Genomic DNA, 72089 nt, shown 5'->3' with positions numbered 1-72089 from the left:
TTTTCCTCTTTTTCTGTTTTGCAGTGGAATTAAAATGTCAGCATAATGGCTAAGTGCCTGGCATGATAGACTATTTAATTTTTCCTTATGATGAAGTTTATAAATCTTTGAGCAAAAATGTCTCATGAAATACAGCAGACCACTTTCTCTGTTATTATTTTCTTCTGTCTCTTAAATTTATAAATCAATAAAAGTATACCCACACTGCATGCAGGCATCTGTATGTTTATCTTGTGTGTTTATTAGTTGCCTATTAGTTTATAAACCACTGCAATCAACCAACTGTAAACTATGTACAAAAACAGCAGGCATGGCCAGTGCAACAGCAACAACAATAACTTACAATGATATGCTATATATAACAAATACAGTGATTGCTTGTGTTTGTGTGGGAAGCACTGAGGTGCTTACATGTTGACTAGCCAGTGACATCACCAATGCCATTTTATAATCTCTCTCTCTCTCTCTCTCTCTCTCTCTCTTTTTTGAAAAAATTACAGACTTACTGAAATTGTTGCAAAGTATAAAAGTAAACTGAGAAATGGATCCTAAAGATACAAGTTTAATGTTAAGGACGGAGGAGTCTCGTCATTTCAAATATATAAGCTACAGGAAGATATGAAAAAAATTTTAAAGGGACTTTTAAAGGAAGCTTTGGAGTCACAATTTTCAGTTATAGATCAAAAATTTAAGCGGATTCAAGAGGAAATAATGGAAATTAAAGATCAGAATGAGGATATAAGAAATGATGTGCTGGCTGCATTTAAACGACTGTGTGAATGTGTGATTCAGTTGGATGAAAGAGTAGAAGAAATCAATCAAGTTAATTTGAATTTGGAAAATAAAATAGAGGAAGTTCAGACAAAGGTGGAGAAGGTAGATGATGAATTGGTGGTGTTGCAACTTAAATCAATGGAGTTTGCTCTGAGAGTTAGAGGACTTAAAGAAAATAAGCAAGAGAATTTGAAAGAAATTTTTGCAGAGGTTTTTGCACAGGTGATTGGAGAGCAACCAGAAGATGTTGTAATTCAAATTGAAAAAATATATAGTGTTAATTCTAAGGTTGCCAGACAGAAACAGCTACCAAGAGATATTGTGATTTATTTTACAACCAGGAGGATGAGGAATGAAATTTTACAAAAATTTACATATTTTTACTTATAAAAATAAAATCCAAATATTAGGACAAGAGATATTAATTTTGAAAGAAATTCCTATTAAAATGTTAAGAAGTAGAAAGGAATTTGCTTTTTTGGTGGATGAGCTTAGAAATTGTCAGATATGGTTTAGATGAGATGTTCCAGCTGGATTAACAGTAAATTATACAGGAAGAAGATATTGTCTTAATACAGTATCTAAAGCAAGAGATTTTTATATTAATGTATTAAAGGCTGGAAGTCCATTTCAAATAGTTGGGATTAAAACTGACGCAGAAGAAACAGTGGAAAAAGTAGGGGATGTTAAAGAGAAAAGATTGAGGTGTTAGATGTTGACTAGCCAGTGACATCACCAATGCCTGGGGATGTCTGGTTGGAGGCTTCTTTCATGTCTCCATTAATGTGCCCACTGATGTGGTACCTATCTATCTACCTGCAAGCACTTGCTTTCGAACTGTCAGCAGGAGACGGAGTAAATCAGCCCATCAGGCACTTGGGTCTCAAATGCAGACTTGCTGATTGTCAGCCCAGCATCCTAACCACTGAGCCACCATGCAGTGATAAGAATCGCAATTAACAATTGCAAAAGAATTATAGCACTTCTAATAACAGGAGTTCTACAAGACAAACATTCTAAGAAGTCACATTTTTAAACATTTCCAGAAGGTTATATGACTGAGAGCCATCTTTGGCTAAATAGAAAATGCCTGCTTTTGGACCTTCCTCCCATTACATCTCTTGATATCTAGGGGCATTCCTCAGGATTTCATCCCTTCATATTTGATGGGCAGAATCTCAATTTGATGGATAGTCTAGAAATAAGCCATATGGCTTAAACCATATAAACTGTCTAGACCAGGGGTCTCCAACCTTGGTCACTTTAAGACTTGTGGACTTCAACTCCCAGAATTCCCCAGCCAGGAAAGTATTCTGGGAGTTGAAGTCCACAAGTCTTAAAGTGGCCAAGGTTGGAGACCCCTGGTCTAGAACATATGTGCATACAAACCCTGGACCCTTGAAAGAAAAAAGGAAATATGAAAACATAAGAGTAATTCTGAAATGCAATATTTTAATTATTCTAAGGTGAATGCCCTAATATATTAAACTAGCTTGAATAACAATGTGTTCAGAAAACATATTTTTATTCAAGTTAGTTGATAGTTGAAACCAACCCACAAGCTGAGAGAATGAACCTCCACCCTCATCCTACACCCAAGCTACAGCTATTAATCACTATTGTAAAGTCATAATTGTCATCTCAAATATAAACTTCAAATCATTAAAAAAAATCAGATTTTAATCTGAAGTACACTGAATTTCTTCTATCCAATATATCATGTGATCTGGAATTAATCTATTTCATTTCCTGTATATATCATTATTATGACCCCTTTACTCTGCAATCTACTTTCCAGGATGATGTAGTTTTCTGAAGACTAAGGAAGAGAAGAATAGTAAGAAGATTTATTATATTGACAAGAAACAAAACATTAGGGAAGAGAAAAGAATCAGTTCCACTCCTCAGAATGGATTTTTAAGATTATGTAAAAACATAGTGTGTGATAGGGAGGGAAGGAGGGAGAGAGAGAGAGAGAGAGAGATGGAGAGACGGAGATATGGAGATATGAATAGAGATGGAGATATGGATAGAGTTGGAGATAGAGATGGGCATAGACATAGACATAGATCGATGTAGTGTAGAAAAGATAATTTTGCCTAATTTCCATGCATGGTCCCTGCTTTGAGAAACAATCTAGAACAAACCTACTCATAAGCATGGCACATCTTTTTGAAGACGTTCAGATTAATTCCTGATACTGGATACTTGACTGAATGAATCATGTGTAGATGTAATATTAGTAAGCTAGCATAACTTTGGGTACCAGGTGTCTTCAGCAATTCTTTCTGAGATATAGTTCTGTTTCTCAAACATGATAATATAAGTAACTTCAGGCCTAGACGACTAAAGGACATATCCCAGATTAAAAATATGCTTATTATCATTTTTATTTCTTCCATGGAAAAATGCCCTGGGCATTCATAGCAAAAACTGTTGCTTCTTTGCAAAGCTTTTGAAATGCTGAGGTGTCTTGATCAGGGGCCCTTGGCATGAGTAGTCGTCTATCTTTGAAATATCTTGCATGCTTTAGGTATGGCACATTTGATACATTTGTGTTTTGCGTATAAACTTGATGACTTTTCTATTATCCCATGAATTTTAATAAATTAACATATTGGTTTTAAAACATGATTGGTGTGTGTATCATTTTGTGGATTTGTTATTATGTATTTTTAGTACCCTGTTTTAGTGTACAATTGTACGATTGTTTTAGAATGTTAGCATTTGGTAATAAGTTATTGTGGTCTAATATGATTATTAACAGCACAGATAAAACAGGAGAAAAGACTATGATACTTTTATTTTACATTCCATAAGGGGAGAAGCTCAATACAAAAATAAATCTATTGCTTTAATATACCCTCTACTCCCTTAACAATATTTTTGATATAAGCTTTGACACAATTCTTGTGCACAAATACCAAAATTTTTGGAGTATAAAGCGCACCGAATTATAAAATGCACCTTATTTTTGGGGAAGGAAAATATGAAAAAAGCTGATTGGCAGGTTGATCAGCCTCCTGGAATACCCCCAATCAGCTGCTCCAGAGGTGAATTTTAGCAACAGGTTCCTTGGTTATGAGCTCTGTGCCTTGCTTTTTTTTTTTCCTTTTTTTTCCTGTCTGAAACTTCTGAAACTCTGTTCTGAAACAGCTTCAGAAAAAAAGTCTCTGAAGCTCTGTTTATAGGCTTTTTATCTGAAGCTTCATTTCTGATGCTTTTTTCAGCCTCTGAAACCTCGGTTTGAGAAGCTGGGCGGGGCTACATTCAGAGTATAAGATGCTCCAGATTTTCACCCTCTTTTTGGGGAAAAAAGGTGCATTTTATAATCTGAAAAATACGGTAAGCTTAAGATCAATAGTAGAATCCAAACAAAGGAACAAATTTTTTCATAGAAATAATGGCAGAGGAAATATCCTAATATTCTGATCAGGAGATCGAGCTATCAGCAGCATTCAAGACAACACTGGGTACAATGATCCACCATCTTAACAAACCTTAGTGTAAATAGGAAGAAATCCAGCCAATGTATGTTTGTGTTCAGGTAAAGGTCAGTCTTATTCACTGGTGCTTAAGTGGTGAGATAAACATCCAGTAAAGTTAAAGGTACATTACAAAAAGCAATGAAAAAACAGCAGGTAGACTTGTCCTTTTCTAAAACCGAAAATGATCATAACTATTGTGTCGTGGGCTTCAGTAGGCAGGAACAAGAACCAGCATAGCTACAACCGCACTTATTGACTCAAAACTGGAACTGAGGAACAGCAGGCAATTGCCTATAACTTATACTCTGGGCCCACAGGATCTTAACCAATCATAATCCTTGAAAAACCCGCCCAAATATGAATGGTCAAAGTTTCCCTCCAAAATAGTTAGGGCTAACAGTGGGGGTCATCTAAAAGTTAGTTTTTCTTTAGCAGGGCTTAACTATATACATTCAATTCAGAGGTGGTATTCAGCAGGTTCTGACCAGTTCTGGAAAACCAGCAGAGGAAATTTTGAGCAGTTCAGAGAACCGGTAAATACCACCTCTGTCTGGCCCCACCCCAATCTATTCTCTTTCTCCCGAGTCCAAGCTGACTGGGATGAAATGGGGATTTTGCAGTAACCTTCCCCTGGAGTGGGGTGGGAATGGAATTTATACAGTATCCTTCCCCTGCTACGTCCACCAAGCCACACCCACCAAACCATGCCACACCCAGCAAGCCACACCGACAGAACTGGTAGTAAAAATTTTTTGAATCCCACCACTGATTATAACTATAGCAAAGGAAAAGAGGCTTTTCTTCTTAAACTTAGTAGGACAGAAATATAAAACACCCACAGCAAAACTCCATGATTTTTAACGGTAGCATACAAATTTTAAAAATTTCAAAAATGTATGCATTTTGTATGATCACATCTGTGGTAATTCTGGAAAGTGTTGCAAAGAAGCTTCTGTGGAATCGGTGAAAAAGATCTTTTCTTCCTATGAATAGAAAGAAGAATTTGAAAGTATTGGTCACCTGATACCTACATACAAAATAAATACAGTCCCTCTGCTTTTAGAAATCTGCTTTTATCCATGCTTTTTTATGATTATTAAAAATCTGGTTATAAATTTACCAGAGCAGAATTCTCGCTTGTGAAATAGGCAGGAAAAGAAAACAGATTTTCAGCTCGTTCCTAATCAGAAGACAAATTGCTATTTTGCTTGCATCTCTCCTTTTCATAATATTATACAGAAGGAATGTTTCTCTTGAAAATTTAGTAAGTCTTAGAAACTGGGGGTGGGGGACACAACATTTAGACTCCAAAGAAATTCTATACAGTAAGTAATTAGTTGAGACAGAAAAGACAGTAAAAGAAATATTTCTAAAAGATTTCACTTCAGATATAAATATCAAAGAACAATGGGCCATAATTGAGATATTATGTTATCATTAAAGGCATTTCTCAAAGAGATTATTATTGATGTCCAAACAACTGCACTGTCAGATTTCAGAATTGAGAAGATTATTTCAAAAGATACTATAGCTTATAAAATATGACCAAGTGAGAAGGTTAGCCAGACAATTGTATTGAAAAAGATTAATCAAGAGATTTATCTAGGACTCTTAGTGGTATCCAAACTAAAGATATCTGCAAGAGTGAAGGAGATAAAAATACTTGCAGTAAGAGATTGTGGTATATAAAAGAAAGTGGAATTTAAAAGCCAATACAATCTTAAATTCTGTGATTCAGCAGGCTAAAATTTCTGTCTTTCATGATCTAAAAGAAATGAATTTGATTCCTGCCGGTTTTTCATTTGTATCTCTATTTTTTTAAAAAAAAATATAGAAATAAACACAGACAATAACTACAGATACTCAAGTCTCATTCACATATTTTCAAAGTTAAATAAGGTACAGAATTAGCATAAGATAAATGAAAGATTTAAATAGTGCTGTACAAATATCAATATGTTTCTTCATTTCATTATGAATCTATTTAGTGATTTAGTAAAAAAATGTTTTAAGTTCAGACTAGTATGTTCTGTGAGGCAAAAAAATCAGTGTCAAGTATAATCCTATGGTCAATGGAATGCTGACTTTGGGAAGATAGCTAGGATCATGCCAAACAATTCAAAAATGATTTTTAGCAGGCCACAATATTTTTGATAAATCTGATAGTTGTAAAGTATTTTTGAACAGAAGAAAATCAGAATTGAGGCTATCAAATGTCTGGCAAGCAAAAATTCGATTCAGTTCTGTAGCTGTTGGAAGGGAGAGTCACAAAAGTATTAGTTTAGTTGGTTATTGTCGGTTGACACTTCTGTTACTAGAACTAGAGAAGAGGTACTTTTACTGAGTTTGAAATGATAGTGGCAAAAACAAAGCAAGATCTGATTCAAAAGGCATGAAAATTACAGGTTGAAAGTTTCCTCAGAACCCTCCCCCCAGGGACCCAGACTGAATGTCCAATCTACGTCCCGCATAATGTCATAAGTTCATCTTCAGGTATTTTCATCCATCTGGAGTTCTAGGATGGTTGGCCTTGACTGGGTGTAAACAACTCCACTCAGCAGCGCAGTAGTTCTTGAGAGCAAACCTTCCATTTTGTTCACATGGGCCTTCAGCACACCAGCTCATTGCCATACCCCCTCCCTGTTACTTTGACAGTCAATAGCAAGCATACATCAAAGGAAAATCCCATGCAAAGGAAAATCCCAAACTGGAGATCTGGCTGACACTTCTATTTTGTAGCCATTTAGCATACCTGCAGCAGAAGGAGTAATGAAAAATGTTTTTTTCATTAGCCTGGATGTTTGATTAAAGTGCAAAGGTAGAACACTCACTGTGCATACAATCGGTACCAAGTTCAATTCCCAGTATGGGTTCCTTCCTAAAATTACTTAAAATACACCCAGCTTGGTGAATTAAGGGCAACTGTTATTATAATATCACTTTCTATTCTTCTTTCTATTCTTTCTATTCTATCATGTTCTTTTTTCAGAAGCATCATTTTATCTTGCCTTCCTTATAAAAGAAAGACAACATATACATAAAATATAGTTGGCATAATTAAAGGTCTTTAAACCCTAGGTGAAATGACAGGGATAAAACTTTGGAACATGACTTAAATTTCTCTCACCTCATTAAAAGAAGGTGGGATGGGAGGGAAAAAAATGCTCCTTCTTTGCCTTTTCTCAGCTGATCCACATTTTCATCCTTCTATAAAAGAATTATTTTCTTTAAGGTAAATACAGCATCTAAGTGCTAGCATAGTGTCTATTTCAACCACATATTGCTTCTATGTGAATGCTAGATAGTCTAAGGATAAAGGGTAAGTGCCTTTTAACTATTAAGCAAAAGGCCAAGTGCCTCTCAAATTCTAGTGTTGGGAAGTGTCACTGAAAAACCTGTTTTGGAGCTAATCATCCCTAGCTACTCATTTCAGTGTTCCACACATTTGGGAGTCTCATATCCAAAGCTGAATGTTATCATAATCACTTTCCAACAGAAATAACATTACCGCACACTTCTGCCTCCATGAAATGAAATATATCATGTCTGTTCATAATCATGTGACCATAAAACTTGACAAGTTTTGTGCTGCAACTGTAGATAACTCAGTGGGCAATTGTAATGATTGAACATTATCTGCAAATATGAACTCTTCTCTAAGCCATGTAAATGTTTCTAACATATCGCACCAACCTTCAAAAGGACAGTCCAGAAACTATCATGAAAAGTAAGTTGTTCTTCAAAATAGTGTGAAAAAATCCTGAAGGTTTTGCTGATCATTTATGAGCTTTTAGATGGTTTAATAAATATGGTTTTTGATTGAACTTGCCAAATTCACCAGAACTGGGAATTCAACACAAGCATAATTTGTGGAGCCTGTTAGCATTAATTGCAAGATGTTCTAGGCTAAAAGATCACATTAAAAAAATTGAATACTCTGCAAAGTTACTTGCAAAATAAAAACCAGAATATTTAGAAAAGTTGCATGTAAGATCTATATATTTGAGGAATCTAGGTGCAGAGATAAAAATATTAGGGAAAGGTATACAATGATGTTCACATTAGGTAAAGATGTGTCTAGGGCAGATACTAATACCATATATACATAAATATGCTTTTTTATTACTTTTTTATTTGCAGAATTATGAAATAATTTACTACTGTATATATACATAATAAAATATGTTCTTATTTACAGGAGAAACAGTCTATATACTGGATAAAATGTATGTATGTATCGTCCTCCAAATTCTACCTATCAACTGTCTGTCTGTCTGCCTATCATCTATCTATGTGTCAAGTCTTATCCATTACTTATGAAGTTCAGAATTGACCTACAGGATATTAATCCATTTTCTTCTCTTGCTCTGTGCATTGACCGCAAAATATATCAGGCTCCTGCTGAGTGGCTATTTGAACTAAGTCCAGGTCTGCCCCTCTAACCATTAAACCATATTTGCTGACATTTGCTTTCCTCAAAACTCGAGACATCTGCTATAAGCTCATGTATCAGGCACTCTAAGTAAAAATGTATACATCAGAAACATCTGTGCTCCAAAGATACTGTTTCAATCACTCACCAAATTGCTTATCCCATCTTTAACCTTTGCAGTAGGGGTTTTTTTTTTTAACATCTAGGATGATGGGATGTAAAAAGAGGATGAGCTGCTGGTTACAGATATGGAAAAAACCTTTATTATTTTCCTTTTTTAACGGCATTCATCTGTGTGGCAATTGAACTTTCTCAGTTTATTGCATTCCAGTCTGCAATACTTAACAGTAGAAGGAGAAATAGGGCTTATTTCCTCTGTTTCATATATTTATGATTGTATCCATGTAAGGAGATTTTTCACTGCAAACATAAAAGCACTGAAGAAGAGCTTAAGAAGGGCCTGAATGTTCTCGAAATAGCAATGGTTCTTGTGCTGCAGATGTGCTTTGGCAGATGTGCTTTCTGCAGATGTGCTTTGGTATCCAGAGATGCAAACTTCCGACAGCAGGATCAAGGTAGCACTATGTTTATAATGCTACCTGTACAAAGGTACTACCATTTTCTCCTTCCCTTCATAATTTTGTCTTACTTCCACTGATATTGACGCAGGGCTTGTTTCCTCCCTGAATGGAAAAGGGAGTTTATGCACCTCTACTCCCCTTCTAACTTTAAATTAGAAATTAGGCCACGGTGTGGCTCAGGCTGTAAGAAGCCTGTTATTAAAACACAGCTGCCTGCAATTACTGCAGGTTCTAGTCCCACCAGGCCCAAGGTTGACTCAGCCTTCCATCCTTTATAAGGTAGGTAAAATGAGGACCCAGATTGTTGGGGGGGGCAATAAGTTGACTTTGTAAATATACAAATAGAATGAGACTATTGCCTTACACACTGTAAGCCGCCCTGAGTCTTCGAAGAAGGGCGGGATATAAATGTAAATAATAAAAATAAAATAATAAAAAATAAATAATAAATATATTTCAATGCTATGAAAAAAAAAAAGCTTTTATAGCTACAATTTCAGGGTTCGGTTTTCTTTGCCTCTGTACTTTCCCAGGCTAAGCAGTCATAAGCCAGACAAATTGTACTCACATTAGCTCTTGCAGGACAATCACATTTCAGAGAGAAATCACTTCTACAGAATGTGAGAGCGATGTGGTGAGAGGACCATTCATCAAAATTATCGGGAGTAATCTCTGGAGCGACTAGGGATACTTTCTCTTTTTGATATACTGCCACTTTTCTGCAATATTCTTTTACTTTTGCTTTGTTGAAATGTTTCTTTTTCTGAAAAGGGAATACTTCCTTGCAAGACAACAAATAAAGCAAAATAACAAGATTCATCTAATGAGACCGCAGACTTGGAATACGAAGACTTTATTATTATTGTTGTTGTTGTTGTTGTTGTTGTTGTTATTATTATTATTATTATTATTATTATTATTATTATTATTATTATTATTATTATTATTATTATTCCACTTTCCTGTTCTATTAAGAAAAGTAAGGAAAAGACTTCCAAAACAAGGGTGGTACAAAAAGACCATTATTCAAGGTGAGAGGAGAATCTATTTCCTTGTTGTGCCATTACATGCTCTCCCTCCCTCCCCTCCCATTGTAAGCTTATTTCCATTCAGCCTTTACCACCAGGTAGCAGCTGATCTTTTCATCTTCCAGCTGGGAATCAACTGGACACAATGTAGATGCCAATATTAAGGCTCATCTAAAGCTCATAGGATAAAGGTAAAGGTTCCCCTTGCACATATGAGCTAGTCAGTCCCAACTCTGGGAGGCAGTACTCATCTCCATTTTAAAGCTGAAGAGACTGCTCTGTCCAAAGAATAGAATAGAATAGAATAGAATAGAATAGAATAGAATAGAATAGAATAGAATAGAATAGAATAGAATAGAATAGAATAGAATAGAACTTTTATTGGCCAAGTGTGATTGGAATTTGTCTTGGTGCATATGCTCTCAGTGTACGTAAAAGAAAAGATACCTTCATCAAGAATTCTAAGGCACAACACTTAATGACATCTCCGTGGTCATGTGGCCGGCATGACAAAATGCCGAAGGTGCATGGAACGCTGTTACTTTCCCACCAAATGTGGTTCCTATTTTTCTACTTGCATTTTTACGTGCTTTCGAACTTCTAGGTTGGGAGAAGCTGAGACAAGTAACAGGCACTCACCCAGGGGTGAAATGCTCCCAGTTTGGACGGGATTGCCCAATCTGGTAGCGATGGTGGCGGGTGGTTTGGAAGACCGGTAGCAAAAATCCCTGCCCCCTCCCCATGCTGAGCTGAGCCATGCGATCATCAGAGGTTTTTTTTTGACTTTTAAAAGTAAAAAAAAATCCTCTGATGATCGCGCAGCTCAGCTTGTATAGTCAGAACCCTTTAAAACCATTTTATCGGCTGAAGAGGTTGTAAAAAATGCTTTTAAAGGGTTCTGGCAATCAGGCAACTCATCTGGAATTGCCAGAGGAGCTTTTAAAAGCATTTTTTTCTACAACCTCTTCGGCCAAAGAGGTTGTAAAAAAAATGCTTTTAAAAAGTTCTGGCGATCAGGCAACTCAGCGGGGATTGTCAGAACCTTTTAAAAGGCTCCTCTGGTGATCCCAGCTGAGTTGCCTGATCATCAGAGGCTTTTAAAAGCATTTTTACAACCTCTTCAGCTGAAGAGATTGTAGAAAAAATGCTTTTAAAAGTTAAAAAAAAAGTTGGCCACACCCACCATCATATTTGCCCCCACCAAGCCACACCCACAGAACCAGTAGTAACAAATTTTACATTTCACCCTTTACACAGCACTAGGGATTCGAACCGCTGAACTGCCAAACTTTCAATCGGCAAGCTCAGCATCTTAGTCACTGAGCCTCCATGTCCCATAAAGTTCATAGAAGAGTAAAATAATTGAAAAAAAGCTGTGTACATAGGTACAATGTTGTGGCTGAGGAGGGAAGTGGTGGTGATGGTGGTAGGCTTGGTTCTTAATTCCAAATTGATGACCATGTTAGTTGCCTGGAGTAGTTCTTCAAATCCAGCAATCGACTGTTGTGGATGCTTTGCTTTCCCTTCCTTCATCAAAATTGATCTGTTTTGATGCTTTATTTTTTGTTAGAATGGAGAAGGGTTGTCATCTCATGAAGACCCATTCATGATTATGTATAAACCCAGTTATTGCTACTGTAAGATAAGCAGAGAAATGGAGCAAGCAGCCCCATTTGGAGCAAGTTAGGATGGTTTATCTCTTCATAAATGGGGAGCCAGAGGTGACTATTTTAGCTTTGGAACTCTTGATTTTGTTCCTAAGGTTGAAATAATATGACTTTACCTTCAAAATAAGGAAAACCTGGAAATCTGGTAGGACAGTATTAATGTGCCAATTATTGTCATTCTCAGGTATTCTCAAACTTTGAATAAGGAAAACTTGTGTCTCTAATGTATATTAAAATGTGGATGGAAAATCCATTTGTTTACAAAAACAACTTCCAGAGTATATGGAAATCTAATATATTCACCATGCATTAATAACTACTGTCATTAAATATGGGAATATCATACAAAGTTAAAACAGTCGAAACTTTTTGCACAGAAGGTTTTGATGCAATGTTCAGGGTTCCCTTGGCAGTGATAAAAGAAAATGTGCTATATAATAATAGAAATGATTTTTAAAACCAAATTCCTTATTCCTGAACCAGCAGGCTTATTCTCTGTCAGTGAATCATTTCTGTTTTGCTTTGATTTTTTATTTTTCCAGTACAGTCCTAATAGCTTACAATGTCAATATCAGTAGAACTAGTTAACCTTTCAACTTTTATTGGTTAAATAATAGAAAAGAGTTGAGACTGACCATCTGACACAATTACACTTATTCCCCTGTTAAAATATATATTTACTATGAGGCTTGATTCAAGTAAATAAATAAAACATCAACCAGCAAAAGGCACATAATTGAGTAGAAGGTACAACAATTGTCAAAAAGTAAATATTATGCCCATCTATATGAGTTGTTTTCTTTTTAAAAGAAAAAGTTTATAATAACAAGAGTTCAATGATAACAAAAACAGGTATCATCTAGTCCCAGGCAATTTAAGACTATAACAGCATGACTTCAAAGTTCTCACTTTAAAGCAACAGAAAAGTATTGAAGTTAACAACTTGTTTAGGAATATTTCTAATAAAAAGGAAGAGGGTAGTCACAATCTCTACAACTGACATGTTGACAACAAATGCAAGACAAAAGGGGTGGTCATCAAACTAAAGATGCTGAAGAAGAATGAACATAGGATACTGTCTCTTCAGCTGATGACAACTTGGAAGACAACACATCAAAGCAAGGCGATTATTCTATTAAACTGTGACTCTCATCTTATCAAGAATGCAGCATATGATTTTGTTTGATCCCAGAAATAACAGTGGCATCTCTTTTCAAACATCTATTTAAGGCTTGTGCACATTGGGATATGTTTATATCTTGTGATTAAATCACTGGGTCTGTCGATCAGAAGGTTGGCAGTTCAAGACCCAAGTACCACATGATGGGGTGAGCTCATGTTCTTGCCCGAGGTCATGCCAACTTAACAGTTTGAAAGTTCGGCCGAAGAGGTTGTAGAAAAAATGCTTTTAGAAGGCTCTGACAATCCCAGCTGAGCCGCATGATCATCAGAGGCTTATTTTTTTACTTTTAAAAGTATTTTTTCAGCCAAAGACAAAATGCTTTTAAAAGTAAAAAAAAAAAATCCTGATGATTGTGCAGCTCAACTGAGCATGAGGGTGGGCAGGGATTTTTGCTAGTGGTTCTCTGAACCACCCGCCACCAGATCGGGCAATCCGGTTCAAACTGGGACCATTTCACCCCTGAGTTAAGCCACCTATACTCAGATGTGACTAGTTAGGGGAAACCTTTACTCTCTTTTTAACCTTACAGATGACCCTTTGTTTGGTGCTGGAATAGAATAGAATAGAATAGAATAGAATAGAATAGAATAGAATAGAATAGAATAGAATAGAATAGAATAGAATAGAATAGAATAGAATTTTATAGGCCAAGTGTGATTGGATACACAAGGAATTTGTCTTGGTGCATATGCTCTCAGTGTACATAAAAGAAAAGATACCTTCATCAAGGTTCAACACTTACAACACTTAATGATAGTCATAGGATACAAATTTAACACTTAATGATACAACACTTAATGATAGTAACAGGCTACAAATAAGCAATCAGAAAACAATCAAACAATTAGGAAAAGCTATGAGCTCAGGCCACATTTTCCTGTTGTCACCATAATTGGTACTCAGAAGAACTAATTCAGAATGAATTATTGTGAAGTGGATGAAGTGTAGGCCTATATAGAGAGACACTTCACGAGCTTTACAACTGGTTCATTCTGAAAAATCAGAGAACTTCCTACAGGATGGTTACTTAGCCAGTTGGACAACCATGACGCATAGACATAGTGGCACAAGAGAGGCACATGCTTTCATATCAGTGGTGGCATTCAAATTTTTTTTACTACCAGTGGGGGTGGCCAACTTTTTTTTTTTTTTAGCTTTTAAAAGCATTTTTTCAGCCGAAGAAAAAAAGTTTTTAAAAATAAAAAAAACCTCTGATGATCGCGCGGCTCAGCTGGGTATGGGGGAGAGAAAGGGGAGGCAGGGATTTTTGCTACCGGTTCTCCGAACCACCTACCGCCATTGCTACGATCCGGTCCGAACCAGGAGCATTTTACCCCTGCTTGGTGAGCATGGCATGGCTTGGTGGGTGTGACAGGGGAAGGATACTGTAAAATCTCCATTTCCTTCCCACTCCAGGGGAAGGTTACTGTAAAATGCCCATTTCCTCCCAATCAGCTGGGACTCAGGAGGCAGAGAATAGATGGGGATGGGGCCAGACAGAGGTGGTATTTACTGGTTCTCTGAACTACTCAAAATTTCCACTACCAGTTCTCCAGAACCAGTCAGAACCTGCTGACTACCACTCTTGTTTCATATGTTATAGAACATTTTAAAAACTGGTTTCTTGCTGAACATTCCAAAACCCTTCCAGCCCCTCTGATAGATATAAATAATTATTATTTTACTATTGTTTAATATTTTTGTCTTAGGCAATTAGGTTTCTTTCTTTCCAGCCCTTGAATTCTACATTGTTTATTCTCTCAATAAAGATAAAAAGTTTCCTTTTTGTTCTCCTCATTTGTTAGGGTTTTGGTTTTTTTTAGCAAGCTTTCTTACTTCTAATTGTTCTTTGATTTTGCTTCTTAAAAGCAGGATGCCCTCTTAGAATTTGAAACCAACTCTCTTGATCTTTGATATACTTTCTGGATTAAGTTCTATTAATTTGATTTTGAATAACCTTTTAAGAATTCTAAAGAAAGATGACCTCTTGATTTGCTCTTTCATCTTTTTATCACAAAACTTTCCTTTTTTAAAACAACCTTTCTCTTTTAAAAGGGAATTGAAATCTTTCTAACTTATTGGACAATGCTCATTGAAACCTACCAGAATTTGATAACACTATGATTGTTCTTTCTGTAATAGCGTCTTATTATAGCACACTGCTACTGACATTTAACACCAATTCTTGGTTACCATTTCAAATCAATAGAAAAGCCTCATCCTCTTTAGTCAGCTCAGTGGCTATCAGTTAGTTAGCAATGTTGATATACTTTGTATACTTCTTTTTTTTTAAAAAAAAAATATTTATTGAATTTCCAACATATAAAACACAGAATACAAAACACACAGCAAAAAGAAAAACAAAGAAAGAGAAAAAAACCCATATCAAAAATTTAACACTAATGACAGCTTTTCCATATTGGTATCTCTATCATAGCAAATATATTTACAAAGATTCTAATTCTATGTAGCTCTATCTTGAATTACATCCCTATTTGAATTATAGTAACATCTATTGATAATTCAATTTCATATCCTATATTTCTTCAACAATTTTACCTTCTACATATTATATTTAACAGATTATCCCTTAGGTTTTGTGTTTACTCTCAAGCCAGGAATACCATCTGTTCCAAATTTGATAGTACTCTGTTTCTTCCCTCTTCTTCATTTTCATAGGCAGACTATCCATTTCATATTTTTTTTTATTATAATTTGGTCTGGAGGAGTATCTGATTGTTTCCAATTCTGTGCTAGGGCAATTCTACTTGCGTTTAATTTTGTAGTGTTATACTGTATATTGTATACTGTTTTTTCTCCATTTTCCCTTCAAAATTGCCCAAAAGAAAAGTTCCGGCTTCATCTCTAGCTTCTGTTCAGTTACACCTTCCAACCACTTTCTTATCTTACACCAGTATTTTCTGACTTTAGGAAAGGTCCACCACATGTGGTAGAATGTTCCTTGTTTATGCCCACACCGCCAACATTCCGGGGATCTGTTCAAGAACATCTTGGCCAATCTCACTGGTGGCAGATGCCATCAATAAAACATTTTGTAAAGGTTCTCCTTATAAGTAGCTGACATTGTTAGTTTGTAGTTTCTCTCCCATTGATCTAACTGAATATTGTGTCCAAAATTTCTCTCCCAACTAATCATTGTCAAATACAGGACAAATACAGATCATGTATATATCCATACAACTTCATCAAAAAGTCCCTGACTACTCAACCCAATATAGCACAACCAACGCAAACTGTGAAAAGGATAACACTGCCATACAGCAAAAAATACATTAGAAACCAACAGACTATTACAACCACATGGCATAAGCAATAAGCATAGCATGCAAACCAACTAAAGCTGCCAGAACATCCTAAGTAAATCAAAAGACTCAGCAGCCCAGGCAGTAAAAAGAAAGAAAAAAAAAAGACTGAAGAATATGCTATCTTAAATGGAGCTTAAATTCATACCATGATTATATCGAATCCCTCAACAGTTTCTGTATTAATATAACCAATATTCTGATCAGGGATTTTGAAGCTTGACTGATTGTACATGTATTACACACACACACACACACACACACACACACACACAGTATATGTGTGTGTGTGTATATATGTATGTATATAGGTCTTTGGTTGTTCGGGTTTTCTCCCGTGTAAAATTGGAAGTGTCTTGGCGACGTTTCGACGAAGTCTCATTCGTCATCTTCAGGCTTCAGCTTCGTGCTTCTGGGAGCAATGTGTGATCGCAGCTATTTCTTCCTTTTAACTGCTAGTGGGGGTTTGAACTGATTGGGTGGGAGCTTGGCTGTGCTCTGATTGGCTGGGGTTTTTTCTGTGCTCTGATTGGCTGGGGGTGTGTCCTGTGTTGGTGGGGGCTTGGTTGTGCTCAGTCTAATCTGTGCTGCAGGGGGATTTGAGCTGGTGAGCTGCACTGCTGCTGTTTGGCTTCGTGTTCGTGGTCGTGCTACATCTTCGTAGTGGGTGTCAGTCTGCTGCATGTATGGATTGGAGGGGTTTGAAGTGGCTAATGTTGCAGCTGCGGTCTGGCTTCTGGTCCTTGGTCGTGCTTCCTGATCAGTGTGGGTTTGGGTGTGCTTTCTGGGTGGATGTGTGGTGGTGACATCCTGTGTGACATCCACTCCCAAACACATCCCCACTGAGACCATTATATGCGGAGTTGAAACCAGCCTGACCAAAATCAACCCCGATGACGCTAACAAAATCAGACTCGAAATCACCAACATCCTCTGCAGCAGCAAGCCACCCAAAAGCAACTTACCCAAAGAGGAACAGACAGCACTACTTAACCTGAAAAAAGATACCAGCATAATAATCCTACCAGCAGACAAGGGCAACGCCACGGTGGTTATGAACACATCTGACTACCAAACCAAATTAACCAACCTACTCCAAGACCCTGCATACAAGCCCCTAAAAACAGACCCCACCACCTACCTAGAAAAAACCACTAGATCCAAAATAAAAGCCTCCCCATCAGCGAAGAAATCCAACAAAGAATCATTCCCAGAGAGAAATCATCCAGATGCCCTAAGCTCACGGCCTCCCAAGATACACAAAGAAGGAACCCCACTCAGACCCATAGTCAGCTCCATAGGCTCACCTCTACAAAACCTAGCCAAATTTCTCGCCAAACAACTACAGCCCTATGCAGAATCCATCGCCTCACACGTAAAAACTCATTCCAGTTCATAGAGATCATAAAGAAACAAAACTTACAGCCCAGCGACCTACTCGTGAGCTTTGATGTCATATCCTCTTCACCCAAGTGCCAATCAAAGAAGCCTTGACAGCTATCCAAAACAAATATAACCCCCCCAAGCACATACTAGATCTGACCAACCACTGCCTATCCAACACATACTTCATCTATAACGGACAAAAATACAAACAAATAGAAGGCGCACCCATGGGATCACCCTCTCACCTGTCATTGCCAACCTCTACATGGAACACTTTGAAACCCAAGCACTAGAAAAATCTGATCACAAACCCAAACTCTGGCTCAGATACGTAGACGACACCTTCATAATCTGGCCACACGGGAAAGAAAAACTTGAAAACTTCCTCACACACCTCAATAGCCTACACCCCAAAATACAGTTCACCATGGAAACAGAAGTTAACAACCAACTTCCTTCCTAGATGTCTTAGTCTACAAGAAACCCAATGGCTCCCTAGGACACACCATCTACCAGAAGAAAACACACACAAACCGCTATCTGCATGCACTCTCACACCACCACCCAGCACAGATCAACTCCGTAGCCAAGACACTCATCTCTAGAACAAAATGCTTAGCTGACGAACAACACCTAAAACCGAACTACACACTCTCACAAGCGTACTAACATCCAATGGATTCCAGAAATAAGATTACCAAACTAATCCAAAAGAACCCCCACTAAAACCCAAGACAGAGAGCAAGAAAATGGCACAGCCCTACTCCCATATATAAAAGGCACCACAGACAGAATCAGCAAGATCCTCCACAAACATAACATCAAAACAGCATTCTGCACAAACCAAAAATATCCACCATCCTAAGAAACCCCAAAGACAAAATTGAGTTAGAAAATCAAGGAGTATATGAAATCCCATGCACCGCCTGCCCCACCACATACATTGGACAAACCAACAGAAGAATAAGTGCACGCATTGAAGAACACAAGAACTCATTCAAAAAAGAGGAACCAACTTCTTCCCTGGTCCAACACTTTTAAGTCACAGGACACGATATTGACTTTATAAAGACCAGAACTATCGCCAAAACTGAACACTTTTACAACAGAATAATCAGAGAAGCCATCGAGATAAACGCCCACACAGCATGAACAAGCGAGATGATACCTCCGCCTACCAGCCATTTGGAAACCTGCCCTTATTGACAAAGCGTGTCCCTAACACGAGGAATGACACCAGACCCACACTCACGAGGTCCACACAGGATGTCACCACCCACCCACCCAGAAAGCACACCCAAACCCACACTGATCAGGAAGCACGACCAAGGACCAGAAGCCAGACCGCAGCTGCAACATTAGCCACTTCAAACCCCTCCAATCCATACATGCAGCAGACTGACACCCACTACGAAGATGTAGCACGACCACGAACATGAAGCCAAACAGCAGCAGTGCAGCTCACCAGCTCAAATCCCCCTGCAGCACAGATTAGACTGAGCACAACCAAGCCCCCACCAACACAGGACACACCCCCAGCCAATCAGAGCACAGAAAAAACCCCAGCCAATCAGAGCACAGCCAAGCTCCCACCCAATCAGTTCAAACCCCCACTAGCAGTTAAAAGGAAGAAATAGCTGCGATCACACATTGCTCCCAGAAGCACGAAGCTGAAGCCTGAAGATGACGAATGAGACTTCGTCGAAACGTCGCCAAGACACTTCCAATTTTACACGGGAGAAAACCCGAACAACCAAAGACCTATATACAAACACCCGTGAAAACCTCAGAAAACAAATATGTATGTATGTATATACATATACATATACGTACATAATATTATACATAATAACACAATATATACATAATATTATATATTGTATGTATATACATATATACATACATACATATATGTGTGTGTGTGTGTGTGTGTGTGTGTGCGCGCGCGCGTGTGTGTATGTGTGTGTAGGTCTTTGGTTATTCGGGTTTTCTCCCGCGTAAAATTGGAAGTGTCTTGGCTAAGTTTCGACGAAGTCTCATTCGTCATCTTGAGGATTCAGCTTCATGCTTCTGGGAGCAATGTGTGATTGCAGCTGTTCCTTCCATTTTAACTGCTAGTGGGGGTTTGAACTGATTGGGTGGGAGCTTGGCTGTGATCTGATTGGATGGGGTTTTTTTGTGCTCTGATTGGCTGGGGGTGTGTTCTGTTTGGGTGGGGGCTTGGTTGTGCTCAGATTAGTCTGAGTTGCAGGAGGATTTGAGCTGGTGAGCTGCATTGCTGTTGTTTGGCTTCGTGGTCGTGGTCGTGCTAAATCTTCATAGTGGGTGTCAGTCTGCTGCATGTATGGATTGGAGGGGTTTGAAATGGCTAATGTTGCAGCTGTGGTCTGGCTTCTGGTCCATGGTCGTGCTTCATGATCAGTGTGGGTTTGGGTCTGCTTTCTGGGTGGATGTGTGGTGGTGACATCCTGGGTGGACCTCGTGAGTGTGGGTCTGGTGTCATTCCTCGGGTTAGGGACTCGTTTGTCAATAAGGGCGGGTTTCCAAATGGCTGGTAGGCGGGAGGTATCATCTCGTTTGTTCATGCTGTGTGGGCGTTTTTCTATCTCCATGGCTTCTCTGATTATTCTGTTGTTAAAGTGTTCAGTTTTGGCGATAGTTCTGGTCTTTTTAAAGTCAATATCGTGTCCTGTGGCTTTAAGGTGTTGGACCAGGGAAGAAGTTGGTTCCTCTTTTTTGAATGAGTTCTTGTGTTCTTCAATGCGTGCACTTATTCTTCTGTTGGTTTGTCCAATGTATGTGGTGGGGCAGGCGGTGCATGGGATTTCATATACTCCTTGATTTTCTAACTCAATTTTGTCTTTGGGGTTTCTTAGGATGGTGGATATTTTTTGGTTTGTGCAGAATGCTGTCTTGATGTTATGTTTGTGGAGGATCTTGCTGATTCTGTCTGTGGTGCCTTTTATATATGGGAGGAGGGCTGTGCCATTTTCTTGCTCTCTGTCTTGGGTTTTAGTGGGGGGTTCTTTTTGGATTAGTTTGGTAATTTTATTTCTCTGGAATCCATTGGATATTAGTACGTTAGTGAGAGTGTGTAGTTTGGTTTTTAGGTGTTGTTCATCAGCTAAGCATTTTGTTCTGGAGATGAGTGTCTTGGCTACGTATATATATATATATATATATATATATATATATATATATATATATATATATATATATATATATATATATAAAGCACACACACACACACACACACACACACACACACATACATACACACACACACACACACACACACACATACACATACACACACACACACACATATATAGTATTAAATATTTTTTAAAGAAAGATAAAAATTAATACAAATATAAAATGAGAAAAAGGAAAAGTAGAAAGAAAGAAAAAAATCAAAGTGCAAGAGAGGTCAGAGCAACGGTAGAAATTTGAGTGAGTTAAAAATTACCCTAATTTTCCTAAATTTGCTTTGGGTTCAGAGTTCATGCTGAATCTGGGCACAGAGTTCCTCTCTAATGTGTTTCAGAGCTGAAACTGAAGGCCAGGTGACAACTGGTAGATTCAAAGTAGAATCATTATGCTGAGTCTGTGCGACATTATGCTTGCAAATATCAAAAATAGCTGTGCTAGCATACAGCAGAAATAGCAGAGGATGACTTATTTCTGATCAGGATCTATGCTTAAGAAATCATGACTCTGACAGGCTGTAAATTGTGGCAACCCAAGTAGCATGCAAAATGGAAAATACAGACATTGAAAAGAAAACATGTACTTCATGTGGGAATGAAATTTAAAACAGGATGGGAAATAGGGTTTTTGGGTGCCATAATTAGCAAAATTATCTTTTTGTCCTTTGCTATGTAGAAGATATTCGTTTTAATTTAAACCCTGCATAATGTATTCCACACATATTTTACTTATGTAACTAATCAAACTAGAGTACGACCTAGAGGTTACACAATGTACAATGTCATAAAAAGTAACATTGATTTAAAAATGGAAACATATCATTATGGAAAGAGAAATACGTAAACTTTGCAAAGAGGTGAAATAAAACGTAAATTGGAATAATTTTACAGAATGAGCTCCAGTTTTATTAAGAGCCTCAAGCAGTGCTGGGTTGCTCCTGGTTTGCTCCGGTTCTGTAAAGCCGATAGTAAAAATCTGCTGGTGTTCGGAAAGCCGGTAATAATGGCTGGCTGACCATGCCCCAGAACCGGTTCCCTGATCATCAGAGATTTGTTTTCTTTTTACTTTTAAAAGCATCTTTTCTTCAGCCAAAAAAAAAGGCTTTTAAAAGTAAAAAAAAAAAACCTCTGATGATTGCACAGCTGAGCAGGGATTATCAGAATCCTTTAAAAGTTTTTTTTTTTTAACAACCTCTTCGGCTGAAGTGGTTGTTAAAACAAAAGGTTTTAAAAGGCTCCTCTGACGATCCCATCTGAGTTAAGAGCTTCTGGGCTGCGATTAAGCAACTTCAGCTGGGATCCTCAGAGAAGCCTTTTAAAATCTTTTTTTCCTCTGGCCCACCCAATCCCCCCTCCTCATTTACCTCATTACAACTCCTTTCCGGCTGGGAAAGCCATGCTTTACATCAGTTGCATCAGCTAGCAACTGAATCTGCGTGCCTGGAATCCATCTCCTCAGTGAGCAGCTGCTTTGCTGGCTGAGGAACTCTGGGAATTGAAGTCCACAAACCTTAAAGTTACTAAGGTTGTAGACCTCTGATCTAAAAAATATAAATAAAATAAAATAATAAAGTACAATATTTGTGCCGCTTTCTGAGATTTGTGTTTTTCTGTAGTGTTTCACTCTAATAACACAAACACACAAAATCTCACAAAGCTGTATGTGGCATTTTGTGTGTGTGAGAGAGAGTCAGTTGTGTTGTGTTGTGTGTGTGTAAAGTGTGAAAGTTGGTTTTTGAGCTTTTTGTGGCTGTGTGAGGTTCCTGCTTGTTGCAGGGGCCATTTTAGGTGAAGTGCAGCTGCTTTTACATTGTGTGTGAGTCTGTTGTGTTGTGTATGTGTGTGTATGTGTATGTGTGTGTGTGTGTGTGTGTCCCTTCGCAAGGACTTGGAGGCAGCTCCTCTGAGGAAAAGAGAGGTGGCGAAGCTCTGGCTGTCCCCCGGGAGAAATTGCCCTGACACTGCAGCATTGGTCATGTGACTGAGTGGGCATGACCAACTTGATGTCACTCACAGCAAGGTGCCACCCCACTTTGCCCTGCCCACTTTGGCCATGCCCACTCAGTCACATGACCACCAAGCCATGCCTACCAAAAAGCCACGCCCACAGAACTGGTAGTAAAAAAAATTGGAACCCACCTCAAGACTTGCATTTATGGTCTTGAAAATGTATAAAAGTAGCTAGTTTACATGTAATATATAGATGAAGAATTCTTTAAATCAACGCACTGGCTGTAGGAATGGCAGCCTCTTTTAATCAATAAGAGAGTTCTCATTTAAATGTCAAAATGATTCAACTTTCTTAAGAAAAAAAGAAAAGAAAATAATTCCTAGAAAGACAGATATAAATAAGGAATGGTTGGCTATTCTTTTTTTTTTTTTTTGCTTTTATAACAATGTAACTACAAAGTATGTAATTTAGTTATTCCTGATGTTATTTTAATAACAATAATAACAACAACAACAACTATGATAAAAGAAAGTAAATATAGTACCAATACTGATAGATGCCTTGGGTGCAATCCCAAAAGATCCAGAACATCATTTGAACACCATCAGCATCAACAAAATCACCATCAGTCAACTGCAAAAGGCAGTTGGAATAGCTTATATTTTGTGACTTTAACACTATCAAACAACATCTGCCTATCCCAGATCCTTGGGAAGGGTAGGTGGATAAAAATGCCAAACCCTGTCTAAAGATCTGGCTGATTGTGCAAATAATGATAATAATAATAAAAAGCAACTGGAACAAAAACACAAAACCTGGACAACCGAAGAAAATCGAGAAAGAAATTGCAGTTTCCTGCAATAACACCAGTGGAACTGCAGAAAACTATGCTACTAGCAACATTGTACATTTTAGGAAGATAGTTGGTTGATACCTAGGATGTTGGAAGCAACCCATATCAACCATTAGCACTAGTCAATGGTATTTGTGATACGTTTTTAAATGTTCAGTTGACTCAGTTTTATGATTAATGAATAAAAGAGAAAATAATAATAATAACAGTAACAACAACAACAATCATCATCATCATCATCATTATCTTCATCATCTACTGTCTCCAGGCTCAGTCTGGATAGTGGATGTGGCAGTGCCTGGACACAGTAGAGTAGAATAGAAAAAACTAGAAAAGATAACAAAATACAAAAACTGACAAATAGAAATAGAATGACTGTGGCAAAGGCAAGCAAAAGTAGTACCAATAGTAAAAGGCACCTTGGGTGCAATCCCAAAACAACTGGAGCACCATTTGAACATCATTGGCATTGACAAATTTGCCATCAGTCAATTGCAGAAAGTGGCTTTACTTATAACAGCTTCTACCTGCAACGATATTTGTAACACCATCAAACATCCATATTTGCCTATCCCAGGTCCTTGGTAAGGACTCGATAGGTAGACAAAAAGACAAAAATGCCAAGCCAGTCTGAACATTTGGCTGTCTATGTATTATTGTTATTATTGTTGTTGTTGTTAATCCACTGACAATCCAAACTGCCAACTTTGCAACGACAAAGTTGAAACTGTTTCACATTTAATATGTGAATGCAGCAAAATTGCCTAAACTGATTACAAAGCTAAACACAACCGAACTGCTAAATTAATCCACTGGTCATTATGTAAAAAATATGACTTACCTGTATCTAAAAAGTCATGGGAACATAAAGTAGAAAAAGTTGTTGAAAATAAGTAGGTGAAGATCTTGTAGGACTTTTGAATACAGACGGATTGTCATTTGTAACACAACATGCCAGATATCACAGTTGTAGAAAATGGAAGCATACAATTTATTGATATCACTGTGCCAGAGTCGAAGAAAAAGAACTGGAAAAAAATCACAAAATATCGCGACCTGGCAATTGAAACTACGTGATTATTGATGAAACATGTGACAGTGATACCCATTGTCATTGGGGCACTTGGCACCATGTCCAAGAATTTTACAAAGCACATTAAGAAATCGCAGTTTCCTACAATAACACCAGCAGAACTGCAAAACTGCAAAACTTTTAGAAGTACTACTGCTACTTGGAACAATGTACATTTTATGAAGATACGTGGTCGATACCTAGGATGCTGGCAGCAACCCGTATCAATCATCAGAGCCAGTATGATGTTTGTGATACATTTTTAAATGTACAGTTGACTGAGTTTCATGTTTAATGAATAAAAGTTTATATATGTGAACCAAAGTACAGAAAAATTGCTGCAGGCTGTGAAAAGAGAGAACATTATAAAAACAACAGAAACAAAGGCAGAATATAAGGAAAAACAGCTGGATGACAGATTAAATAGATGGAGAACCAAAGCTTTGCATGGACAGCACTTGAAAAACATTGAAGGAAAATGTGATAACTTTACATGGGCATGGCTTAAGATGGGAACCATCAAGAAAGAAACAGAAGGTTTAATACTTGCTGCTCAAGAACAAGTATTATAAACTAATGCCATGAAAGCAAAGATACAAAAATCCACTGACAATCCAAACTGCCGACTTTGCAACAACAAAGTCAAAACTGTTTCACATTTAATATGTGAATATGTGAATGCAATGAATTGGACAAACTGATTACAAAGCTAGACACAAACAATGCTAAATTAATCCACTGGTCATTATGTAAAAAATATGATTTACCTGTATCCAAAAAGACAGGGAACTTAAAAAGTTATAGAAAATGAGAAGGTGAAGATCTTGTGGGACTTTCAAATACAGAAGGATCGTCACTTGGAACATAATATGCCAGATATCACAGTTATTGAAAACTGAAACGTACAATTATTGACATCGTGGTACCAGGAGATGCCAGAGTTGAAGAAAAAGAACTGGAAAAAATCGTGAAATATCGTGACCTAGCCATTGAAACTACATGGCTATGGATGAAACATGTAATAGTGAACACCAATTGCCATCGGGCACTTAGTACCATGTCCAAGAATTTTATAAGATACATCAACAAATTGCAGCTTCCTGCAATAACACCAGCGGAACTGCAAAACTGTGCTACTTGGAACATCGTACATTTTATGAAGATACGTGGTCGATACCTAGGATGCTGGCAGCAACCGTATCAATCATCAGAGCCAGTATGATGTTTGTGATACATTTTAAATGTACAGTTGACTGAGTTTCATGTTTAATGAATAAAAGTTTATATATGTGAACCAAAGTACAGAAAAATTGCTGCAGGCTGTGAAAAGAGAGAACATTATAAAAACAACAGAAACAAAGGCAGAATATAAGGTAAAACAGCTCGATGACAGATTAAAGAGATGGAAAACCAAAACTTTGCATGGACAGCACTTGAAAAACATTGAAGGAAAATGTGATAACTTTACATGAGCATAGCTTAAAATGGGAACCATCAAGAAAGAAACAGAAGGTTTAATACTTGCTGCTCAAGAACAAGCACTACAAACTAATGCCATGAAAGCAAAGATACAAAATCCACTGACAATCAAACTGCCGACTTTGCAACAACAAAGTCAAAACTGTTTCACATTTAATATGTGAATATGTGAATGCAATGAGGTGGACAAACTGATTACAAAGCTAGACACAAACAATGCTAAATTAATCCACTGGTCATTATGTAAAAAATATGATTTACCTGTAACCAAAAAGACAGGGAACTTAAAGTTATACTTTATACTTTAAGTCTATAACTTAAAAGTTATATATGTGAACCAAAGTACAGAAAAATTGCTGCAGGCTGTGAAAAGAGAGAACATTATAAAAACAACAGAAACAAAGGCAGAATATAAGGAAAAACAGCTGGATGACAGATTAAATAGATGGAGAACCAAAGCTTTGCATGGACAGCACTTGAAAAACATTGAAGGAAAATGTGATAACTTTACATGGGCATGGCTTAAGATGGGAACCATCAAGAAAGAAACAGAAGGTTTAATACTTGCTGCTCAAGAACAAGTATTATAAACTAATGCCATGAAAGCAAAGATACAAAAATCCACTGACAATCCAAACTGCCGACTTTGCAACAACAAAGTCAAAACTGTTTCACATTTAATATGTGAATATGTGAATGCAATGAATTGGACAAACTGATTACAAAGCTAGACACAAACAATGCTAAATTAATCCACTGGTCATTATGTAAAAAATATGATTTACCTGTATCCAAAAAGACAGGGAACTTAAAGTTATACTTTATACTTTAAGTCTATAACTTAAAAAGTTATAGAAAATGAGAAGGTGAAGATCTTGTGGGACTTTCAAATACAGAAGGATCGTCACTTGGAACATAATATGCCAGATATCACAGTTATTGAAAACTGAAACGTACAATTATTGACATCGTGGTACCAGGAGATGCCAGAGTTGAAGAAAAAGAACTGGAAAAAATCGTGAAATATCGTGACCTAGCCATTGAAACTACATGGCTATGGATGAAACATGTAATAGTGAACACCAATTGCCATCGGGGCACTTAGTACCATGTCCAAGAATTTTATAAGATACATCAACAAATTGCAGCTTCCTGCAATAACACCAGCGGAACTGCAAAAAACTGTGCTACTTGGAACATCGTACATCTCAAGAAGGTACTTGGTTGATACCTAGGATGCTGGCAGCAACCGTATCAACCATTAGCACCAGTCAATGCTATTTGTGATGCATTTTTGAATGTTCAGTTGACTGAGATTCATATTTAATGAATAAAGTAAATAATAACTATTTTTCTAAAAAATGGTAATTATAGTTATAATAATTATTTTAAATATTTATTGTTTCAATTTTGTTGTTCACCTATCACTTTCTCATGAGCCGGGCAGCTTTATTAGTTAGATAAAATATTGTATCATATTATATCACATCATATATCAATGTACATAACATAACAAAACATAACACATAATGTAACAATAATAATGATGTGTTACAAATATGGGTGGTTTTTAGAAGCTGTACAGACATTTGATGGGAAAGCACTATTATTTGCATAGCATGGCCTTAAGTTTATAAGCAAACCTTGACTTGAATTTAAATGTAATAGGCTGAAGTACTATTCAGGATGATAGTCTTATACTCTTTATAACTATCCTAGGCAATAATTTGATTGCAGTTTCCAAGCTGACATGGTGAAGGGCTCTTGAAAGGTAGTTTGCATAGAGTACATTTACAATAGTCCAAACAGCATATTTGCAATCATAGCACATTTCAACATGGCAAGCTTTGATGTCTCTAGAAGTATGCATAGCTGATAATACCTGCTTATATGCATACAATTCAGAAAACCAAATACCCTGGATGTTCAGATTCAGGGCTGAATCCATTAATAGATCCAAATTAAAATCTTCAACACCTTTAGCAAAGATATCTTGAATACCCAGTTTCTCATCTGCTTTTAAACTTATATGTCTTTTGAATTAAGCTTCAGTTTGTTTTCCCCTACCCAGTCTATAAATGACATTAGATTCTGATTTAGAAGTTATAAACTGTCAGAGAAATTTATGAGTAAATTAGAAACATGCCATTAAAAAACAGAGAACAGTAATAAAAAGAACACATAAACTTAGATAGAACCAGTAGCAAAAGAAAGCACAGAAAAGGCCTAAGAATTTGAAAAGAGTAGGCTATGCAGTGCTTTGGATTCCAACGGAAAAACATGGTTTGGAGGTGTTTGAAGGTTGCATGTCACACATATCTTTTTCTGAGATTGTACTTGAGTCCAAGAAAAGAAAAAGCTCCCTTAAGATATTCATGACAGGTACATATTTACAACCATGAATGTACCACATAACACTTTAAATTGGATTGCTACGTGATCCTAGAAAATCTTCCTTAATATACCTAGGATTGAATAGCCAAATGACTACAGTTACAGGTGGCATCAGAAACAATGGGTACCAACATTAAAAATGCTGTAAAACTGACTCTGGTAACCACGAATTCTGTTGTTGTTGTTGTTGTTGTTTTTCCCAAAGAGAGAGCATTCATTTGATTGCTTCAGTTCTGTGTAGGTAGATCTAAAAAAAAGCCCTCTAAGGATATACTGTCACTTTGAATTATGCTTGGAAATAAACTGGATGGAAGTGCAGCTACATCACCATTACAACGTTGCATCATGCTGCTATAGTTCACTTCAAAGCCATATAGATTTGGATTAAATGAAGTGTACAGACTGATTTTTAAGATAGGCTTGTGAAAGAAACCAGCAAAAATCCTTCTAGAGAATAAATAAATAGAATAAAAATTAAGGCCATCAGGGTATTGGGATAAGTTGAAAATCTAATTATTCCTGTGCATCTTTTTTATAAGTTTTTCTTGACATCAAGTCATTATACAGGCATATCTCTAAATAATGGCAATGTTTATACACCTCATCCTAATTCTGATCTGTTAAGATTGATTTTTGCTACCTCAGTGACTTCAGAAATTGAATCCTTCCACTGACAAAGTTGCTTTACCTGAGAGATCTATCCTAGGAACAGGAGCTGTCCAGTGGTGGGCTGCTGGGGGGTTTGCAGAGGTTCGGGAGAACCTCTAGCTAAGATTCTGTACAGTTCAGAGAATCCCCAAATCCCACTCCTGTCTGGCCCCACCCACCATGCCCCTCTCTTCCCAGGAGTCCCCATGTGGCCCATTTTGGATGCAGGTAAGTGCAGGGTGTACACGGAGGCTCAAGGAAGGTGAAAAACTTACAACTTCTCCACTGCAAAAACATATGGACTTCAAATCTAGATCAAGGCAAATCAATAGATGCAATCTACATAGACTTCTGCAAAGCTTTTGACTCAGTAGTACACGATAAACTTCTCCTTAAACTAACATCCTATGGCATCTCAGGACCCCTCCACAAATGGATATCTGCTTTTCTGTCTAACAGACAACAAGTGGTCAAAATTGGCAATGCTTTATCAAATCCTGTTCCTGTCAAGAGTGGAGTTCCTCAAGGCAGCGTCCTTGGACCAACACTCTTTATTCTATACATTAATGATCTTTGTGACCATATCTCAAGTAATTGTGTTCTCTTTGCTGACGATGTCAAACTATTTAACACCACAGACAACACTTCTATCATTCAAAACGACCTTGACCATCTAACCGCTTGGTCTAAAAATTGGCAGCTCCAAATTTCAACCAGCAAATGCTCAGTCTTACATATAGGAAAAAAGAACTCTAAAACTAAGTACATACTAGATGGACATTACCTTACAGACGACCCCCATCCCGTTAAAGACCTTGGAGTTTTCATGTCAAATGATCTAAGTGCCAAAGCCCACTGCAACTACATAGCAAAAAAAGCTCTAAGAGTTGTAAACCTAATTTTGCGTAGCTTCTTTTCCAAAAACACCACACTACTAACCAGAGCATATAAAACATTTGCTAGACCAATTCTAGAATACAGCTCACCTGTTTGGAACCCTCACCACATCTCTGACATCAATACAATTGAACGTGTCCAGAAATATTTTACAAGAAGAGTTCTCCATTCCTCTGAAAACAACAAAATACCTTATCCCACCAGACTTGAAATCCTAGGCTTAGAAAACTTGGAACTCCGTCGCCTTGACAAGACCTAAGTTTAACTCACAGAATCATCTATTGTAATGTCCTTCCTGTCAAAGACTACTTCAGCTTTAATTGCAATAATACAAGGGCAACCAATAGATTTAAACTTAATGTAAACCGCTTTAATCTAGATTGCAGAAAATATGACTTCTGCAACAGAATCATCAGTGCTTGGAATACTTTACCTGACTCTGTGGTCTCTTCCCATAATCCTAATAGCTTTAACCAAAAACTTTCTACTATTGACCTCACCCCATTCCTAAGAGGACCATAAGGGGCGTGCATAAGCGCACAAACGTGCCTACCGTTCCTGTCCTATTGTTTTTCTTTTCTTCTTCCTATATATGTTTATATGTGTATATACTATATAATCTTTTTGTATGATGTTGTGACAAAATAAATAAATAAATAAATAAATAAATAAATAAATAAATAAATAAATAAATAAATAAATAAATAAAAAAATAAAAAAATAAAAAAATAAAAAAAAACAGGCCTACCAGAAGTTTGGGAAGGCCTCCAGAGGGCATCTGGAGGCTGGGCAGGCTGTTTTTGCCCTCTCGGAAGCTCGAGGAAAGTCTCCAGCACCCAGGGAAGGCAACCTTCCCCCCATCATGGTGCAGAAGTCCAATTAGGCCATGCCCACCCAGAAACTAGGCAGAGAACCTCTTGCTAAAATTTTTGAAGCCCACCCCTGGAGCTGTCATATACTGAACCAGATTCATGGTCCATTCCATCTCATGTCACATTTGTGAAATCCAAGGACAAAATAGGAAATGTAATGGTCTTTTTCCTGCAGTGGTAATACAGACAAATGTGAACAAAAGGATGAGACTTATAAAGAAGATTTAAAAAAAATATATTTGAACAATTGTGGCTTCTTTCAGTACCATATTCTACCCCAGAAAATAGATGGAGAGAAGTAGGTAACTGACTGTGCAATTACTGCTTTCCAGTTCAAGTTTAAAAAGATTTCAAGTTAAAAGATGCAAAATCACTGAGTGAAAATTAGCCAGCCATTACTGAACAGCAGGACATACCATCAAGGAGGACAGTGCCCTGTGAGTTGGTTGCTTCCTGCACAATAAAGTTCTGACCTCTTTAACTTGATGGCATTAATTTAAAGAACAGTGTGGTAGGCCCCCTCCTGCATTCACACCAGGGGAAGTGAACCAGCCTCACATTGAAAATATTTTTCAAACTAATAGCCTTTTACTAAGTAAAAGGTGAGGTGGAAAGAATAAAAAATAGTTAACAAAGAGGCTTAAGCAAAGAGTTTTGTTTAAAAACATATCTTATAAGTTTCCTATTCACATAGCTTACACTGATTTGGAAATCAAAATTTTAAAAGGACTTAAAATGCATTAAGATTTCAATTCTCCCTTTTTACCCATCTCTCCAAATTTAATTTTATCCCAGTTTCTATAAGTTAAGTTAATTTTATCCCAGTTTTGCTATTTCTTTTCTCTACACAAAATTCGGAAAAGTATGAAAAGTGACATCTAATTGGGTATTGACTTGGAAAGTGTAAATTACATACTTTTGCATTAAGCTGAAGATTTCTGTTCCATACAGTATTTTTATAATGAAACAAGAAACTTCTTGATATTATGAAGAATTCACACTGGGAAATATTGCATTTTCTCAAAGGGAAAATGAAGCCTTATGAGTTAGAACTATTAAAACATACTTCTTTTACATGACTGAAGAAGCTTTCAGTGACAGAATTGGAACTTAGAGAGATCATGGTATATATTCACTTTATAGAAACAAATTTAAAAAGTGAAAGTAGACCACAACCTACTTCTTCATAAGTGCTAGAAAATAGTGGGATACATAGCTTGACCAACAGATGGATTCACAACTGGCTGACAAACCGTACTTAACAAGTAGTCCTTAATGGGTCTAAGTCTACATGGAGAGTAGTAAGCAGTGGGGTGCTACAAGGTTCTGTCTTAGGCCCAGTACTCTTCAATATCTTAATAAATGACTTAGATGAGGGAATAGAAGGGGAACTTACCAGATTTGCAGATGATACTAAGCTGGCAGGAATAGCTAACACCCTAGAAAATAGGCTTAAGTTCCAGATGGATCTGGACCCTATCTAACAAAATTTGAAAACTTGAACACTGGGCCCTATCTAACAAAATGAAATTTAATGTAGAGAAAAGTAAAGTCCTACATTTAGGTAAGAAAAACCAAAAGTACACATATAAACTGGGTGAAACCAGGCTTAATAGCAGTGACTGTAAGAGTGATCTTGGACAACCAGCTAAATATAAAGCCAGCAGTGTGCAGTAGCAGCCAAAAAAGCCAGTGTAATCCTAAATTGCATTAACAGAGGGATACAATCTATATCAAGTGAGGTACTAATACCACTCTATAAAGCCCTAGTAAGACCACACCTAGAGTACTGCATCCAGTTTTGGACACCACACTATAAAAAAGATGTTGAGATGCTAGAAAAACTGCAGAGGACAGCAACAAGGATGACTAGGGGCCTGGAAACTAAATCATATGAAGAACGGTCACAGAAACTGGGCATGGCTAGTCTAGTGAAAAGAAGGACCAGGGGAGACATAACAGTGTTCCAATATTTGAGAGGCTGCCATGGAGAGGAGAGGTCAGGCTGTTTTCCAAAGCACCTGAAAGCCAGACAAGGAATAATGGATGGAAACTGACCAAGGAGAGATTCAAGAAGAGAAATGAGGAGAAACTTTCTGACAGTGAGAACAATCAATCAATGGAACAGCTTACCTTAGAGACGTTGTGGGAGCTTCATCACTTGAGACCTTCAAGAAGAGATTGGACTGCCATTTGTCAGAAATGATGGACTGCCATTTGCTTAAGCGGGGGGTTGGACTAGATGACCTATTAGGTCCCTTCCAACTCTGTTAATCTGTTCTGTTCGTCCTATCTATCTATCTATCTATCTATCTATCTATCTATCTATCTATCTATCTATCTATCTATCTATCTATGCACGGTCACTCACGCCCTCGTGACGTCTCGCCTGGATTACTGCAACGCTCTCTACATGGGGCTCCCCTTGAAGGGCATCCGGAGGCTACAGTTAGTCCAGAATGCGGCTGCGCGGGTGATAGATGGAGCCCCTCGTGGCTCCCGCATAACACCCATCCTGCGCAGGCTGCACTGGCTACCTGTGGCCCTCCGGGTGCGCTTCAAGGTTTTGGTGACCACCTTTAAAGCACTCCATGGCATAGGGCCGGGTTATCTACGGGACCGCCTACTGCGACCAGATACCTCTCACCGACCCGTGCGCTCTCACAGGGAGGGACTCCTCAGGGTGCCGTCAGCTAGGCAGTGTCGTCTGGCGACGCCCAGGGGAAAGGCCTTCTCTGTGGGGCTCCGCCTCTGGAACGAGCTCCCCCCAGGACTCCGTCAACTTCCGGACCTTCGAACCTTCCGTCGCGAGCTCAAGACACATTTATTCATCTGTGCAGGACTGGCTTAGATTTTAAATTTTATAGGGGTTTTAAATTGATTTTAATATTTATATTTCTATTTTTAATGATAGGGCATTGGAATAAGTTTTTTAAAGATTATTTTAATTTTGTATATTGATGTTTTATATGCCTGTGAACCGCCCTGAGTCCTTTGGGAGATAGGGCGGTATATAAATTTAAATAATAAATAAATAAATAAATAAATAAATATCTATCTATCTATCTATCTATCTATCTATCTATCTATCTATCTATCTATCTATCTAGCCAGCCAGCCAGCCAGCCAGCCAGCCAGCCAGCCAGCCATCTATCATCTATCATCATTGTTAAGTTCGGGCAATGAAGAGGCAGGAGACGATACAACTGACAACAGCTCTTTGGTTTATTGTGATCCCAGCAAAAGCCAAGAAGGCAAAAACCCCTCTTTAAATAGTATTTTGGCTGAGGCATCAGCCAATCAGCAACGTGCATTTTCCCACCCAAATTTCCCTCCTAAAATTCAAATACATTACAATCATCTAGAAACATGTTTTCTACAAGTAAGAGTAGAGATTCTAAGGCACTTACCTGATTACTGATGAATGCATGGCTCTTCTTCCAGCCCGAAAGCCCCAGTTTCACTTTCAGCCAGACAGAATCAATTGCTTAGATAATCTATTTCCTCAGTGATCAACTAATGCTGGCTGGCTTTGCTGGCTGAGGAACTCTGGGAACTAAAGTCCACAATAAAATAAAATAAAATAAAATAAAATAAAATAAAATAAAATAAAGTAAAATAAAATAAAATAAAATAAAATATTTGTGCAGCTTTCTGAGATTTGGTGTGTTTCTGTAGTGTTTCACTCTAACTACACAAACACACAAAATCTCAGAAAGCTGTATGTGGCATTTTGTGTGAGTGTGTGTGTGTGTGTCAGTTGTGGTGTGTGTGTGTGTAAACTGTGAAAGTTGATTTTTGAGCTTTTTGTGGCTGTGTGAAATGTGCAGTGCAGCTACTTTTACATTGTGTGTGAGTCAATTGTATTGTGTTGTGTGTGTGTGTGTGTAAAGTGTGAAAGTTGGTTTTTGGTACCTATTATTTTTTATACTTTGTTTATTATTTTTATTATTTATTGTTATTGGACACGCCCACCCAGTCATCTGATCACCAAGCCACGCCCACCAATTAAGCCACGCCCACTGAACCGGTAGGGAAAATTTTTAGATTTCACCCCTGAGCTGGATGTTCTGATAGATCATCAGCTACCAGCTAGGTAGAGCACCATCAGAACAGAAACTAAAAAGGCAAATGCTACTTAAGGTAAAGGTAAAGGTTCCCCTCACACAATGCTAGTCAATCCTGAATCTAAGGGGTGGTGCTTATCTCCGTTTCAAAGCTGAAGAGCCAGCATTGTCTGAAGATGTCTCCATGGTCATCTGGCCAGCATGAATAAATGCCAGAGGTGAATGGAATGCTGTTACCTTTCCACCAAAGGTGGTCCCTATTTTTCTACTTGCATTTTCTACGTGCTTTCAAACTGCTAGGTTGGCAGAAGTTGGGACATATAACGGGAGCTCACCCCGCTACGTGACACTTAGGGATTCGTACTGCCTACCTTTCAATCGACAAGCTCCGCATCTTACCCACTAAGCCACCGCATCCATATATGTTAACTGGAACATAGAATTTAGACCATGGGAAATAGTTGTCCCATTTTACTCTGGTTTAGTCAAGCCTCACTTAGAATGATATGTCCACTTTTGAGCACTGCATTTTAAAAAAGTCAACATATTAGAGCTGGTTGAGGAAACCATTACAAGATAATGTTGTCCCATGAGGAATATTTAAAGGAATTGGGATGTATAGCCTATATATTAAGAGAGGGAGGAAGGGAGTAACTGGAGCGAGATATGATAGCTGTCTTCTATTATGTAAATGGTTGCCAATAGAGAAGGGAATGGAATTGTTTGTTATTGTCCTGGAGGACAGGATCAAATCAAAGCTTAAAACTAGAATGAAGTAGATTCATGTTAAGAATTAAGTCAATACTATCAACCAATGGACTAGGTCTCATTAAATGATATCTTCTTCACTGCGTTTCCACAAAGGCTAGGTAGTCATGTGTCCAAAATGCATTTGCAAATCAATTAATGAACAGGGAACTGGATTTAGATGGACTCTAGGATAAATGATTCATTGAGCATTTTGGGATTAGTCCTGAGCAAACATACATAGGATTGTTCATTGCTTCTGGATAGTTGAAATGAGCAAACTGTCTTATGAGAGATAACCTTAGATAAAACCTAAGAGGGCAACATCTACTTCCTTGCTCTTTTGAAATTAGGGAATCATTCATAAGAACTAGGTAGATGAAAGAACTTTAAAACTGATACAATAAGCATTCATCAAAATACGATGACTGGAAAATCAGCCAGACATGTCAGGTCAAATGGCGATATCCCTTCATTTCCTGGAGGCATAGTATAGGTTCACTCATCAAATGATTTTCCAATCCAGCTCTCAGGCTAGAAAGCAGAGTGATGTAAAGCTCCAGCTCAAAAAATAAAATAAAATAATACATAAAAGTGTTCTGTGCGCAATGAAGGGGAAAAAATTTCAAATATATGTACTCACCATTCTGTTTCACTGAACTGGATTACAATCCAGCACCTATTCTCTTCTTAATCAACAGGAAAACCACTAGGATTCTGCTGAAAGCTTTAAAGCCAAAATACCATGCTGGGGAACTTGCTTCATGGGTATTATAAATCTTGGACGATAAAGGTTGTTATCAGAAATGCTGACATCTTTCCATGCTTGCATTCTCTATAAATGATTATAAAAGATTAAGTAGATTTGACAGTTTTGCCCAAGGAGACAGAAAATGGATTGAAAGAGTCTTGAGTTTGGGGAAAACTGGCTGGATATTTGTAAGAAATGTAAGAAATACATTCTGTATTTCTAGTAAAACAGAGCAGATCCCTGAAAATCTGTATAAAATAGAGATAGCCATTATCAGCACGGATCTGTCCATCATTCTTACCATCATCCGTACCATTATCTATCTAGCTTTCTATCATATATACTATATTTCTGTGTGTGGTTAAGACTTAATGAAGCATTTCAGTTACTAATGGTTTATTTAGTGATGACGACATAGCCTCCTGGTATAATTTAATTAGTTCAGTTGTGGATATTATAAAAACCAAGATGAGTAAATTATTTCAAGGGAGGAAGATCGCTGTCATATTGATCACAAAGAATGAATAATTTTTATGGGATTCATGAGGTTGGAACAATATGCTCTGAAATGTATCATTGGAGACTGAAACGCAACAGCACAACAGATCCTATGGGTGTCCAAAAAAAGAAAGAAAGAAAGAAAAGCTATTACAAAGGGAGCTCAGATAATTAGAAAATATAATTATATATCAATGCATATTCCAAAGAGGAAAAAAAAAAGGAAAGAAGAATCACATAATTAATACGTTAGCATCTATTTGCTGGTAGCCAAATGCACCATAAAGGTAGACAGATAAATAATTTAAAAAATGATCCTACTTAAAGACTGGTAGGTTTTGTTTTGTTGACAAATTTAAAGTGCTAGGTGCAGTATCAAAGATATTTGCATATTAAATTGGGGAAACATACAATTCAGCAGTTTGCTGGCTTGTATATGTCCATTCATCATTTATCCCTGTTGGAATCATTAGAGTAATTGCCCACCAACCCAGTGGAGTTTTGACTGGTGTATCAGTCCTAATGGGAAAGATTGATTCAGATTGTTATGGAGCTACTAAAACATGAAGCAAATCTACTAAAGGCTACTTTATCAATAAAAGAGAATATAGCACTGAGGATATGTACTAACTATAAGAGCTACTAGTAATAGCTAATTAGCTATTCTAATTAGGAACTATTTATAGCTAATATATAATCCCTACAAGAGAGTATGTGTGTGTATTAGTAGAAAGATGTTATCTAGTCATGTAGTAAAACATTGGCAGGCAAACAAACTCAGAGAGCACCACGAACTCCACAATACTAAATTCAAAAATGGATATAGTTTCACTTTTTCCTAATTTTATTGAATTTGCACAGGAGAAATTGGCCCAGCCTGATTTTAGATTTATAGGGTTTTCAAACAGATCCAATAATGCATTGCTCTAGATCCTGATTGTGGTAGGCTTCCTGAAAAATCATTAGCTGAAACTACAGTCTTGTACTTTTGGGCTATTGTGAATAATTGAAGTAGAAATTAGAGCCAGCTGCTTGGGTTAAACACACACACACACACACACACACACACACACACACACACAGAGAGAGAGAGAGAGAAAGAAAGAGAGAGAGAGAGAGAGAGAGAAACAAAATAAAACAACTTGCCAAGACAAACAACAGGACTGTGGAGCAATCAAATGCTACTCCTGAAATTGGTGTGCTTTAACATACATAATCCCCTCTGCAGCCATCTTCCTCAAGAAATGCTATTCTTTCATTCCCACCTTAATTTTTACTTTTTTTAAAAAAAAAGAAAGTTAAGGAACAATACAGGTTTCTGGCATGCTGCAAACCAAAATGTCAGTCTCCAAAATTACTTTGAAGTGATTCTGAGCCCCCAAATTGTCCTAGAAATTTTCTTTTTCATAAAAATGAAAATCAAATATAATCTGTGGGTTTGTTTTTTTTTCTTCAGTTTCTTATTTTCTGTGATTCAATCACGTTTGGTTGGGTATTTTGGAGCATATTGTATAATCACAGTCTTCATTATTTTTAACCCAATCCTCATGTTTCCTGCAAACAAAATCTCTGAATATAATGCAGTTATACAGAATAGAATAGAATAGAATAGAATAGAATAGAATAGAATAGAATAGAATAGAATAGAATAGAATAGAATTTTTTATTGGCCAAGTGTGATTGGACACACAAGGAATTTGTCTTGGTGCATATGCACCACATATGCATACACAAAACAGTTGTGTGTTTGTGTTTGTGTTTCTCTGTGTGTGTGTCTCTGTGTATGTACCAGTGGAGTTCCCCAGACTAATATTACTGAGGGATTTTAATATGTCTTCCCCGGCCATGCCATTAAAGGCACCCCAGTAATTCATGGCCACACTGACACCCATGGATTTTATTTGGTTACTATGTGCCTGATTCAGTTGTGTGCTTGGTTCAAAGTGATCATCATATATTAGACCTACTTTTGTTTCAGGCGTTACCTAAAATTGTGGAATGTCACCACTCAACTCTTTTCATGGACATAGCACTGTCTTTTAGCCTTGCAGTTCTCTGTAATGGCTCTTTAAATTGGACCAACGTTGGCACCAGATAAATTATGTGGTATTTCAAAGAGAAGTTGACTTAGTTTGGATGACAATGAAGGCCTCAGTCACTGCTTGGTTTAGAGGGGCCAATGGGACAGCAATAGCATGGGATATAGTTGTTCATGTGCATGTTTTTTCTTCTAGTGCATCATTGGAAAACTCTCTGAATTTCAAAATGACCCAAGGAGATGAAATGAAGAATTATGCACAATTAGAAGAAAACAAAGAAAACAAAGAACAACCAAAATGAAACAGGATAAGAGCCTTTATTGAGGTTTGATGTAATAAGAAGGGCAAAACATAATTATTATTTGCAGAGAGATGGCTAGCAGCTCTCTTTAATCTGAGCCAATCCCTCCTGGATAAGAGAAAGATCAGAAGAACATTTTCAGGACTGCTGTGAAGGCACCTGTCTGATAAAACCCTTTGGAATTGTTTCAGTTGGACTGTAACTGGACAGGTTCTTTGTAATCTTTGAGACATAGCCTAGTGCTTTTCTGGCAGAATTTGAATCTGCTGGCTTTGAGGAAGAGGATGGGGTCTTTGGCCCTGGTCCTTCACACAGTTAAGGCAACTATGTGTTACAGTCATGCTTTTCCTGGTTGGTCAAAGTCCCCTGCAAGATGAATGATGTATGCTTGGCTCTAACATCATGCCATCCCTATTGTATTTTGTGGATGAGCAGAGATAATTTGAAACAGGTGGCCTCACAATTAGCAAGGGCAGATGTGTTCTGACCATTTCTCTCCCATGAATAAAAATTCTGTAGCCTAAGAATCAAGTTCTTTAGCCCTGCATACAATTTCTGTTTCTAGCCCAGCATTTTGTTTTTTTGCCAAGTGCCTAAGGAAGTTCACAAAAACAGCAAGAAAGCTTTCTACTATTGCCTGCCCTGGATATTTACTATCTGGAACTATGCTTTCTTTTTAAATTTAGTTGTTCCAGAGCCACCATTACTAATCTCCATTTACTGAACTTGTTTAACACGTTTTTTGTAAAGAGCTCATCAGGACATCTTGCAGAAATGTACACACATTATGTATGCTGTAGCTATATTATTATGGCATTTTTTACTGTCCTGATGACAGAAAAATACTCAAAAAATTTTTTTGGGGGAAATTGCAATCAGAAAGGACTTTTTATTTTTCCCCCCTTGTTATTTCTTTCTATCAGCCATATGGGAAGGAGTAGATAATACTTGTAGAAAGCAGTATGTTCTATTTATAGAACTTGTACTTGAAATATAAAATTGTATATACACATTTCACAGAATGAAGCTCTGTTTCTTCTAAAACAACAGGGATAGAACTAATGAACATGCAATTGGGGACATATTTTATTCTTACTTTATTTGCAATCACATTGGTGAAGCAGCAATAGCAATAGCACTTAGACTTATATACCACTTCATAGTGCTTTATAGCCCTCTTTAAGTGGTTTACAAAGTCAACATATTGCTCCCAACAATCTGGGACCTCATTTTACCCACCTTGGAAGGATGGAAGGCTGAGTCAACCCTGAGCCTGGTGAGATTGGAACTACCAAACTGCTGGCAGCCAGTGATCAGCAGAACTATCCTGAAGTACTGCATTCTAACCACTGCGCCACTGTGGCTCAAGCTAAGTATGCATGCTAAGTATGCAGTATTAGGTGAGATACAAGTGGCCCTATGATTGGTCATTTAACAACTTTTTTAATTTAGACAGACCTCCTCAGAGCTATTTGTGATCTGTTGATGAGGTTAAATCCCTCACATCCAGGACATAAACTGTTTCAACTCCTACCCTCAAAACGACGCTATAGAGCACTGCACAACAGAACAACTAGACACAAGAACAGTTTTTTCCCGAAGGCCATCACTCTGCTAAACAAATAATTCCATCAACACTGTCAAACTATTTACTAAATCTGCACTACTATTAATCTTCTCATAGTTCCCATCACCAATCTCTTTCCACTTATGACTGTATGACTGTAACTTTGTTGCTGGCAATCCTTATGATTTATATTGATATATTGACCATCATTTGTGTTGTAAATGTTGTACCTTGATGAACGTATCTTTTCTTTTATGTACAGTGACAGCATATGCACCAAGACAAATTCCTTGTGTATCCAATCACACTTGGCCAACAAAAAATTCTATTCTATTCTATTCTATTCTATTCTATTCTATTCTATTCTATTCTATTCTATTCTATTCTATTCTATTCTATTCTATTATGACAAGTGACATGTGACCACCATTTGCAATTTTTTTTTGCCATTTTCCAGTGTTTTCTTCCAGTTTCCAACAAAAAAAAGAACCACCAATTGTGGAAAATTGATTTTTTTAACGACCAAGTTGTTTGTTTATCAACCACTACATTCAGTTAATCACTGACACACACAATTGCATCTGGGAGCTTCCTCACTTGAGACTTTCAAGAAAAGATTGGACTCCCATTTGTCAGAAATGGTATAGGGTCTCCTGCTTGAGCAGGGGGTTGGATTAGATGACCTATTAGGTCCTTTCCAATTCTGTTAATCTGGTCATGTGAAGGCTTGACTTATGAATGCAATGATTTACAACTATAATGCTGATCTCAATTACAGTCTTAAGTCAAGGGTGACCTTATTCAGATTCCTCTGGAAGTAATCTATGAAAGTAGCATGAAGAGCTGGTTAAAATAGTAAAATAGTTGACGCTAAAAATATAGGGACAGGTATGTGAAAAACATGACGTAGTAGTTGAAACAAATTCGGCCTCATTTTCTGCTGGAATATTTACTACAGCTTTAAACAGACGGGACAATTAAAGTATTTCATAAAAATCAAAATGGAAGTAGGAAAGGACAGCAGTCTTATTTGGATGCTCTGTATCCACTTAGTTTAGTTTACTTTATTGTCATTGTACCTCATACAACAAAATTAAATGCCATCTTCAGTGTACATTATAACTATAAAAAATAAAACACAAACACCCATCCTTTGCATTCTATACAATTGAATTGAAAACCCCTGATATTGCATTAATATGTACTGAAGACTACTTCAGCTTCAATCGCAACGAGCACACAATAGATTTAAACTTAATGTGAACCGCTCCAATCTTGACTGTAGAAAATATGACTTCAGTAACAGAGTTGTTAATGCCTGGAATACACTACCTGACTCTGTGGTCTCTTCCTAAAATCCCCAAAGTTTTAACCAAAACCTCTCTACTATTAACCTCACCCCATTCCTAAGAAGTCTGTAAGGGGCGTGCATAAGAGCACCAGCATGCTACTGTTCCTGTCCTAATGTTCCCTTTGATTGTATCCAATTTGTATGGTTATTTCATGCTTATACTTATATATACTGTTGTGTTTGACAAATAAATAAATAAAAATAAATAAATATTGCACTATGCAGTAGAATTCAGTATGGTTACTGCCCTGGGATCAAAGCTGTTTTTCAGCTTATTTGTACTGTACTGTCTGCCAGATGGTAATAGTTAAAATAAAGAGTGCCCAGCATGAGATGGCTTTTTAAGAATGTTTTGAATTTTCTTAAAGCAGCAGGAGCTATAAAACTCTTCCAAATAGGGGAGAGGGCAACCAATGAGCCTCTGGGCAATGACGTTAACCCACTGGAGTGCTGTCCTATCTGCTACTGGGCAACTGGCAAACCATACACAGGTGCAGTAAGTTAAAATACTCTTTATGGTGCAGTGGTAGAAGGTCACCAGCAGTTTTTCATTCAGTTGTTGTTTCCTGAGAAATTTCAGGTAGCATAATCTCTGCTGGGCCCTTTTGACCAGTGCTGCAAAGTGAGCACTCCAGGTCAGGTCCTCTTTATTGCTAACACCCAGAAACTTGAAACTGGCCACTTGCTCCACTCGGTCTCCATTGATAAGCAAAGACTGGATGTCTGATCTGTTCCTTCTATAGTCCACTATAAGCTCTTTGGTCTTATTGGTGTTTAAGACCAAATTATTGTCTCAAAAGTAACTGGTCCACCTTATCTTGATAAGCAGACTCATCCCCGCCCCAGAGATGAGTCCCACCACTTGCCCTTTCTTCACAGCAGGTTCCATGAAATGACTTCCCCAGAGCCCTCTTATCAGAAAGAAGGGCAGCATATAAATTTAATAAATAAATAAAAAAGCTAGTTGCATTCAGTTCAGCTTCAGTTTTGGTTCCTAGGTTTAAAACTCAGGAAAGATAAAGAGTACTCTGGGTGTCTTCAAAATTCAGAAGTGCTTTTCTAACTTCCAATGTTCTGCAAGTTTCTGCACTAATTTTCTTGTGGAGGAACTTCCAAAAAGTCTGTCACTGAAATCCATATTGAGTTCTAGGTCATACCTTGCACTACTTGTTCACTGAATTGTTGTACTGGGACAACTTGCTCCTATATCTTGCTGAGCTTTAAGATATTAGTTAAGCAATTTATCCTGTAAATCTTTGCTTAAAGACTAATTTCTTTGGACTCCTTAATGGTCCTGTCTTGGTCCTCCACTGCCTAATGATTATTCCATTTCCCATCTGAAATACTAAAACAAACACACAGATAAACAGAAACCAGCTTGAATATTTTTCAACTGCTCTGGGCAAATGTTGAAGTAAAGAAACTCACGATGATGCCTCAAAATTACATTTAATAAAAAATATTTTCTAGAATGAGCCATTAAAGGTAAAAGTAAAGGTTCCCCTCACACATACATGCTAGTCGTTCCTGACTCTAGGGGGCGGTGCTCATCTTCGTTTCAAAGCCGAAGAGCCAGCACTGTCCAAAGATGTCTTTGTGGTCATGTCTCTTCTTCTGCACATGTGTGAGAATGGCGGCGATTTAATCCTCATGGAGACAGCAGGCAGGGTTTCCCTAGGCCAAGAAGCTGTATGCGCCGACCGCCGAGCTGCTTGAGCCCTCCGCCTCGGATTCCATCGTGTCGGCAGCTGAGGGAGAGGTCTTTGGGCCTTGTTGGATCCTCGGTTGCCGAGAACAGGGCTGAAGTTTTGAACGAGCAGCGGATGGCAGCGGCCATTTTGGGGGGGGCGGAACGGCGTTCTCTGAAGATGGCCAGGCCAGATTGCTGTTTACTAGCTGTGAATGACATCGGTGGCTAGAACTTTTGCTGCATTTGGCAGCAGCGGCTTTGGATACTGGCGGCTCTGGCGGGCGGAAATCATTATTAGCCGAACACTAGCCGCAAATGACATCGGCGGCTGGAATTTTTGCAGCATTTGGTATCAGCGGCATCGGACACCGGCGGCTTGGGCGGACGGTCTTTTTCGCCACATTTGACATTAGCGGTATCAGCGGGTGGAATTTCCAACAGCCCGAACTTTCATCAGCCCGAATTTCCATCAACCCGATTACCGATTACCGGTCGTTCCACTGGCTTGGTCCCTGACTATGATCTGGCTCTTGGCTTTAGATTGTGATTTCCCAGCAGCGGCGCACCGGACCGCAATTTTCATCAGCGGCCCACGGCAGCCTGATCCCCGATGGTGCTCTTCTGCGAGGTCCAGCCTAATACTATTGATCGGCAGAAGTTCCCCTTTTGGTATTGGGACCTGCTGGATTTTAGCTGATCTTTCTGATCTTTTAGCCTTAATGGGTCCTGCGGCCATTTTGGGATACGGGGCAGCATTCCGGCCTGGTCTGGCCTGTTCCCCAGGCCGCAATTATCATCAGCGGCTATAATGGTGGGGCCTGACTTTCAGCCGTGATAGTCATCAGCTGTTTCCCGGCCTGAACTCCTGGCCATGGCTCGACTCCTGGTCGCAATTTCCCATCTGCGGCACTTTCTGTGGCTTATCAGTGATATCAGTAGAGAGACGGCATTATCGGTCCTGATGGCATCGTTGTGGGCCATACTGGCCTTGGATAAGTTAATAACGACAACGACAACGACAATAACAACAACAAGAACAAGAACAATGATTTGATAGGGATGAAGCAGACGATGGGGATGGTTTATGACTAACTGTAATATTTATGCCGGCTAGGGATGGCCCTTTTTTTGCTGTTATTTTTAATCTTCCATTAAATAGTCACCTCTCGAACTCTTATGACTGCGAGGTTCCCCCGCCTTGCAGGAATGGCCCTCTGTACTATCGAGGGCCTGCCTTAATGAAGGGTCTTGGGATCCAGAGAGGTGGCATGCGTCGAAAAAGAACCTTTGGGGGTTTTTAAATAGGTTTTTAAAGAAGGATTTTTTAAGGGGGGGGAGGGAAGAGACGGGTGGGGGAAAAAAATCCATCGGGGAGGGAATGTCCAGTCCCTGCGCTTGCTCGCGGTGTCACTCTACCTGGTCCGAAGGCGGGGGGGAGGGGGGTGTTCCTGGTGTAGAGGGTCGTTCCATTGTACGGTAAGTGGCAGAGGCAGATATGGCGGAAGCGAGGGGCCGTATCGTTCTCTGGGATCACGTGCTCGCTGTTTAAAAGCAATCACGCGCTCCAGCCCCTCACTTCTTACCCGTTCCCCGGATGGCCAAGATCCTCAGAGCTTGGGCCTTCGGTTGATGTTGTGCAATGCCTGGTCCATGATCAATAAGGCCCCTGATCTGCGACCTTATTCAGGGGAGTCCGGACTTTATGGGCATTACGGAGACCTGGTTGGGCACGGAAGGGGTGTACCCTAGTTGAACTGTGCCTCCGGGTTTCGAGCATTCCATCAACCGAGGCCCAAGGTAGGGGTGGAGGGTGGCGGTTGTGATTAGGAAAGTCTAGAGCCGAGGAGTCCACTGTGCCTCAGATAGCCGGTTGTGAATCCCTCCTTGTGAAGTGGGGCCATAGGAATCAGATGGGTCTGTTGATCACGTACCTGGCTCCTTGCTGCGTGACTACAGCCCTACCCGAGTTGTTGGAGGTGCTTGCCGGAGTGGCGGTTGAGATCCCCAGACTCATGGTCATGGGGGATTTCAACTTGCCATCGGCCGGCTTGTCATCGACGGCGGCGCGGGAGTTCCAGGCCTCCATGACGGCCTTGGACCTGATTCAAGTAACTGATGGCCCTACACACAGTGGGGGAGGCACACTGGACCTGATTTATATCTCTGGACAGTGGTTAAATGATCTGGAATTAGGAGATTTAGTAACAGAACCTGTGTCATGGTCAGATCATTTTCTCCTTCGCCTGGACTTTTGGACTGCCGCCCACCACCGCAGGGAGACGGAACCAATACGTTGGTTCCGTCCCAGGTGTCTGATGGACCCTGAGAGGTTCCTGACGGAGCTTGGGCCGTTTCCTGAGGATCTGGCCCACGGCACGGCTGAAGAACTAGTTGCGGCCTGGGAACAGGCCGCGACCGGGGCTTTGGACCATGTTATGCCTTTGCAGCCTCAGACCCGGCGTAGATCTCAACCAGCCCCTTGGTTCTCTGAGGGACTGAGAGAGATGAAATGCCGGAGAAGACGCCTAGAGAGTACCTGGAGGTCCAGCCGTTCCGAAGCTCACCGGACACTAGTTAGGTCTTATTCTAAGACCTACCTAGTGGCACTGAGGGAGGCGAAACGTTCTTACGTTTCCACCCTCATTGCATCGGCAGATAAATGCCCGGCCGCCCTGTTTCGGGTGACCTGCTCTCTCTTTCATCAGGAGGGGTGGTGTCGTGTCCCACCTCCGCTGACGGCCGGGTCAGGGAAATCCGAATCAGGCTTGCCTCTGCAGCTCTGCCCAAAGTCCTAGCAAAGTCATCAGCGGCTATAATGGTGGGGCCTGACTTTCAGCCGTGATAGTCATCAGCTGTTTCCCGGCCTGAACTCCTGGCCATGGCTCGACTCCTGGTCGCAATTTCCCATCTGCGGCACTTTCTGTGGCTTATCAGTGATATCAGTAGAGAGACGGCATTATCGGTCCTGATGGCATCGTTGTGGGCCATACTGGCCTTGGATAAGTTAATAACGACAACGACAACGACAATAACAACAACAAGAACAAGAACAATGATTTGATAGGGATGAAGCAGACGATGGGGATGGTTTATGACTAACTGTAATATTTATGCCGGCTAGGGATGGCCCTTTTTTTGCTGTTATTTTTAATCTTCCATTAAATAGTCACCTCTCGAACTCTTATGACTGCGAGGTTCCCCCGCCTTGCAGGAATGGCCCTCTGTACTATCGAGGGCCTGCCTTAATGAAGGGTCTTGGGATCCAGAGAGGTGGCATGCGTCGAAAAAGAACCTTTGGGGGTTTTTAAATAGGTTTTTAAAGAAGGATTTTTTAAGGGGGGGGAGGGAAGAGACGGGTGGGGGAAAAAAATCCATCGGGGAGGGAATGTCCAGTCCCTGCGCTTGCTCGCGGTGTCACTCTACCTGGTCCGAAGGCGGGGGGGAGGGGGGTGTTCCTGGTGTAGAGGGTCGTTCCATTGTACGGTAAGTGGCAGAGGCAGATATGGCGGAAGCGAGGGGCCGTATCGTTCTCTGGGATCACGTGCTCGCTGTTTAAAAGCAATCACGCGCTCCAGCCCCTCACTTCTTACCCGTTCCCCGGATGGCCAAGATCCTCAGAGCTTGGGCCTTCGGTTGATGTTGTGCAATGCCTGGTCCATGATCAATAAGGCCCCCCTGATCTGCGACCTTATTCAGGGGGAGTCCGCGGACTTTATGGGCATTACGGAGACCTGGTTGGGCACGGAAGGGGGTGTACCCCTAGTTGAACTGTGCCCTCCGGGTTTCCGAGCATTCCACCAACCGAGGGCCCAAGGTAGGGGTGGAGGGGTGGCGGTTGTGATTAGGGAAAGTCTAGAGCCGAGGGAGTCCACTGTGCCTCAGATAGCCGGTTGTGAATCCCTCCTTGTGAAGTGGGGCCATAGGAATCAGATGGGTCTGTTGATCACGTACCTGGCTCCTTGCTGCGTGACTACAGCCCTACCCGAGTTGTTGGAGGTGCTTGCCAGAGTGGCGGTTGAGATCCCCAGACTCATGGTCTTGGGGGATTTCAACTTGCCATCGGCCGGCTTGTCATCGACGGCGGCACGGGAGTTCCAGGCCTCCATGACGGCCTTGGACCTGATTCAAGTAACTGTTGGCCCTACACACAGTGGGGGAGGCACACTGGACCTGATTTATATCTCTGGACAGTGGTTAAATGATCTGGAATTAGGAGATTTAGTAACAGAACCTGTGTCATGGTCAGATCATTTTCTCCTTCGCCTGGACTTTTGGACTGCCGCCCACCACCGCAGGGAGACGGAACCAATATGTTGGTTCCGTCCCAGGTGTCTGATGGACCCTGAGAGGTTCCTGACGGAGCTTGGGCCGTTTCCTGAGGATCTGGCCCACGGCACGGCTGAAGAACTAGTTGCGGCCTGGGAACAGGCCGCGACCGGGGCTTTGGACCATGTTATGCCTTTGCAGCCTCAGACCCGGTGTAGATCTCAACCAGCCCCTTGGTTCTCTGAGGGACTGAGAGAGATGAAATGCCGGAGAAGACGCCTAGAGAGTACCTGGAGGTCCAGCCGTTCCGAAGCTCACCGGACACTAGTTAGGTCTTATTCTAAGACCTACCTAGTGGCACTGAGGGAGGCGAAACGTTCTTACGTTTCCACCCTCATTGCATCGGCAGATAAATGCCCGGCCGCCCTGTTTCGGGTGACCTGCTCTCTCTTTCATCAGGAGGGGTGGTGTCGTGTCCCACTCCTCCGCTGACGGCCGGGTCAGGGAAATCCGAATCAGGCTTGCCTCTGCAGCTCTGCCCAAAGTCCTAGCAAAGTCCTCAGAGCAGGCAGGAGACCAGAAAGTGACTTCAGCAAGGTAAGTTCGACTTTGCCTGACTCAGAGACTGCCAGAAAGCAGATCCTTTATATAGGCCATGGGGTGTGGCTCCATGACTCAGCACTCATTAAGGCCTGCCCTCCCTTCCTTCTGTTGCCTCCGCCTATCCAGTCTTCTGATGCGAGGGTCACTCCAATCAGCAGCTGTTGGAAATAAACTTTCCTCAGGCTCACATGCTGTGGAGGAGGGGGAGGGGTCTAGCTGCTCCGTTTGCCTGGGCATGGAGCCAGGGCTGGGGCCGGGGGATGCTCTCTCCTCTGCACCCTGCTTGGGCATGGAGCCAAGGCTGGGACCGGGAGGTGCCCCCTCCTCTTCAGCTTGTCTGGGCATGGAGCCAGGACTGGGGCTGGGAGGCATACATTCCTCTGTGTTCGGGAGCAGATAAGAAGGCCCTGGCTGCTGTGAGAGCGGACAAGACACAACAGGCGGGATGACCCCTTGCAGGGACGTGCCGAGGAGTTTAGTGGTTATCTATATGATAAAATCGTTCAGCTTCGGGATAGTTTGGACCAACATTGTGATAATTCGAGTGAGAGGACAGAGACGCGTCTTGTTGAGATTGTTTGGGATGAGTTTGATCCTGTGGCTCTCGAGGACGTGGACAGGTTATTGGGGAGGTTACATGCCACCACATGTTTACTGGACCCATGTCCCTCCTGGTTTGTGCTGGCCACACAGGAGGTGACATGAGGCTGGCTCCGGGGAATTATAAATGCTTCTTTGTTGGAAGGGGTTTTCCCCGCCGCCTTGAAAGAGGCGGTGGTGAGACCCCTCCACAAGAAGCCTTCCCTGGACCCAGCTATTTTGGGAAATTATCGTCCAGTCTCCAATCTTCGCTTTGTTGCGAAGGTTGTAGAGAGTGTGGTGGCATGGCAGCTACCACAGTACCTGAATGAAGCTGTCTATCTAGACCCGTTCCAGTCCGGCTTCTGGTCCAGATATAGTACAGAGACAGCTTTGGTCGCGTTGGTGGATGACCTCTGGAGGGCCAGGGATAGGGGTTGTTCCTCTGCCCTGGTCCTATTAGATCTCTCAGCAGCTTTTGATACCATCGACCATGGTATCCTGCTGCACCGGTTGGAGAATTTGGGAGTGGGAGGCACCATTTATCGGTGGTTTTCCTCCTATCTCTCTGACCAGTCGCAGACGGTGTTGACAGGGGGGCAGAGATCGACCCCGAGGTGCCTCACTTGTGGGGTGCCACAGGAGTCGATTCTCTCGCCTCTCCTGTTCAACATCTATATGAAGCCACTGGGTGAGGTCATCAGTGGCTTTGGGGTGAGATACCAACTGTACGCTGATGACACGCAGCTGTACTTTTCCACCCCGGGCCACCCCAACGAAGCTGTCAAAGTGCTGTCCCCGTGCTTGGAAGCCGTACGGGTCTGGATGGGGAGAAAAAGGCTCAAGCTCAATCCCTCCAAGACGGAGTGGCTTTGGATGCCGGCACCCCGGTACAGCCAGCTGCAACCACAGCTGACTGTTGGGGGCGAGTCATTGGTCCCAATGGAAAGGGTGCACAACTTGAGTGTTCTCCTGGATGGACGACTGTCATTTGAAGATCATTTGACGGCCATCTCCAGGAGAGCTTTTTACCAGGTGCGCTTGGTTCACCAGTTGCGCCCCTTCCTTGACCAGGATGCCTTATGCACGGTCACTCACGCTCTTGTCACCTCTCGCTTAGATTATTGCAATGCTCTCTACACGGGGTTCCCCTTAAAGTGAACTCGGAGGCTTCAGTTAGTTCAGAATGCAGCTGCGCGGGTGAATGAGGGAGCCACACGTGGCTCCCATGTAACACCACTCCTGCGCAGACTGCACTGGCTACCTGTGGTCTTTCGGGTGCGCTTTAAGGTTTTGGTCACTACCTTTAAAGCGCTCCATGGCTTAGGGCCCAGGTACTTACGGGACCGCCTGCTGTTACCTCATGCCTCCCACTGACCCGTACGCTCGCACAGAGAGGGACTTCTCAGGGTGTTCTCCGCCAAGCAATGTCGGCTGGCGGCCCCCAGGGGAAGATCCTTCTCTGTGGGGGCTCCTACCCTTTGGAACGAACTCCCCCCTGGCTTGCGTCAATTGCCTGACCTTCGGACCTTCCGCCGTGAGCTGAAAACGCATTTATTTATTCAAGCGGGACTGGCCTAAATTTTTTAAATATTTTTAATTGGGGTTATATTTTTTATGAATTTTAAGGGTTTTTAAATTTATATTTTAAATTTCGGCCGACTATTGAATAAGTTTTTTAATTTTTGTTTTAATTGTATATTGTTATTGTTTTTATAATTGGCTGTACACCGCACTGAGTCCTTCGGGAGAAGGGCGGTATAAAAATCTAATAAATAAATAAATAAATGTGGCTGGCATGACTCAATGCCATAGGCTCACGGAATGCTGTTAACTTCCCACCTAAGGTGCTCCCTATTTTTCTACTTGCATTTTTTACGTGCTTTTGAAACTGCTAGGTTGGCAGAAGCTGGGACAAGTAACAGGAGCTCACTCTGTTACATGGCACTCAAACCACTGAACTGCCAACTTTTTGATCAACAAGCTCAGCATCCTAGCCCCTGAGCCACCGCGTCCCTGTAGAATGAGCCATTACAAATGGCTATTTTCCTCTCTTTTCTTGCTCAGGATTCTATGGAAGTACAATTAAAATTGATATGCATATATGTGAATGTACTTCCCTCCCTTCCTCCCTACTAACCTAGCTGTTATTGGCCTATTCATTGATTAATTCAGACATTCTTATGTAGCTTGACTAAATCAATGGAGAATTCCAGGATTTTAATGTCAACTCTGATCTGAAGTGAATGAGAAACAAATATTTTGAGAGAAAAAGACTCTTAAAATCTTATTTCAAAAATGAATATATATTTATTGGTCATTGAAGTATCGCTGACTGCCAAACGCCCCCAAAATAAGTCTGAGTTGCAGAATGGAATACAATAATAAATGATATATACGAAATTATCACTGTTACTATAAAGTCTTTTCATAACAAAGCTGCCACCACTTGAGATGCATCACAAGTGGTGATGCATTACAGATGCCTCACCAAATTTACTAATATATGAAAGAGGCTGAGTCCCAGCAAAAACCAAATATGTTCAGTATCAGAAAACATAAATATCTGAAAATACATTTTACATACTGCAATATTTGATGTAGGCACCACTTGTACTTTACTGAAATAGAGTTAAGAATAGATAGTGCCAAACTCTCCTTATTGTTTTCAATTTTTCACCCACAATAACTATTAGTTTCTTTGAAGGACATGAGTAAATGTTACAATTTGTTCTCTGGGAAAATTAGCTGTTTCCTGAAATATGTGGAAACTTGTGGTAAATGAGCAGAAACTTGCAAATTAAATAAGAAGCGAAAAATGAGCTCAGGGAAATGAATCTTTCATGATGGCATTTCTTATTCATTTAAACAGAAGCTTGTCTCGGCTATGGCTAAAGGTGACAAGAGATTGCTAATTTAAAGGAAAGAGAATTAGGAGGAGTTTTCAGAGGCTGGCATGTTGAAATGCAATTTTTGTAAAATTTTGAAGGAAAGTGTAAAAAGGTGATCCTTTAAAAACAATAGCTGATTGAGGAAACCTATACCAACAGATGGCCTGCAGCAATGATTTTTGGAGAAAAAAAGTCTTGAAAAAACAGAAATATGATGGAGACAGGACTGGTATCTTGTGAAGTACCAGCTTTGTTCCAGCCAATATTTGAACTAGCATAAGGTACAGCTATTTTTTTTTTTATAAAAAGCATTTATATTTTACAAGGCTCTTTACAAAATATAAATGTTCTGGGTCCGTAATGTTTCAAGCTTCCTCCCTGATTACTGAATATTTATTTCAAGCAAAACTTTTTAAAGTGTGCTGTAAATCCTTTTCATTGTACATGCACTGAAACGTGAAACTTGATTTTCTTGGACAGCAGGACTCTAATATAAACATTCAGAAAGGTACCAAAATAACTTCATTTCAATACATATTTCTGACAACAACTTTATCTTGGGAGCTGCAGTTATCAATTAAATCTTCCTAGTTATCACTAGTGGAGACTAGTGGGGATGTGGTGGCTTAGTGGCTAAGACACTGAGTTTGTCGATCGAAAGGTCGGCAGTTCAGCGGTTCGAATCCCTAGTGCCGCGTAATGGGGTGAGCTCCCGTTACTTGTCCCATCTTCTGCTAACCTAGCAGTTCGAAAGCATGTAAAAAATGAAAGTAGAAAAATAGGAATCACCTTTGGAGGGAAGGTAACAGCATTCCGTTCGTCTTTGGCATTTAGTCATGTCGACCACATGACCATGGAGACCTCTTCAGTTAGTACTGGCTCTTTGACTTTGTAGCGGAGATAAGCACCACCCCCTAGAGTCAGGAACGACTAGCACATATGTGCGAGGGGAACCTTTACCTTTTCGTTTTTAGTTATCACTGACAGAATGCAAATTGACTCCACTTTCACTTCCATGTTTTAATAAATGCTTCCATGTAGCGTATACACCAATTCTGTTAAAAATCTGCCTTCTAATTTCCCAAACGTTCTCTTCCTCTGTTTTAGTTATTCTACTCCTGAATCTGTCCAAATTTCTTTTAAATTTATGTTAGTGGGATCTTTGGAATGCATTTTTTTTCTGTTGTGATTTGGAGAAAGGTGCTAGTGGTTTTCTCTTTTTTATATATCACACTGCTATTTTCTTGGTCTGAAGAAGTCTTATGGGGAAAAGATCCTTCAATGTGTGTCCTCATACTTTAACAGAAATAGAAGACACAAAATAAGCTAAATATCATTACAAAAGATGGCAGTATTCATCCCTCAATTGTTTTGGAAACAAGGCAAGATGAACCTGCATTAAATCCATTCACATTTTATCTATATTTTTTCTATGAATTTTTTTTTTCTCATTTGAATAAGAATGACATAAAAAATGAAGGAAAAATAGTGGGAAAATATTACTTTACCTGCAGGAAAAGTCAGTATTCTTATTTATTTATTTATAAATAAATTTATATTGTTGCCTACTCACACATGGTTACTCAAGGCAGCTTATAAATATATGAAAATACCATATAAAAGAAAAAGAATAGCAAGAAAATAATAAAATAATAATTCCCCACCCTGGCAACAACACATCAAATGAGCCATTTAATGGGCTCAATCCCACTCTGGGTTCCCCAGGCCCCCTGACAGAACTACATTTTCAGAGCCTTCTGAAAGATCATTAGTCTCATCTCCAGGGGGATGATGTTCCAGAAGAGGGAGCCACCATAAAGAAGCCCCTTCTTCTGGGTTCTGCCAGATGTATCTCCTTAGGGGATGAGACCCACAATCTTCCTTGCCTCCCCACTCAAGTGGGTAAAGTAGATGTGACTTGGAAGAGATGGTCCCTCAGATAACCTAGTCTCACGCCATGAAAGGTTTTAAAGATGATAGCTAGCACCTTGAATTGTGCCCAGAAGCAAATCAGCAACCAATGTAGTTCCTGCAGGAAAGGTGATACATGTGTATACTGTACAAAACCATGTGGGCCGCTGCATTTTGCACCAACTGGAGCTTCCAGATGATTTTGAGGAGCATTCCCATGTAGAGTGTGTTGCAATAATCAAGACAGAAGGTGACTAGGTCATGAGTGACTGTAAGTAAGGATTGTTGGTCCAGAAAAGGGTGTAACTGGTGCACAACCTGCTGTTGTGCAAAGGCCCTCCTGGCCATGACTGCTACCTGCTCTTCAAGTTGGAGTCAAGAGTCCAGGAGAACCCCCAGATTACACACATGGTATGTTTGGGCAGTGCTATCTCATTTTAGACCAAAGGTGGCAATTCTCCATGGGCCAAAGAACCCCAAATTGTCCCTGAAAATTCCAAATGCAGAACAAGAAGAAAACAGATCCCTAAGTAGAGATCCATTCCTTCTTGGGGGGCATCTAATCATGTGATGTTTCTATGTAGTGTACATCTTTTTCAGAATTGAGCATGGAGTATAATATGAATTTTATAAGCATGGATGCCTTCAGATGCAATGGTAATGAAAAAGTCTAAAATAAATTCAGATGCTACCTAGAAATGTATGTGTTACTATAAATCTATACTCCTTTGTTGACCAAAGTTATAAGACAATCTTTCAGGTCATTGGACTTTCTTTTTGGAATAGTTATGAGTGCATTTCACTTCACCTAAATAACACTATTACTTTGCAACAACAACTTATATTGCATTTGAAACAAGTAAAAAAATACTCATTTTTTGCACAACTGCCATTGTAGGTTTTATAAGCCTGAACAGCTTCAGACTTCCTTCATTTTCAATAGTAATGAAAAAGCTATCAAGTGCTTTTCTCCGATACATTTTGTATCCTAGATTTCACCACATTTGTTTTTAATACTTGAGCTGCAAAAATTATTTATGTTTCCCTCTTAATGATGCCAGCTTTTAACAATTGCCAGTTTTGGTTTTGTACACTTTGTTTGCAATTTCTTTTATGTATTGGCCATTGTCTAGTTTTCTAACTAATACACTTTTCTTCAATAATATACTTTTGTAGTCATTTTTGCTTCTGCTACTTGCAAGATGTTTTTTCTTGCAAACTATAATGGGCATTTCAGCTTTGCTTGCCTTTATACATTCATTTAATTCACTTTTTTTTCTTCAACAGTAGTATTACTTGTAGTAAACTATGGCCTCAATTTTCCATACTAAGTACAATGAACAAGCATCACTTCATGGATGCAGTGCCTGATGCATTATCATTAGTTTTCAGGTTTTCCAGTCAAAATTGTACAATTCAAGTTGTGTCTAGATCAGGCCTGTCAGACTTCTGGCCTGTGGGCAGGATGCATCACGCATTGGCCACACCCACATCCAGTTTAGTGAAGGGGAAAAAAGTCCCGATACGTCACGTGATGCTGACATGACAACGTAAGTTTGACACCCTGGTCTAGATTACTATCCCAGCCAAGTGTATATGGGTTTGATGTTGATTTAATTTAATTTTGAATTTAAAATATTTTGTATTCATTTTAAATATAAATTTATGGTTTTCTATTGAACTTCATCATGCAAGATGTTATCTGATTCAAATATTCCTAGATATTTGTACTCCTCCTGTAGAGGTGAAGATTTTATAATATATCCATTGTCAAACTTCATTTTGTTAATATTTTACTTACACAAGGAAAACAAGCTCAACATTTGTTAAATCAAACTTCTACCTTAATATTATCATTATATATCCTCACAGTATGAAGTAAAGGTGAAATTATAGTTTCAAATATAGTTCTATCTAGCTTCAAATCATTCATGTATAACAAGTGAAACTTTTTCATTTTGCTTCAGCAATTCATATCAAGTTTTGTTTTCAGGATATGAATAAAGGTATCATCAGGATAATATAAACAATTGAGACATTAACACCTTTGAACGTTTCACTTCTGGTCTTCCCTTCCCTTCCCTTCCCTTCCCTTCCCTCTCCCTCTCCCTCTCCCTCTCCCTCTCCCTCTCCCTCACCCTCCCCTTCCAGTGGTGGGTTTCAAAAATTTTTACTACCGGTTCTGTGGATGTGGCTTGGTGGGCGTGGCAGGGGAAGAATACTGCAAAATCCCCATTTCCTCCTGATAAACTGGGACTCAGGGAGCAGAGAAAAATGGGGCGGGCCAGTCAGAATTTTTACTACTGGTTCTCTGAACTACTCAAAATTTCCACTACCGGTTCTTCATACCTGGTCAGAACCTGCTGAAACCCACCTCTGTCCCCTTCCCCTTCTTTCCTTTCCCTTTCTCTTCTTTCATTTCTGTTTGCTATCCCATTTTTCAAAACTTCCTCTTTATGTTTGCAGTGTGGAAATAGTCTGTTCTTCAAGTAACGTATGCCATGTAGGGCTTAGTTTATAGATAACAGCTAGAATGCTGAATCACACCAATAAGCAAATTGACAACCACTCCAGTTCAAGAAGCAGAGTTGTTGTTACATGGGCCTACAAGATATGCTTTTCACTGCTGAAGTCACTACATTTTACATCAGTTGAAGCTTCTGGGTGATCTTCAAAGGCAAGCGGATGATATATCAACTTGTGTAAGCTTTCATGGATGTTATGAATGACCTTGGCAGCTTTTTAATGAAAGTAATCTTTTAGATCAGGGGTCCCCAACCTTGGCAACTTTAAGCCTGGGAATTCCCAGCTTTGGGAATTCTGGGAGTTGCAGTCCACCAGGCTTAAAGTTGCCAAGGTTGGGGACCCCTGCTTTAGATAATACTATAACTCAACCTATTTTTAATCCAATTTATCTCTCATTCTATGATGAAATGAAACAGTGTTTGTGTGTGTGTGTGCGTGTTGTGTGTGTGTTCTCATGAACAGTCTCTGCCAAATACTACCTGTCATTGCTCTTTCCAAAGTTTTACAATTATGTTTTCCAAAGAAGCAGCATATAAATATTTAAATGATACAGAAGACTACCATAATTGTACAGTGTTTTCTGTAACCCACAGTTGGCTCTGTACCACTGATAGATGGGGATGCATACAGATAAAGAAGAAGATCTGGTTATACCAAAGCTGTATTTTAGTCTGAATTATTTTTGCCCCAAACATAATTGCTTTTTCATTGGCTTCTGTATTAGAGAACAATGAGGAAATAGAGATGTTGAGAAGTTAAAGTGGGTAAAAATCTATAATATATGCTATCCATAGGAAATATGGCTTTTAACAAGAGTTAAAGAAATTAAAGGAATTTCTTTTATTTATTTATTTTTAAAAATCTATATAAATTAAAAAGAAGTATACTACTCCATTGTATTCATCAGAGGTCTTTTTACTCTGTTTAGCTGTTGCCACTAAACCAGGAGTGCCCAACCCTGGGCCATGGCCTTCTACTGATCCATTAGCCATTTGGAACTGGTCTGCAGAAGCAGTGGGTGAGCATGCACATGCACATCCCCATTTTTGAGAGCACTGGGCAAGCGCATGTGAGCTCCATTTTTTTATTTGCATTTATATCCCGCCCTTCTCCGAAGACTCAGGGCGGCTTACACTATGTCAAGCAATAGTCTTCATCCATTTGTATATTATATACAAAGTCAACTTATTGCTCCCCCAACAATCTGGGTCCTCATTTTACCTACCTTATAAAGGATGGAAGGCTGAGTCAACCTTGGGCCTGGTGGGACTTGAACCTGCAGTAATTGAAAGCAGCTGCTGTTAATAACAGACTGTCTTACCAGTCTGCGCCACTCAAGGACCTTTGTACAAGCAGTGGGACATTTGCATACACAGTGGGTGCACATGGCTTCCTTTCACACAAATCGGGCTGCATACACATGCACAAGCATGCCGGCACTCACACAGACCCATCCCCTCCACCACTGGCCTGCCAAGCCAGAAAGTTTGGAGAATTCTGCACTAAACTATGCCTTGAACCATGTGGGTATCCAACTTTTCTGGATCAGTGTAGAGTTATTACAGTTCCCCTACTTTCAAATTGTGATCAGATTTGCATGCAAAGCATTTGTACTGATCCCTGAAATGATTAACCTACTCTACATTCCATAAGTGACAAAGTAAACACCAAGCACAGTTGAATGGAATTTTGTGTTTGGTAGGTTAGACATTTATAGTCTATACCTTGCCCACATGTAAATCAACTATACACAAGGAACTAAAATTCTGAAAACTAATTATCTTAATTTTAATTTATACAGATCTATCATAATTATATTTACTTATTTATCCCCAATAAAAGCCTGTCATTTGTCTGTCTGTCTTTCTCTCTATGAATTATATACAAAAATTATATGCAAAAATTATGATATATATATTTTTTCTATTAGGTGAAACCTGGCTCAATAGCAGTAACTGTAAGAGGATCTTGGAGTCCTAGTAGAGAATTACATAAATATGAGCCAGCAGTGTGCAGCCGCCACCAAAAAAGCTAATACAGTCATAGACTACATTAATAGAAGAATAGAATCAAGTTCAAATGCAGTATTAGTACCACTTTATAAATCTTTAGTAAGACTACACTTAGAATACTGCATCCAGTTGGTCACCATATTATAAAAAAAATGTACAGACTCTGGAAAGAGTGCAGAAAAAAGCAACAAATATTATTAAGCTGCTGGAGGCGAAAACATATGAGGAACGGGCGCAGGAATTGGGTATGTCTAGTCTAGTGAAAGGGGACGCAGTGGCTCAGGGGCTAGGACGTTGAGCTTGTCGATCGAAAGGTCGGCAGCTCAGCGCTTCGAATCCCTAGTGCTGCTGTGTAACGGGGTGAGGTCCCGTTACTTGTCCCAGCTTCTGCCAACCTAGCAGTTTCGAAAGCACGTAAAAAGGCAAGTAGAAAAAATAGGGAGCACCTTTGGTGGGAAGGTAACAGTGTTCCGTGCGCCTTTGGCGTTGAGTCATGCTGGCCACATGACTCAACGTCTTCAGACAGCGCTGGATCTTTGGCTTTGAAATGGAGATGAGCACCACCCCCTAGAGTCGGCAACAACTAGCACGTATGTGCAAGGGGAACCTTTACCTTTACCTTTTAGTCTAGTGAAAAGAAGGACTAGGAGGTGACATGATAGCAGTGTTCCAATATTTAATGGGCTGCCACAAAGAAGAGGGAGTTAACCTATTTTCCAAAGCAGCAGAAGGCAAGACCAAAAACAATGGATGGAAACTAATCATGGAGAGAAGCAGCTAAGGAGAGATGTCCTAACATCTGAGAGCAATTAACCAGTGGAATGGCTTGCCTTCAGAAGTTGTAGGTTCTCCATCACTGGATGCTTTTAAGAAGATATTGGACAGCCATTTATCTGGAATAGTATAAGGTCTCCTGCTTGAGCAGGGGGTTGGACAAGAAGGCCTCCAACATCCCTTCCAACTCTGTTGAAAAGCAAAATTATATAATTTTGCATTCACATGCATTCAATTTAGTCATCATCCATATTCTCTTCTTCTAATATTCTAGATTTGAACCTGCCTCTCCTATCTCCAAGAGTCCCAATCATCTCTATTGTTCTTTAAATGAAGAATGCCAAGGTGACACATGAGATAATGGCATAATTTTTATCCTAAAATAAATATCCTTCAGCTAGTGTGGCTTCCTACATCAAAGCTCAGCATTTCCTGGAAAAACAACACAAAACAAAATTCACCTTTCTGGGCATGTTAAGTGGCTTGCTTTAATTCAAACATTTGTTGCTTTTGTACTGTGAGTTTTATTCTTTTATTTTCATGGCAAACAGATTTATCTCTTTGGTTGGAAGATCATTTGTGGGCGGATATGATGAGAGATGGAGTCATTTAATGAGTCTCCACATGAGTACAATAGACTCTGCTTTCTTTTAACTCATCCATCCACACTGTGGATTTAATCGGAAAGCAATGCAACCCTATAAATGAATAATGCTTTAAATAAATTTTTCAAATATTTGTTATTGCGGTAACAGTTCTTGATCATCAGACAATCAACAGAGACAAAACTAGATATATAATACTATTTTTTTATATCATATAAGTCTCATGCAGAGAAACATTTCTGACACAAACAAGTCTGAGATGTTTTCCCTCCTCCCAAAACTTCAGGTCTCATGCAAATGAGTTTTTCTGTTCCAAGTCCCTTACCAAATAAAGTCTACTCTGTAGGGGTTTAACAGTACTAACAGGGGCCAAGGGTCTGCAAACATTTTAAATCTCATTAGTAAACTTAATGAAAATGGTCAATTGGACTAATGTAAATGTTCAGCATAATGAAGCAGGCTAGCTAAGAAAACATCAGTCTGTTGTCCACGCTTTCTTAAAAATTACAGCTTGTCAGCCAACTGGAAAAAAAAGTTGAGATTATTATATATTAAATGGGAATTTCCTAGATTTATTTACTACTACATGTGTGATCTATAGGTTGTTGCTGGGATATACAGAGCTTTTTTTATCCATTCTGTTAAGTTCGGGAAGTAACGAGGCTGGAGACCAGGGTAGTGACAACAGCTCTTTAATATAGGGTGAACCCAGCAGCCTGGCTGGGGAAAAACATCCCCTTATATACTGTTCAACCGGCGGCTTCAACCAATCAGCAACGTGCTTGCTTCCCGCCAAAATATTTAAAGATACATAACACTCCTCCCCTCCCAGAAAACACTTTACCACTATTTACATATTATTTACATGTTATTTTTCGACGTAGTCACGCAAATAACCTGGGCGTCTCCTGATTCTTTCGGACCTGCGCGGTTCAGTCCTGGGTGGTGTTTTGAGCTGGTCGGGGGGGCTGTTTGCTCCTCCCAGCTCTTTCTCTAGGCCATCGGGCCCTGGATTACTTGCAGACTCTTTTTCATGGCCATCCGGCCTTGGATTACTTTTAGAGTTTTCCCTGCTGTTTCCATCGGGAACCTGATGGCGTCGCTGGACCTCCGGGACCTCAGCTAAGTCTTGCGCCTCCCCCGGGTTATGGTCAGCTGTGGGTTCAAATAATGAGTGGTCATGATCTGTCTCATTTAGCTCGGGTTGTTCAGCTATTCGTTTCCTTATCTGATCTATGTGGCGCCTCCATACTCGGTTGTCTTTTAACTCAACTAAGTATGATTTTGGACCGGTTGCTTTTATGATTTGCCCTGCTAGCCAACTTTGGCCGTCCCCATAGTTGCGGGCCCACACTCGGTCGCCTATGCCCATTTCTCTCGTTTTTTCCAGTTCCCCCTTGTAGCCCTCTGGTGTGTAATGGGGATTCAAACGGTCAAGTGGGCACCGGAGCTTCCGTCCCATCAATAATTCGGCTGGGCTTCTGCCTGTAGCAGTGCTGGGGGTTCTATGCTGAATGGCCAGAAAGAAATCTATCTTTGTCTGCCAGTCACCTGGCTTGAGCCTGGACAATGCCTCCTTAGCGCTCCGGACGGAACGCTCTGCAAGGCCATTCGACGCAGGGTGGAAGGGCGCAGAGAGGGCATGTCTGATGCCCTCATCAGCCAAGTATTCTTCAAACTGGGTTGCCGTGAATTGCGGGCCGTTGTCGGATACTAGCGTGTCAGGCAACCCGTGGGTTGCGAATAGGTGGCGCAGGGCTGCGATTACGGCCTCGGCTGTCATGGATTTCATGAGGATGATCTCCAACCACTTAGAGAAAGCGTCGACAACCACTAGGAAGGTTTGGCCGTGGAAGGGGCCAGCAAAATCAATGTGGATTCTCGACCAGGGCCCTTGGGGTTTTTCCCATTCCCTGACTGGGGCCGTTGGGGGTAGAGGTCTGGACTCTTGGCAAGCCTGGCATTTTCCTACCCTCTCAGCAATTTCTGAGTCCATGAGTGGCCACCACACATAGCTTCTTGCTAGCCCCTTCATCCTTACGATCCCTGGGTGACCCTCGTGGAGGAGGTCCAATACCCTTCCCCTCAATTTCTCCGGGATTACCACTCGATCGCCCCATAGCAGGCACCCCCCTTGAGCCGAGAGCTCCTCACGCTTTTTTACAAATTCCTTAAACCGTTCGCCCGGCGCAGCGGGCCACCCTCTTTGTACCCAACCGAGTACAGTCCTCAACGTAATGTCCCGATATGATGCCCGAGCCACTTCCTTAGATGTGACTGAGAGTCCAAAGAGTCAATAAGCAGGATGGGCGTCCCCGGAGTGGGTTCTTCGATCGCCCCTGGTAGTGGGCATCTGCTTAACGCGTCCGCATGCCCCACTTCTTTTCCCGGTCGATGCTGCAGCTTGTAGGAATAAGCGGCTAAGAAAATAGTCCATCGAGTCAATCGTGGCGAAAGTGCCACAGGCGTTGGGCGGTCGCCAGCCAGTATTCCTAACAGCGGTCTGTGGTCAGTCACAATTTCAAAGTCTCGCCCAAAAACATATTCGTGAAACTTTTTTACCCCTGACACAATTGCTAGCGCTTCCTTATCTAACTGGCTATAGTTCCTCTCTGTGGAGGACATCGTTCTGGAGTAGAAGGCTATAGGGGCTTCTGTGCCGTTTGGAAGTCTGTGGCTGAGCACAGCCCCCACCCCGTAAGGGGAGGCATCGCAAACCAGTAATAATGGCAATGAGCTATGATACTGGATGAGCAGGCTGTCGCTCGAGAGTAGGTTTTTTACTGCTTCGAAAGCCCTACTTTCCGACTTTCCCCAAGACCAAACAGTATTTTTCCCTAGAAGCTTATGCAGTGGTTCAGCAACGGTCGCTTTGTTTTTTAAAAAAACCGCGTAAAAATTCACTAGCCCCAGGAATGCCTGTAGCTCTGTTTTGTTTTTGGGCGCTGGAGCCTTTCTGATTGCCTTGACCTTGCTCTCAGTGGGGTGAATTCCTTTCTTGTCTATTCGGTAGCCCAAGAATTCGACGGATTCTACCCCTATCTGGCATTTGTTCACTTTAACCTTTAGTCCGGCTGACCGGAAAATGCCCAGAACCTTTCTCAGACGCTCCCCCAATTCCTCTACGTTTTCGGCTGATATCAATACATCATCGAAGTAGGGAACTACCCCTGGGAGCCCTTGCAGAAGTCGTTCCATTAAGTTTTGGAACAGCCCCGGTGCCACACTCACCCCAAATTGTAATCGGGTACACTTGAATGCACCCCTGTGAGTTACAATCGTTTGGGCTTCGCTGTGTTGGCGCTCACGGGCAGTTGTTGGTAGGCTTGAGCCAAGTCTAACTTTGCAAAGACTTGCCCTTGCCCCAAAGAGTGCAGCAAGTGTTGCACCACGGGAACCGGGTAAGCGCTTTTCTGTAAGGCTTTGTTTAGCGTCGCCTTGTAGTCAGCGCAGATTCTAATTGACCCATCTGGTTTTACTGGGGTGACGATTGGTGTCTCCCACTTTGCGTGATCGACTGGCACCAAAATCCCCTGATTTATGAGCTTATCTAGCTCCTTGTCAATTTTAGGTTTAAGGGCAAAAGGGACTCTCCTTGCCTTTAACCTAATGGGAGCTACCTGGGGGTCTAAGTTGAAGGAAATAGGGGTCCCCTTGTACTTGCCCAGGCAGTCCTTGAAGACATCTTCGAACTCGTTCATGAGTATGTCTTTCAGGTTACAGTCACTTCTGTAGATGCCAGTCACTCCCATGCCCAGTGCACGAAACCAGTCTAGTCCCAACAAACTAGGCAGGGTCCCTTCGACGATCGTGATGGGCAGGGTCTTCTTGTGTGGTCCGTACTCGACTCGGACAGAGGTGGTCCCTCGAACAGGGATTCGATTCCCTTGGTAGTCGTGGACTCGTAGCCGTTGTGTTTGCAGGTGGCGCTTCGCGACTGATGGCAGTGACTTCGCCAAAGTGTCCCAGGACATGATGGTGATCGCTGACCCGGTGTCCACTTCGAGTCGGCACCGTACTCCTTCTATTTTGGGTTTGGTGAAGATCTTCTTCTCCACCCGGGTTGAGGCGCGGCCTATGACCACCGTCGTTTGGTTCGAATCCGCGCCTTTTTTGTTTGAGCCAATCGCGGGTCGCCTTGCCGATCCCGCGCTCTGATTGGCCGATTTGAATTTTCGGCGGGAAGGTTGGGGAGCTCGACGGACTTGAGCTAGGTGTCCCTTCTTCTCGCACCGCCGACATGTAGCGTCCTTGAACTTGCAGTGTTGGCGCTGGTGTTGACCCCCGCAACTTCCGCATTCGTCCCGGTCTTCCTTTCCGCGTTTCTCGGTTCGACAAACCCCTTCCTCATCCTCACCGTCAGATTCGGTTTGGATCTCTTCTTGGTGCACTGGGGTTGACTTTGTGCTCGCCTTTGGTGTGAGAGGCTTTTGCAGGGTCTCCGCCGCTTGGGTGGACATTTCATGCGCTCTGGCTTCGTCCAGGGCGTTTGCCAGCGTCAGATTGCTTTTCGATAGCAGCCGCCTCCGCAAACGCATGTCTCTGACCCCCCTGATGAGTTGCTCCAGCAGCACCTCGTCCAGGTCTCGGTACCCACAGTCTTTGAAGGCTTTCCGCAGGGCAGCCATGTAGTCGCCGATGGATTCGCCCTCTAGCTGTCGGCGCTCTCCAAATTCAAAACGCCGCACGTATTTGGACGGCGTTGGCGCGAAATGGTTTTTTAGCAGGGTTTGCAGAGTTTGCCACGATACCGATTGTACCGGCGTTGGCTCTGCCAGGGCTTCCGCGATGTCGATGACCTCGGGACCGCAGTGGCTCAAGAAGTATGCCCTTTTGCGGTTGTCTGGAACTCCTTGCAGTTCGTTGGCTTCTAGAAAGCTTTCGAAACGGGTCATGTACGTTCCCCATTTCTCTCTAGCTGGGTCAAACGGCGCGGGCGGAGTGTAACTGGCCATCTCCGCGTTTCTGCCCTGTGTTTGCTGGGTTCGGTTCTTCCGTGCTTCAGCTCGGTTCTGGTGCTCCTTAGCCTCGAGATCCCACCTTCGTCACCAGTGTTAAGTTCGGGAAGTAACGAGGCTGGAGACCAGGGTAGTGACAACAGCTCTTTAATATAGGGTGAACCCAGCAGCCTGGCTGGGGAAAAACATCCCCTTATATACTGTTCAACCGGCGGCTTCAACCAATCAGCAACGTGCTTGCTTCCCGCCAAAATATTTAAAGATACATAACACATTCTACTTAAATTTATTTTTGAGTAGGGCATATCAATGAAGATTACTGATAGGACCGTAATTTTTCTTAATGTATGTTTGAAACAGGGTCATTTTCAGTGATTTCCTGGGCATGCAGTGGGTGCATGAAAATAATAGGGTAAATAATGAAAGCAGCAATCCGTTGGGAGTAAGACGTAGCTTGTTTGTGTGTGGTGTGACACTGCTTTTGTCATTATGATGAGAACTTCAGATCCTACAGATATATCATGCTGCTTAACTTAGAGATGCCAGACATTCTCCTATGTCCAGCCGTCATTATGATGTTTGTTATTCAGTTCTATACTGCAAACACAAAGATGAATTAGAATCCTTGCTATATGACCAAAGGATAAATTCAAAAGGGAACACTACAAGTACAAAACAAAGAATGATTGAGGCACTTTGAGAATTCACATGGGACAAGAAATTTGATCCACTTGGACTATTATTAATACAGTTTAAACTTAACAGGCATCCATGTGATTTTAGGTTTTTCTAAATCTTCAGTAGATTTAGATTTAGATTTAGCAGATTTAGTAATCTTTAGTAATTTTAGTAATCTTCAGTAGAGTTAGATTGAGTAAATTCCATAGACAATCTTCAGTACTGTTCTTAGTTGAGTGATTTAAATGTATCAGACTAATCATTTGCACATTTTACAATTTTGGGAGGGTATTTCAACAAATAAGTTCTTTATTAGAAAGCAAGCTAAAGCATAATGAAAATGGCATATTTGTTTATTTATAAAGAAGATATACTTATAATGGCCATTAGATCTATGAGCATACAACTGAATTCACTACAGCTTTTTTCCATGCTCCATTTAGCTGCACACATAAACTTAGGAAGGAGGTTAAGTGCTTAAAAATATGAGGAAAATTAATTTTTTAAACTTTTCATTCAAAATCTATATATTGTACAAAAACACTGCAGAAATACGTGCTTTTTGGAATAGTCTAGGCAGATTTAAGCATTTTTCATTAATATATTTTCTTTGCTTCAACTGAATTGTTATATAATGGTTTTGGATAATCATCTTCAGATAAAATAAGGTTTTCTCATTCTTTGTTCCTGCTTGTAAGACTTGGCCATTCTGAATTACACTACTTGGGAATTTTTTTATCCATTATTGTAGCTTAAGGTTTTCCAAATCTACTGAGTAATATGAGACCTGACATTTTAAATATGATTTATTAGATGCCCAAAGTACACATTAGTCTCAGAACAGGCACAAACTCAAAAGTGTTTAATAGAATATGTGTCAGCTTGTTCAAATGGTTAGTCAGATATGGGCTTCTGAGTGCAAAGTTAAACATTCTCAAAATAAGAAAGGAATGAAGGAAGTCACTCTGCTAAATGTGGTAATTGAGCTCCTGAGGGAAAACTCTGGTTTAAATCCCTGCTCAGCCGTAATGCTGACTGTGCAGACTGTGAACATAAAGTAAGATACTCCCAAGGAATTTGGCAAGATTTTTGAAGGTAAAAATAAGCATCGGATAAATAAATATTACAATCTCTTTGGCCTAGAAATTGACTGTGCTTTAATTCAGACTGAAAGCCAAACTCAAGGTGAATTGAGGAAACTGAATTGTGGAAATTTAGAAGAGTTTACTCCTCTTTGACTACTTCTAAAAGCTAACTCCAATTTGTATTTCCAATGCTTGGCAATGCTACAAGTAACAAAAGGAGCAGGGAGAGTACTTTACTGTTTCTTCTAAGTATACTAGCACTCTTAGTACAATTTTGTGGAAATTTGGAATAGGTCCTGCACTATAGAATGGGGAAGTTTGAGCTTATTGTACTGTATTTTATTTTCTAAAGAAATTAATGCCTATGGAAAAGAGAATAATAAAGGACAGAAGTAGGCCAATTCACAGTTAAAAGAAAGTTTTGAGGTGTTCTTTAAATAAATGTACAGTGTATTGTATTGTATTGTACCGTATTGTATTGTAATGTACAGTGCAAGCAGAATCCTCCCGAGAAGAATGAAACTTTATTCTCTGCAAAATCATATTCCAAAATTGCATACAGGTTAAAGTGTCAGAGGTCAGTTGGACACATCTTCCACAAAACAGGAACAAACTTATGTTGCTGGCGACTCAGAAACTGAGGAACAACTCCCAATATCAAAAGCAGTGGTGGAATTCAATTTTTTTTTACAACCGGTTCTGTGGGCAAGGCTTGGTGGGCATGGTGTGGCTTGGTGGGCATGGCAAGGTAAGGATACTGCAAAATCCCCATTCCCACCCCACTCTGGGGCCAGCCAGATGTGGTATTTGCCGGTTCTCCAAACTACACAAAATTTCTGCTACTGGTTTTCCAGAACTTGTCAGAACCTGCTGAAATGGAGGCGAACGCTGCCTCTTCTCCTCATGAAGAAAATTATCTATGTGGTTTCTGGGAGCTGGAAGGGATTTGCTGGAACATAATGAATCAATCCGCCTCCTTGGGAATGTTACTGGACACAGGTGAAGAGTTTGAAGGTAAGAATACAAAGCAGTAGCTCTTGTCAGAGAAAACAACTCATGGGACCTGAAGCCTTTCAGATGCTGACTCTAGTAAATTAACACTCTTTACCATCAATTGTATTTGAAAAAGGCCTGGGGCATTTGTGTTGCTACAGAAGTTGCAACACAACTCATGTTATATGTTGTATTTTCTGCTCTGTGCATTCCTTAGTCCCTAGACCAGGTCTAAGAATTGCGACTATCTTATCATTTTGAAATTTATCCATTGTAATTGGATTGCTTGTTGAGTTTTAGCTCTTGGACTGCCTGGGCCACTGCAATTGCCTCAGCTTTCAAGCAACTGAAAGGCTGAACTCTAATTTATGCTTTTATGAGTAAGTAAAATGATAAATAATGTCTGTGAGTCAGTAATAATTTGCTTCTTTTTGCCAGAGCCTAGTTAGTTTTTTGAAACCTACGGTTGGACAATTAGTTCCTAGAATTTCAAAACTTATTCAAGATTTAATCCCTCTACTAAATCTGACAAAGGTTTCATGTCCAACATGTATTTTTTATTCTTTCAATTTAAGCAACATACTTGCTTCAAAATAATAAATATTTCCAAGTATGTATATTCCTTCCTTCCTCCCTCCCTCCCTCCCTCCCTCCCTCCCTCCCTTCCTTCCTTCCTTCCTTCCTTCCTTCCTTCCTGTCACAATTAAAAACAACTTTTCATGGCTCACACAGAAAAATACCATATAAAAGAAGCCACATACAAAAATTAAAATAGAAGTGCACTACAAAAATAGAAAGAAAATGAAAGATAACAACTCAAAACCTATCTATCTATCTATCTATCTATCTATCTATCTATCTATCTATCTATCTATCTATCTATCTATCATCTATCTATCTATCTATAAAGGGTGTGTGTGTGTGTAGGTTTTGGCGTATTCGGGTCTTTTCCCGTGTAAGGTTGAGAGTATCTTGGTGATGTTTCGATGAGGTCTCACTTGTCATCTTCAGGCTGGTGCTTATGGCTTTGTGCTTGTGCGAGCAAAGCATGGTCAGAGCTGCTGTCTCTCTATAAATACTGGTGGGGAGGTGGGGAGTGTTGGCTTTGTTGCTGTAAGCAGGTTGGTTGGCTGTGTGGTTGCATCTTGATTGGTAGGTGGAGTGGGTGTTTGCAGATTAGTCGACTGTTTTGTAGCATCCTGTGTGGGTGTGGTCCTAGTTGTGCAACAAAGCCAACACTCCCCACCTCACCACCAGTATTTATAGAGAGACGGCAGCTCCGACCACGCTTTGCTTGCACAAGCACAAAGCTGTAAGCACCAGCCTGAAGATGACGAGTGAGACCTCATCGAAACATCACCAAGATACTCTCAACCTTACATGGGAAAAGATCCGAATATGCCAAGACTTACATACCTATACCACTGAAAACCTACGAGAATATATATATAATCTAGCATAACTGGAACATCTCAAGCAATTTAAACCAATCTTGGTATACATATGACTTAGTCTCTGGAAAAAAATACTGTGGGGGGTAAGACACCCCTAACACCCCTCGGTGTGTGTGTATGTGTGTGTGTTCCAGCATAACTCTGGAACACCTCAAGCAATTTTAACCAAACTTGCTACACAGATGACTTACTCTCTGGAAAAAAATACTGTGGGGGGTAAGACATCCCTACCACTGTGTGTGGTGTGTATGTGTTCCAGCATAACTTTGGAATGTCTGCTGAAATGAAAAGGAATGAATTATATCTATAGTGTCAAATCACAGTACTTTTGACAATGATAGTGTGCATTTTGTATTCAAGTTCTGTTAAGATACAGCCTGTTGTGCCTTAAAATGGCTTCTAATGCACATCGCAATGGAGTTGCCATGGTAACAGCTTCACAGTACTCCACAAGGAGGCTCCCTCTGGTAAGGGGGATTGGTTTCTAAACAAATAAATGAAAAACAAATCCCATAGGCCCTCAGCTTCAAGCAAAGAGGGCAAGTTGTCGGAGAAGGTGCTTGCTAATGCAGATAATCACCTCAAAGTCTGTTCCCTGTAGAATTTTTCTCAGGCTATTGGCCTGGGTAATTAGATTTCTAATTCTCACCACAGTGAGTGATGGCTTTTCCTATCTAATACAGGATTGGGATAAATAAATACCCAGGCAACGCCGGGCTATCAGCTAATTTTAAATAAAAATAGTGTCATGCAGCATGCCAATACTTTGTTTAGAACTGTGCCCACTTTCCACTACCCCATCTCAAAGAAATAATCTGAAATGTCAAAGGTTACTTGTAACAGGCTCTAAAAATTTTCCATATTACCTATTGCCGCAAAACATTGTGAGATTCCAGTTTAATATACATACACACACACACAAACCACACACACACACACACACACACACACACACAAACCACACACACACACACACGCACACTTTTTCTGAGAAAAATCAAGACAGAAAGGTGGTGAATTCTCAGAATAATCTTTGTGTTGAAATTCTTGAATGAAAACCTCCTTGATCTGATTTCGTGAAGTTTTTAATGGACAGAGTTCTGATTCTTCTTTCCCAAATCAAATTCATAATACTTTACAATATACACTGCACCTATGTGGTTGTTATATTACAGCAGGTGGCAGCAGCAAGCCAAAAAAGCTAAGCAAGAAATTCCAGCCCTGGAGGCTCCATTCATATCCATGTAATCATTAGAAGTCAAGCCCAATATAAGGGAACCTTTATTTTGATATTCTGTGCTTCATTGACCATAACAGAGAAAATATGGCAATCTCAAATTTCCTAAACTGAACACATTCCAAAGAAATTGTTTAACATGGAAGAAGATTAGACACAAAGCATTTTATGAAGTTTATTTTGGAAATGAGCCATAGGATTATCATCAGATCAAACGAAGAAATGATTTTGAAACAATGCAAAGATTTACTTGCCACTATCATCAGACAAGAAATATAATATTCATTTGTTTCAATAGAACTATTTTAGTCTAGGATATAATGAAGACATCTGTTTTCAATAGCTTAAGGAAACTAATGAAGGAATAAAACAGTAAGACTTCATAAACATAGGAACAAACATTCTAAAACTACTTTTTAAATAAAGTCTATTTTAAAAAGCAATTTTTGTTAGCAATACTTTATCTATTTGCATAATGTTAGTTTTTATCTCAGATTAGAAACAGCAAACATTGCTGGAAATAATCATTTAATATGATTAGTGGAAAGTCTGCTTAAATATTTTGTAAAAGAAAACCATTTAGTGTACAAATTATATATTTACTCATCATGCTGTTCTGTTTGGGATAGCCTTATGCAAGGCTAAAAAAGGAACAACAAAACTAAGTGAAAGAAATGGAAAGAGTAAGATAAGAAAAGCAAGAAAAAGAGGAGAAAATATTCCAAGTGCTAATGAATATATGTTTATTGTATAAGAGTCCACAATTTAATTCAGATTAAATCTTTTATTGAGGGTATACTCTGAAAATTCCCCAGAAAAAATGTAAAGTTAGGTTAGATTAGTTTATACCCACATTACTTTTTCATAAATTTCTACTCTTGTAAACCACATTTGTTACTCCTGCCATATCCATGTAAATGCTTCATGCATTACATGACATGAAAGATCAGGTGCACATAGGTAAAGGTAAAGGTTCCCCTCGTACATACGTGCTAGTCGTTGCCGACTCTAGGGGACGGTACTCATCTCTATTTCAAAGCCGCTGTTCGAAGACATCTCCGTAGTCATGTGGCCGACATGACTCAACGCCAAAGGCTCACAGAACACTGTTACCTTCACACCAAGGTAGTCCCTATTTTTTCTACTTGCATTTTTACGTGCTTTCGAAACTGCTAGGTTGGCAGAAGCTGGCTCTGCATATATTTCTGTTGCAATACAGTTCTCATTCTACATAATCAAACCACCTTAAAATACTTATTTCATTCTTTC

This window comes from Ahaetulla prasina, chromosome 6, assembly GCF_028640845.1.
Source record: "Ahaetulla prasina isolate Xishuangbanna chromosome 6, ASM2864084v1, whole genome shotgun sequence".
Lineage (NCBI taxonomy): Eukaryota > Metazoa > Chordata > Lepidosauria > Squamata > Colubridae > Ahaetulla > Ahaetulla prasina.
This window is presented reverse-complemented; position numbering follows the sequence as displayed.